Source organism: Spinacia oleracea, chromosome 6 (assembly GCF_020520425.1).
Source record: "Spinacia oleracea cultivar Varoflay chromosome 6, BTI_SOV_V1, whole genome shotgun sequence".
NCBI classification, from domain to species: domain Eukaryota; kingdom Viridiplantae; phylum Streptophyta; class Magnoliopsida; order Caryophyllales; family Amaranthaceae; genus Spinacia; species Spinacia oleracea.
In genome coordinates, this window is record NC_079492.1 from 140,080,381 (window position 1) to 140,148,983 (window position 68,603).

At 35.0% G+C, this 68,603-nt stretch overlaps 6 protein-coding genes and 1 non-coding gene across 7 annotated transcripts; 4 read left to right on the forward strand and 3 right to left on the reverse strand.

Annotated features, from left to right (window-relative positions):
- The first annotated feature begins 4,002 nt into the window (after positions 1 to 4,002).
- On the forward strand, positions 4,003 to 9,002 carry LOC110778468 (probable LRR receptor-like serine/threonine-protein kinase At1g63430). The gene is made up of 13 exons (XM_021983021.2): positions 4,003 to 4,589; positions 4,757 to 4,895; positions 4,984 to 5,055; positions 5,139 to 5,282; positions 5,369 to 5,518; positions 6,323 to 6,439; positions 6,542 to 6,606; positions 6,996 to 7,250; positions 7,345 to 7,553; positions 7,640 to 7,772; positions 7,854 to 8,023; positions 8,186 to 8,401; positions 8,518 to 9,002. The coding sequence occupies exons 1-13, from the start codon at positions 4,505 to 4,507 to the stop codon at positions 8,761 to 8,763; spliced, it is 2,001 nt and encodes a 666-aa protein (XP_021838713.1). The 5' UTR covers positions 4,003 to 4,504; the 3' UTR covers positions 8,764 to 9,002.
- A 1,291-nt stretch (positions 9,003 to 10,293) lies between these two features.
- LOC110778477 (RNA-binding NOB1-like protein) lies at positions 10,294 to 15,661 on the reverse strand. Its single transcript, XM_021983031.2, has 5 exons — positions 15,203 to 15,661; positions 13,063 to 14,137; positions 11,354 to 11,522; positions 10,883 to 10,999; positions 10,294 to 10,749 (listed from the first exon to the last, which is right to left on the reverse strand). The coding sequence occupies exons 1-5, from the start codon at positions 15,552 to 15,554 to the stop codon at positions 10,603 to 10,605; spliced, it is 1,860 nt and encodes a 619-aa protein (XP_021838723.2). The 5' UTR covers positions 15,555 to 15,661; the 3' UTR covers positions 10,294 to 10,602.
- Positions 15,662 to 19,512: 3,851 nt separating this feature from the next.
- On the forward strand, positions 19,513 to 22,971 carry LOC110778486 (tubulin beta-8 chain). Its single transcript, XM_021983040.2, has 3 exons — positions 19,513 to 20,015; positions 20,638 to 20,907; positions 22,116 to 22,971. The coding sequence occupies exons 1-3, from the start codon at positions 19,622 to 19,624 to the stop codon at positions 22,787 to 22,789; spliced, it is 1,338 nt and encodes a 445-aa protein (XP_021838732.1). The 5' UTR covers positions 19,513 to 19,621; the 3' UTR covers positions 22,790 to 22,971.
- A 177-nt stretch (positions 22,972 to 23,148) lies between these two features.
- LOC110778493 (serine racemase) lies at positions 23,149 to 26,086 on the reverse strand. Its single transcript, XM_021983049.2, is given in 7 exon segments — positions 23,149 to 23,599; positions 23,804 to 23,990; positions 24,092 to 24,165; positions 24,316 to 24,546; positions 24,629 to 24,715; positions 24,883 to 25,074; positions 25,941 to 26,086. Coding segments are annotated over 6 exon segments (1,002 nt in total). The 5' UTR covers positions 25,059 to 25,074; positions 25,941 to 26,086; the 3' UTR covers positions 23,149 to 23,352.
- Positions 26,087 to 36,818: 10,732 nt separating this feature from the next.
- On the forward strand, positions 36,819 to 36,889 carry TRNAG-GCC (transfer RNA glycine (anticodon GCC)). The gene has a single exon. It is a non-coding gene; the product is annotated as a tRNA-Gly (tRNA).
- A 3,475-nt stretch (positions 36,890 to 40,364) lies between these two features.
- Positions 40,365 to 41,077, forward strand: LOC110777916 (uncharacterized). Its single transcript, XM_021982497.2, has 2 exons — positions 40,365 to 40,736; positions 40,838 to 41,077. The coding sequence occupies exons 1-2, from the start codon at positions 40,365 to 40,367 to the stop codon at positions 41,075 to 41,077; spliced, it is 612 nt and encodes a 203-aa protein (XP_021838189.2).
- A 5,760-nt stretch (positions 41,078 to 46,837) lies between these two features.
- LOC110778037 (protein ACCELERATED CELL DEATH 6-like) lies at positions 46,838 to 52,328 on the reverse strand. Its single transcript, XM_021982601.2, has 4 exons — positions 52,322 to 52,328; positions 51,381 to 51,916; positions 47,623 to 48,180; positions 46,838 to 47,502 (listed from the first exon to the last, which is right to left on the reverse strand). Exons 1-4 carry the CDS (start codon positions 52,326 to 52,328, stop codon positions 47,392 to 47,394), a joined length of 1,212 nt encoding a protein of 403 aa, XP_021838293.2. The 3' UTR covers positions 46,838 to 47,391.
- Between the last annotated feature and the right edge of the window lie 16,275 nt (positions 52,329 to 68,603).

The following is a 68,603-nucleotide window of genomic DNA, read 5'->3' on the forward strand; positions in this document are numbered from 1 at the left end:
AAAGGTTTCATTTATTTTTTCATTTTCGGATGGTAAAAACAAGTTTTATTTTTTTTATGGGGTAAAAAGTTTTAGTTTTTCAGGTGGTAAAAAATAAATTTTCAATTTTTGTAGATAGTAAAATACAATTTGTCCTTCTTATAAATAAGAAAGAAAACCAAACCTCAAGCTTAATTTGCTTCAATTCAGGCTCTGTTCTCCCATATTATATTCTATTTTACTTTATTTCTCTGAACTTATATTTTCTAAACTTATTTTATATGGAAAAAAAAACTTATTTTTTTTCTGAAATAGCTTATTTGTGTGTGAAAATTATTAAAAAAAAAACTTATTTTTCTGACTTATTAAGTTATGTTATCTTAACTCATTTGTCTGAAATACGTCCAAATAAGTCAAAACGGACACAACCTCAACCCAAACTTTGAGTTTTATGACAAAGTCTTTACAACATTTTCATTAAGCCGAATTAAATAAGATCACACATTTTAATTTTTTGATGTTATATTCATAGCAACATACAATCCTAAAATTTGAACTGAAAAGGCCAAGTGTAATAATATTAGTTAAATGGAAGAAGTACAAATTAGCATGCTAATATTAAAAATTATTGTAATGTTTGATTTAAAGAAAATAAAACAATACGAGTGAATGGGTTTGATTTAGCTCCATTTTTATAAGACACGCACACACAAAAAGACAGTATGCGGAGGTGTGATTGTCATGCTTTGCTTGGAAGTATCTTTAAATAGGGAGGTTTTGTATAAACAAATCCCCTGTTTTATGTCACTTTCCCATGTCGCAAATATACAAATATAATTTAGAAATTCAACTTTAAAAATCATAAAATTTCATTTTAAAACAATTATATTGGCCACTGTATTTTTACACTCTGTACAGACTACACAAACGTAGGACTACTTTTGAATTTTCTATTCACCAATCACCATCATGTGCTTATATGAAGTATTTCTATTTTTGCTTTTATGTACCAGTTCTGATAAGTTCTTTTCTTTTTCCAGACAAACTGCCAACGCACAAATAAATTTATTTCAGCAAAAATAATTTACTCGTACGTGATCAACAATAATCTATGTATTTTCTTTAATAAGTCATTTTTTTCGTCTCTTAATACTCGACCTGTTTTGATCGGGCATACTTGTCAATGCAAAACTTTAACCACCAATTTCTTTAACTACATATTATAAAAACTTATAAAGATGTTAATATTTTGAAAATATATATTAAGATGAAACCAATAATATATTATATACTAACTTTTGTTTTCATATACTAGAAATAAAATAGGATCAACGTGAATTATGTGAATAATAAAAAAAAAGTCAAACCGGATCGAGTATTAAGGGACAGAGGGAGTATATCCCTTTTGGTAATAATCTTAATGTAGTTTGTAACAAAAATAAATTTATATTGTACATGGAATCAACCGAAAATTAAGCCATAGGCTATCAACCTTGTGCATTTCCCTTTCTGTTGGTGCAGAACAAATATAGAGAATCAATGTTTTTTTTAGAGATTTATCCCTATGTATTCGGCCTTGTTCTGTTCACCTTATTTTCATTTATTTCAGGAAAAATAAGTTCAGATAAGTTCAGATAAGATAAGTTCAGGAAAAATAAGGGTTGACCAAGTACAACTTATAACTAAAATAAGTTTGATAAGTTTTAATAAGTTTAGGTAAGTTCAGTTAAGTTCAGTTAAGTTCAGATAAGATAAGTTCAGAAAAAATAAGTGAAAATCAGGTGAATATAACACAACCGAACACTTTGTTCCTTGATTATTGAACTAGCTTGCATTCCCCTTATTAAGAAAAACTCTATATATCATGTAATTTTGTACACGTGAATGATGTGATCATCAAGAATCATGTATTTTGGCAAACATTGATCATAAAAAACACATGCACTTCTAAAGAAAATAAAACCTTATTACATTTGAATCGCTAAGTATAAAACTTTTTACTGTTTAAGAAATGCCCCTCAAAAGTTACATTTACCACTAAGCAGTATATAAATTTATTATTTTATTAAATATTTGATACTTTTTTTTAATATATAACCGGTTATACCTTGTGTATGGTATAACACAAGATACAAAGCTACTCCGTATTTTTATATTCAGGTGCTTGTACTTTGCGATCACATTCACATAGGCTAAAACGTAGCATTGGATGTACAATGAAGATATTCCAAATACTCCTCATTTATTTATTTATTTGTTCTTTTTTTGAAGGTAAGATGAATGACCCTACTGCACTGGTACCTCGCACAGGTATTTCCAGTCAGCTTTGCAGGTCCAACTCATTGGAAGTGATGGGGGATTATAGGGGAAATCCTCACTCCCAAAGAGCCCCTAGTGGAGTTTGATCCTATAACCTTGAGGTTATGAGGCCAAACCTTTACCACTAGGGGTCTAGGCCAAGCCTTGCTTGGTACTCCTCATTTATTTATTAACAAGCATTTTAACCTAATTCAAACACTAACTACTTTCCACCGCTGAGTTTATGCGTTTTGTTTTTCCTACTATATTCAACTCATGTTCCAAACTACAAATCAATTCTTAGTTGCACCAAAGCTTTATGCTTTTATGCTCATCTATAATCTCTTTTAGAATCTTATATCTTTTCTTCACGTATTTTACACATAAAAAATAAAAATGTGACATAGTGCACCCAGGTGCATCGTAGATATGCTCCCTCCGAACTGCCCAACTAATAGTGCAAAATAAGTTGTTTTTGAGATAAAAATCATAGAATAGAGAAATTGAGGTCCAAATGCAAGTAATTCGAGAGGGTGAGTAATAGTATACGCATAGACGTAGTTGAGTTGCACCGAGAATGCGGCACATGATTGCTGGCACCAAATTCGGGGTCTTTCATCAACTTTGTGGAACCCACTTGTACCACCATCATCAACATTTCTCATTATCTTTGTTTTTGAGGATTTTAGTTTTTAATTTTATTTATTATTAATAAACATCTTGCAATTATTTCCTTTCAAAAAAAATCATGCAATAATTCAATTGATGGGAAGTTCATGCATTTTATGGTTTGGGGTAACTAATAACGTTGACAAATCTACTTACTTCCAAGTTATACATCCTTCCATGAACTTTCATATAGGTAAGAAGAAAGCACCCTACTGAACCAGCACCTAGCACAGGTTAACCAGCCTAGCTCCGCAGGTCACCGCTTGAGCCACTCCCAAACATTGTGCAGTTGATGAGGCTCAAACTTGTGACCTCCAAGTCACAAGGTGAGTTCCCCACCAACTCCACCAACTTATGTTGGTTTCCATGAACTTTCATAAAAAGAAGTATAACCAAAACTACGTAAATACGTAATACGGGATACATAAAAATACAAGTAGTTGTTGAAATCATTTTTTCAAAAGATATCTATATGACGTATGTTTTTTTTAGAGGAGTGAGGTTGATCATTGTAGTACCAGGGATGTGTACCGGTTGAACCGAAAGATTGGAATTATTCATGTTGTTTGCTTGAGCACCGAACCTAAATCTTATGATCGATGCAAGATTTAGAGTTTTTAAAAACAATTTAGTTGAAAGAATAAAAAATAAAAAGTTTCCACAAAGTTGTTACTAGCTTTGATACTTCGTGAAGTATATCATAGTCATAACACATAAGCTAATATTGATACATATTCAAGTTTAATATTTCTATCACGTAAAAAAATAAACACCTACTCAATAGTAGAAAAGTTAAATACTTTTAAAAGGAATCGGGTCATCAACATGACCAAAATTGTCCTCCTTAAATCAAAAAATTGAAATCAAATTTTTTCAGAACCGAATTCTTACCTAGCGGTTTGGTCCGGGCTCGGTCCAGACTATCTATGTGATTCTTGGGAGGGATTCTCATAAAAAAAAAGAAAAAAAAAAAATCAAAAAGCGCAAGAAAAAAAGAGAAAGAAAAAAGAAGCACAAAGTTAGACAATGACGCGGAATTAAACAAGTCATCAATCACCATTTCATTCAAAAAAAAATCTGTATAATCTTTCTTTTCCTTTTTCCTCAACTTTAATTTCTTTCAATTTTATCCAATTAATCCTTTTTAATTACGTTCTGTTCTTCAAGTTCCATATAATCTGTTCATTCATTCATTTTCTCTCTCCTAAAAACACCCTATATTCTCTCACCATTCACCAAAGAAGCCTCACTTTGAATCTAAGCCATCTTCCCCACTTTTTAACTCCCCACTTCGCCCATTTTCTTCCATTATTTTTTTACTCACTTGCTTACCGTTACTATAATTTCAGTCACTAATTACACCATTGAACTCTGTGTCAATTCTTTTTGTTAATTTTTTCTTGAAATTCCCACTTCTCCAAGTTAGTGAAATTCCTGTCGTTTCTTTGTTTTGCTCTATTAACTTCTGGGTTTTTTTACTTCTTAATTCGATAAGTTCTTTGGTTGGTGGATTTTTTGTATGAATTTGATTACCAAAATTAGTGGGTAAACTACGATAATGGGAGCATTAAATTGGGTTCTGCTTCAATTAGCCATTTTTGGAGCTTTGACTGTAAATTGCCACTCTTTTGTCTCAGTTGAAGGTAACTTTTTATCTCTCAGATCTTCGATTTGTTCAACATTTAGTACCAAGATTCAGTTAGGTTTTTATGGGAATTTTATGTATTTTTCTGGGTATTTTCTTGCAGTATTTGGGAAGTAGTTTAATTTTAGGCCTGATTTAGAAATGCGCTTAACTTTTTTATTCCAGTTTGGGCATTAACTGCATTTAAAGAAGCTATATATGAAGACCCTTATCTGGTATTGGCCAATTGGAACGGGTTAGATGCAACCCCTTGTCAATGGTCTGGTGTTTCTTGCTCAATGGCTAAAGACCATGTTGTTAAATTGTAAGCTAGCTATCTCTTTTATGTAATTATTAATAATTCTATGGATTTTTGCTTAATTTTGTTTAACGTATGGCTGTGTGTTCTTCAGGAATATTTCTGGTTCATCTCTGAAGGGATTTATTGCTCCTGAATTGGGTTTACTGACCAATTTACAAGAATTGTATGTTTGTTTAATTATTGAATTTGGTTTTGGTGAAGAAAGGGTTATGTTTAAACTGATGGATTAACTGTTTTTTTTTTCAGAATTCTTCATGGGAATCATCTGATTGGGATTATACCGAAAGAAATTGGCTTATTGAAGAACCTTACTGCATTGGATCTTGGGGCAAATCAGTTTTCCGGGCCCATACCTCATGAAATAGGGAACTTGAGTAGCATCAAGAAGATGTATGGAAGAATTTGGTGTAATTGGTTGTAGTTTGTTGTGTTTTTCTGTACTAAGTTTCCTAATTTAGCTCTTTTTAAATTTGCAGTAACCTTCAGTCCAATGGGTTGACAGGAATGCTACCTCATGAGCTTGGTAATTTGAAATCTCTTCAGGAGCTTCACCTGGACAGAAATAAGCTCCAAGGAAATGTAATTGGTCTTGCCAATGCGAATTCTGAATCCAATATGCATGGAATGTAAGTATCGTTTACAATCGACACTATACCTAGAAGTTTCTTGCGAAAACTGTGCCTTATCAAACTGTCAATATATCTTATCATTAAATGAAAGTAGTTATTTTATAAGTGAAATTTCTTTTATTGGCATATGTGGCAGTAGTTGCTGAATTACAGAATGTAAATAACATCTGCATTTGGATTGTTTGAACTGTATGTGAGTATGTGACGGCATGAACTGTATGTGACTGGAAACTTTTGAATTTAGTGTCTGACTGTCAATTGTCAATATATCAATGCGATGAAAACTTGATCCCTCATTTCTAAAGTCATATTTTGAAAAGAGTAAAGCTTGCAGATCTTGTGCTAATGGCTTCTTCAATATAGCCATGTTATAGTTGAGTTATACTCCAACAGATAGTGTATGATTTACACCAATAGTTGTTATAAACAGTTAAAATAAAATACAAGGACCGTATCTTGTAGAATTGTAGGCTTAGTCTCTTTAGTCTTCAGAGAAAATATGGCAGCTGACAAAGGTGAACTTGAAGTTTCTTCAGCAAATTTCCTTTCATCTTGATAATAGCCTCTAAATTATGCTCCGAGAGGTGAAGTCCAATAAGTATTAGTAATACTTGAACTAGCACTCTTGATAATACAAGTACCCTGAAGATAGAATAGTTGACATCTATAGAATCTGTCTTTTAGTTCTAAGTTTGTATCTTCTATATTTTAAGGCTCGATTATCCAATGCCTACAACTATTCTTTTTTCATTTTATGTACCAGTATTCAAGTTGTGTTGCCATCTTTTTTGGGGTTTTCAGGTTTGCATCAAATGGGAATGTAATAGGTCTTTGTCGCTTGCCTCAGCTAAAGGTTGTTGATTTGTCATACAACTTCTTTGGTGGCACAGTCCCGAAATGCTTGCTACATCTGCCAAGGTGGGTATAGAAATGATAAGCTCTTCTCTGTTCCAAGGGAATTTCATTGTAGATTTCTCTTTTATGAAAATTAGGGTTGACTTTGTTTTACATTTTCTGCAGCGCAAACTTTCAGGGTAACTGTCTTGATGAAAAGAGTTTAAAACAGCGTTCAGATGCACAATGTGGTATGTAGAAGCCAAACTGGAACATTATCTGCTTTATTGTTTCTCTTACCTTAACCAATCAAGACTATTTCCTTAGACTTCCTTGGCTCCATGTAAGAGGGTGTAAGAACTAAGAACTGAATCACTGAAGTTGAAAAGTGTGAAAAAAGGATATATGAAATACAGTAAAATACTTATCATTTAATGTGCACGCACAATTGAAGTTCTTTGGGAAAACTCTTAATTATCTAAGCCTATAGTCTAGAGTCTAGACCCTTCTTGTACACTCGCAATTCAATCATGCAACAATTACTAGAACCTCCTTCCGAGGTGGCTAAATATGATATTAGGATATACGTGATTTCATACTCAATTTGGAAAAACCATAATTTATTATGTGCTTATCCCAGGAGCTGCAATATCTGCCAAAGGCCATACAAATCCTAGTGGCAACACAAAGGGAAAGTCTCGAGAAAGTGAAACCAAGCACCAGAAATCGAGACCTACTTGGCTTTTAGCTTTAGAAATTGTAACTGGGACCATGGTTGGTACTCTCTTAATCACTGCTCTGATAACTACTTACAAAAGATTTAACAATAAATCATCTATGATTATCCCTTGGAAGAAATCTGGAAGTGACAAAGAACGGTTGGCAGTATATATTGGTAAATTTTCCACTCTAGCAACTACGATCTCCTGATCTCTGAACAACATCCAAAAGCTATTTGCTGATTTTTCTGTTCTCTGATAACTTAACAGCTGATTCTGAGTTGTTGAGAGATATTCATAGATACAACAGACAAGAGCTTGAAGTGGCTTGTGAAGACTTCAGCAATATCATTGGATCTTCCTCTGATAGTATGATTTACAAAGGCACGATGAAAGGTGGATCTGAGATTGCAGTGATATCCTTCTGCATCAAAGAAGAGCAGTGGACTGGCTATCACGAGCTTTATTTCCAGAGAGAGGTACTGTTTCATTATTCTGTTTTTATCCTGATTTATGAAAGTCTGAAAAATTGGATTCTTACTTATTTAAACTATACCCTGATCAGGTGGCAGATTTAGCAAGATTAAATCATGAGAACGCTGCTAGGCTCTTAGGGTATTGCCGAGAGAGTCCTCCATTCACAAGGATGCTTGTTTTTGAATATGCATGTAACGGAACTTTATATGAGCACCTGCATTGTAAGTGAACTTCTCATTTTTCCAGTTATGTGTCCTACAAATCAGCAGAAGTATTAATGATGCTGCTATTTTGAAATGAAGCCATATTTGCTGATGGAGAAGGCTGCCAGCTGTCTTGGACACGGCGTATGAAAATCATAATTGGTATCGCTCGTGGATTGAGATATCTTCATACGGAACTCAACCCTCCCTTTACTATATCCGAGCTGAATTCTAGTGCTGTATATCTTACAGAAGATTTTTCACCCAAGGTAAGATATTTAGTGTCTACGTTCGTTTCTTTATTTCCTATGCACTCTATTTAGTTTTTGGGGATGTTATAACATTATTAATTAGGTAACTTTTTAAATGCTTGATATTTTGAAAATTGATCCAAGAAGTTCTAAGTCACACACAAACTTCTCTTCTTACAGCTGGTTGATTATGAAAGCTGGAAGACTATCATTGCAAGATCAGAGAAAAATTCATCAGCCATAGATAGTAATGGTGCTATCTGTGTTCTGCCACGCTCATTTGAGGCACGTCATCTAGACATAAAGGGTAACGTTTATGCATTTGGAGTACTACTACTTGAGATAGTCAGTGGCAGACCACCCTTCTCCAAAGACACAGGAAGCTTGGTAGATTGGGTATGACATTGTATGACATTAATTAATGTTTAAGTTGTCTGAAGGAAAACAAAAAAACCCTATGACATTAGTATAAATTAGCTTACACTAATATTTATTATCTTCTCTTGTTTCAGGCTAGGGAGTACCTTGAGGTACCTGAGGTAATGTCCTATATTGTAGAGAAAGAACTGAAGCATTTTGAATATGAGGACCTTAAAGCGGTTTGTGAGGCAGCAAGTCTTTGCCTGAATCCTGATCCAGTCAAACGACCAATGATGCACGACTTGTGCACTTTACTGGAGAGCCGCATTGATCTGTCTGTGTCAGCTGAGCTCAGATCATCTTCTTTGGCGTGGGCAGAGCTGGCTCTCTCGACATGATAATAGTTGACACTAACATACTGTAAAGCAAATTATAGTCATCTTTCTCACCCCGTCTTTTCTCACTGGGATTTCTTCGTTGAAGAATGTATAAAGTTTTTTGCCACGTCTGGCTTAGGAAATATATAGAAAAGCTACACGGATGCCATAGGTGCTCCTGTCCTGATTGTACACTGAGAATCTTGCTACTAGATTGATGATATTACTAAAGTAGATGAAGATCTCTGTGTATTACCTCAGTTTCCTCTGAATTTCTTCTGTTTGCTACACTATCAGTTGGTTGATTACTCGGCAGTTGAAAGAGCTGCTCAAATGCCAAAAAAGACGGTGTTCACTACGCCCTTAAATAAAGGATAAGGAAATTGGAGGTCAATTGAGCAACTGAAAGCTAGTAGAGTTTAGCACATTAGCAACTCTTGACTATAGAAGACTAATTATGAGAGGTTTAGTGAAAACACTCCTCATATTCGTAAAACTTGTTAGAAACTTGTTCTGAGAGTGTTTTTTCGTCAACCAAATAACAGTTTAATTATAGCAAGAGTGGAAACAAAAATGTCACATATACAGAGGAGATATAATTTACTCCAGTCTGAATTATATACATGCGATATTTTTTATTTTATTTTGTGCGTAAAAAGGATTAGAATGCAATATGCAAACCTGAATTATAGTCCCATGGATAATGGAAATGGAATTTGAGGATAATGGGAAGACTATCTTAAAGCAAATTTGAGCATCATCTCAATTTATTAGGTTAAAATATGTAATGCTATGATTTTGCTTCCTCCTTGCTCAAAGTAATGCACTCTACCCACCATGTCAAGTGGTCAACTTTTTTGTAGGTCAAGGTCTAAACTATATAATAAAATGAGTTGGTTGGTAATTACTAATTAGGAAAAGCAATTGCTAATTTGTGTCGTCAAAGGCTAAGTAGTAAGTACACATTTAAATATACTAGGGTTAAAGAAGGGAGGTTTTAAGAAATTAGATTTTAGGCAAGTGTTGAGACTTGAGACCTTTTTTCGCACTTATGAGTGGTACATGATTACATGAATAATTCATTCCCTTTCCCTCCTCTTTTCCCCTTCACCTTCACCTTCACCTTCACATGCAGTTCCTCTTTTTTGGCAAGTTAAGTAATACATTTATAAATATAACAAAAAAGTATTTCCAAGGGAAAAACAACGCCAACTCAACAATAACAAAAACGAACTACACGACACGACACATCCAAGCAAACAAAAACAAAGCTTAAACTAGAGCAGCAGCAGCCAAAGTTGACCAGAAGAACAAGCCAAAATAGAAAAAACTGCAGGCAGGCGGCAGCAAACCATCAGCAACAACTCAAACATCTGAAACACTAGCAGACAGCAGTCCACTTGGACCAACACACAAACACTATAACAACACCATCCACAGCTCCCTGGTAAACCAGCAGCGAAACAACAGTTTCAAGCAGCAACATAAACAGAAGATTGCAACATACACTAAAATAAAAGAAGAGAAAGAGCTCATGGCTACACAAGAGAGTGAACAACAAATTAATTGTCTCCGATACTTCAAACTATATCCAAACGACTGATGTAAATGACCAACGAATACACAAGTGACTTTTTCCCCCAAACATACAAGGTGCATCTTTCTACAAAGAAGAAAGTGACAGAAAAATCAACATACAGATAACAATCAGAAACAAGGTAACAATTTTGATTTTTGTTCAATTCAAAGGCAGTAAATGTATAGACGAGATTTTAGAAACTATGAGGCACAACCCCGAAAAATAAAATAAAAAAGCGCTAGTACTACATCTACCAAAATTTCCAGGTAAAACACACAGCCTTAGTGCTTGGCACGAGAGTAATGGTTGTCATTGGGATTTCTTTTACCGCTGAAGACTGCTAATGCTTGTCTTACAGGCGGCCTGTTATATGTTTTCTTTTCAGTATGATGACCAAAGATGCTGTCCCCGGGAAAGATATCATCGTCCTATAATATTTAAAATAGCATATGTTAGTTATGTTTTAAAGATCATGTTAATGGAACAAAGAGCAAAAGGGTTAAAGGGGAAGTGAGGCAACTGCAAGGGGCTAATTTAAAGATGTTAAACACAAAAACTAACCTTGTTAGACTTCTTCTTTGTCTTGGGGTATAAGAATTTCTGTGGGAGCTGGTCTTCCCGTAATATGGGATTCTTACTCATGGCATCTCTTCCTCCTTGGGGCAATGGTAGCGAAAACTGCAAGAGATGAAAAATTAGCCAAACAGATAATTGGGCAGAAAATCATCTAAAGATAAAAATTGAATCACATCATAGCCACAGCTTTTGTCCTCTTCGAAAGATGTATATGCCGGCCAACTGGCCAAGGACCCTAGGTGATGAACTGATGAAGTCCGTAACGCACGACAACAAACAAAGAGGACGGAAAACATGAAAGGGAATTACCGAACAAAGGCAACAATTCAGTAGGAAATGTCAATACTAGTCAACAATTGGTAAGTCTCAAATAGCAATTACACTCTTGAAAGAACAAAATCACAAAATATCGCGAAGAGCTCAAGAGTCAGAAAGAGCAAGAAAAAGAAAATGTACCTTTGTTCCACGCAAGGAGAAACGCTGCTTTCGAGCTTGTAGCACAACCCCATTTTCACCTACTGTAACAGCCACCTTCCTTAAGGTACCACCATTTCCACACTTTGGGCAAAAAATCCGACCAATTTCAGCAGTAACATTTTGGCAGGCATGACATTTTAGCACCCACCTAGACAAAATCACCAATGTCAGAACATCTGCCAATCATACTACAAAAGCACTGCATATAAGGAAACAGACTGTGTACAAGGGATCAAAAACGCATATAAAGGTTGGCTGCAACTTGTGAAGACTGTACTTTTAAGCATGCAGACATATTGGTGCCAGATTTTTGTCTTGCCAATGAAAGTGACAAGAGAAGCGCAAAGGTATTGTAGGGTCTTTTGGTGGACAGACGATACTAACGCCTCTAAGAAGGCTCTTGTTTCCTGGAATACTATCTGTTTACCTAAAGTGGCAGGTTGTTGGGAATCTGGGATGTTAGAGATATGGAGATGTGGAATAAGGCGGCTATCGGGAAACTGTTGTGGGCTCTCGCTCATAAGAAGGAAAAATTATGGGTTAGATGGGTGGATAGCTACTACATTAAAGGACGAAGTCTTCAAATATTAAGCACCCTGCTGCTATGTCTTGGGTCCTTAAGAAAATTCTTCAGCGTATAAGTGATATTGATGCAGTTGGGGGATGGGAAGCTGTTGAAGTGCAGGGTCAATTTTCTACCAAGCTGATGTACTTGAAGCTTCGGGGAATCGGGGTGAGTTCTCTAAAGTCAGTTGGAGTAGAGTGGTCTGCAACAATGGTGCTTTTCTCCTAGAAGTTTGTTTATTACTTGGCTTGTCATCCATAGGAAACTCCCTACGGTAGACAGATTGGCTATGTGGAAGGCGGTTCAGTCCACTCAATGTTCTTTCTGTAATGGGACTGAATCAATAGAGCATCTGTTTTTTAGCTGTCCTTTTGCTGCGGTAATTTGGCAAAGCTTGCTGAAAGTTCTAGGTATTCACCGGGCTGCTTGTGGCTTTTCTATGGAGCTGCAAAGTGCCATCAAGTTTGGAAAAAAGGTGGGTGATAGATTAAAACTGTATGAGATGTCCTTTGCTGAGACCATTTATCAAATTTAGTTGCATAGAAATGACAAGATCTTCAAGCATAAGTGCAAATCTGAAGCTACTGTTTTAGCTTGCAGAGCTTCTAAGAAGCAAAAGAAGCTGTTAATTAGGATTTAGGAGTTAAACAGGCTGTTTTCTTTCTTTCTTATGATGTGCTGTTGCTTCTGGTTAGGTTCTGCAGGTTAGTGTAGCTGTGGTTTTCTTGCAGGAGGTCTTCCTGTTGCCTCTGCTAGCTAGTTTGAGTTTTGTAGTTTGTGGTTTTGGGGTTGTTATCTTTAGTTCTTATTCTGGTAGTTAATAAAATTGTTTAATTGCCAAAAAAAAAATGCAGACAAAGGTTGCCCACCCCAAACCCATTACTGAAAAAAACTTCAGTAGGTGGTACTGTGGTAGTGCTGACAGTTGGTGTTAGTCCAGCATAAAAAAGCCCTTTGCACTTCTGTATCAAAGTTCCGAGTCTCTAATTAGAAAACTGTTATGTCTTAGTTAAGCCTCATTTAACTTCAAGCATACACTGTCATATGTGGTTGTTATTGTTAACTGTTAAGAACATATGCATAAGGGAACACCGATGAAAATGTTATAAGGGGGTTTCATTACCTGTGCAACTCGCGTATCTGCATTCCTCCAGGGGCTAGCAAACGTAAACCCATCTGCAGGATAACATTTTGCATTGCAAAGTCTCCAGTGATGCAAGCAACACTTGAATCAGATAAAGACCTTAGCATCCAGCTCTGTTCACTACCATCATCCTCTGCGTATGAGGTATCAACACTTCCATTTTCTAAGTCATCTAATACTTCGTCGTTATCCCCTTCACCTCCGGAATGAGCATCTTCTAAGTCCGCATCCATTGATGCAACCTCTAAATGAGAACCAATTTGCACATCTTGTTCTTCATGATCTTTCAAAGCATCTTCTGCAAGTCTCATCTGTTCCAAAATTGATGAAATATTTTCAGCACTATTTGTCCCATCAGTGTCCTTTTTATCCTCAGAAATCTCTTGATCAACATGCCTATCATCAGAAGTCAGACCATTACATTTAGCTTCCATGATGACTTCCTCTTCAGTATTTTTGTTGACTTCTTGCTGCTCATCATCATCCAAAGATGCCTCGTACATATCACGTCGAGCTTTCCTTCTGAGAAACCTTCTATGAGTGCCTCGGCTGACAGCAGGACGCCAATCACCATCATCATTATCATCATGCTGTCCTTGAGATGCATCCACCCCATCTGCCACCATCTTTCCATCAAGCTTTACCTCTCTCTTTTTGGGTGGATATCGCCTGTGTCTCCTGGTAGTCAGGCCAGCACCATCATTATCTACAGTACCATTTCCAACAGAACCATCTTGCAAACTTATTTGATCCTCGACAGGGATATTCAAGGTTAAATCTTTCAACGGGAGAATTCTAGAATTATGATCTGGACCACCACCTGTCGCAGCATCCAATGCCTCCCACTCCTCAAGGTTAGGAACATTGGAACCCCAACCTGGCAAGTCCTTCTCAGGCAATCTCCTTACATTCAAGACATGGATAGGGGGAGGGCTGTCTCTAAGATGACTAGTACCATGAACCTGCGCCTCCAGTGTGTAAGTTAGAGCAATGAGCTTAAGATCAACATCGGAAAGAGTCTGCAGATCACCCGTTGCTCTAGCAAAGCTGACGACTGTCAGGAATACAGAAACACGGGTAAGGAACTCATGATCCACACTGAATATAGTAAAACAGAAGTACAGAACCCCATTTTCTTAATGGCTTATATCAAAGACGAATTAACATATACAAAAAATGACTCTTTGAGAAATTCCTCCGTACTTGAGTTGTACTAATACTTGCAAAACAAAGAACGTACTTTGTAGTTCACGCATGTGTAACAGTAAGCCCACTGAAAAAGGTCTTTGTACTCGAGGAAACAATCACAATTGTATTATTACTAGCTGTGGTCCTTTACTTGATTACAATTAACTCCGTGTTTTGGCAGTAATCAATACGTAAATCACTTTAGTAGTAATAAAGATTCATTCACCAAATCACAACCCTATACTACCTAATAGACAGTAATGCTGGCAAACAATTATCAAGGCATGGTTTCCAAATTTGTGAACTTTCCAACAATAAGCATGCAAAGTACCCCATACTTAATGCAACATACTCCGTATCAAATAGATATACGGAGTACAAGAGTATAATGGTTTTTCTGAGAAGTTCCTCCATAATAGAGTAGCCCTAGTACTTGCTAACACACGCAGTTAAAAAATCAGACACATGACCCACACCCATCTCTCCTCTCAACTACATTATGCTGCATATTTTGGCAGCAATTACAATTGACATCCTTAAATCGGCGCCCTAATTACTTCAACATCAATAAAGATCCATTTACCATATCACAACCTATATACTGCCCAATTGACATCAACCCAGCAGGCAATCAATTAGCAAGTATGAATCTCCAATGGCCCGTTCGGTGCACAGTAATAAACGGCAATCACAAACAAACAAATACTCCATAGAACAATAGTTCTAGTAGCTCGAATACTCGATTTTTCCTCTCAAATTCAGTATGTTACATATTCTGATAAACATCAATCCAGCAGGCAATCAATTATCAAATACCCCACATAATAAACGGCTATACCATAAACATAAAACAAGCTAAATTGAAGAAAAACCCCACATAATTTGATTGAATTGAGTACCCAAAAAAAAATACAGAAAAGGAGAAACTGACCTTTCTTGAGGGATTCAGGAGAGGGCTCCAAGGTGTCAACGGAGAAAGGGAGGAAAGACAGACGGTGGCGAGAAGTGGGGTCACGGATTTCATTGATGACTTCGGAGACAGATACGAATTTGTCCGCTAAAGAAGGGAGTCTCTCTCCTCCTTGGATAATGGCGTTGGCGTCGACAATGGCTACAGCTATGCCTTTGGCTGATTTGCAAGTTTCGAAGAGTTTGGTCGGAGTTTTTGGTGGTTGCGGTGGGGTTGGCGAGGGGGTTTGCTTCACTATGTTCGACCAACATACTACCGGTGGTTCTACTGTCGGTGGTGCTTCTGGTGTTGATAATGGCGGTTGCGAATCCATTGGTTGGAGCTTGAGTTGGGGCGCAAGGAGGGAGAGAGACCAGAAGAAGGGGGAAATAAACCCTAGGAGGGAGTTGGGAGTTTACTGATGTGGAACTCCGACGTCGTTTAGGTCGTTTTGGTTTTTGCTTTATTACCCGGCATAATAAAACGTACGGAGTATAGTAAAACACAAACTCTTATCCATTTTATTTTTTTTATTTTTTTATTTTGGCTTAACATATACTCCATCCGTATTTATTTAATGATACACTTATCATTTCCGACCGTATTTATTTAAGAGATACACTTGTCATTTTTAATAACTTATCAACCTCACTATATAATTAAATAATCTATCTACACCCCACCCCCCACTCCCCTAAAATAAGATGGTCCTCACTTGTTTTACTTATTAAAATATCTACCCAACCCCACTTGTTTTATTACTTTATTTCATTCAATTTTTCTTCTTAATACCCGTGCCCGGTCAAGTGTATCTCTTAAATAAATACGGAGGGAGTATACTTCACTTAAAGTTCTTTACGATTTTCGTTTAAATCTCTTTCTAATTATTTTATTCATCCATTTTACACTTAAAGATGTTACTTTCACCCACTTACAAATAACTATCTCACTTGCTCACCCTTTCATTTACCTTATTCGTGTGAAAATAATAACAGTGAGCATATAAGAACGGAGATAGTACGAAGTATTTCCTCCGTTTTTTAGAATACAATTTTTTTTTATCACATTTCGAATGTAATATTTTAATCATTACTACTCCTTATCTTTAATTATCAATAGGTAAAGATTATAAAAAGTTTATATTATAAATTTATTCAATGAGATGAGTATAATGATACCCTACCTAATTGCTTCGTACTTAATATGAATCAATAACCTCTTTTAGGCTCGAAGCAATATGCCCTTTTTGTACTAGTGATTATATGAAAATTTACAAGTTAGTAAGACTACTGTATACTTCGCAATATGAATCTTAAAAGGGGTACGACAATGAGTTAATATAAGTTCGGATTCTTCGAAATAAGTTGAATAAAACACATATCCAGTATTTGAGAAGCCCGACTCTTGGTAAAAAAATTCTTAGGATAAAAGGATGTTTTTGTGGATAATAAATAATATACTTAGGACTAAAAAAAGAACATAACCTTTAACATTCATATATATATATATGCCTAAGTTTACACTAGCTTGATATATCCGTATGGACCGTATATCTCTTAGGTCAATTTTTTTAAAAGGAATAATAAAATAATTGTGGATTAAGGGTGCATTTTCGGGAAATTGTAAGCACCTCGACCGCCTGGCGCCTGCTATCCGGCCCATCCCTACGTACATTGATAGCATCCACATCATTATAATTTATATTACTATGTGGATCTCATAGATGAATAGATAGCCCAAGGTGGAACAGTAATAGTGAAGCAAGCAAGAAATGAAAAGCAACATAACAATTTGTCAGAACTCAGAACCCACAAGCCCACAAGGCCCACAATTGATGAAAAGAAGGGTAAACTGACCCATTTTAAGACCCAAAAGATTAGGACTTTGGAGCAGATTATATACTTGATTATATATATACTTGTATTCTTATGATTCGAATTAAGTGGGGTTTGGTTTGCTTGGTGTATACCTCAAGTCTCGATCCTTGTTTGTGGACTTCTGAGTTCTGACACTAACATTGTGCCTCTCTCACTAGTCACTAGTCACTAGTCACTAGTCATTACGTACTTTATCATTCCACTTCCTCTTTTTCTCTTCAATTGTCAGATCACCTTACAGACTGGATAACAAGCTAGTCCCCTTCAACTTCAAGCCACCGAGTCCCAATTAAGGCAGCCTTACTACTTGCGAGACTACTACTTTTGGATTAATAATTCCACTTCCATTATTATTATTATTATTATTATTATTATTATTATTATTTATTTTAATTTCCGTCCGAAATTAATTGTCACGTACAGAATCATATCCATTGTACATATATATATAGAAAGTAGCTAAGCGTGGTTACTTTGTTTGGATTAATCGACGAGGATTAAATAACTATGGGTAAGTAGTTTACTCCGTACTAATTAATTAATGCAGTATAATTAAGAATGTAATTAAGGGTGATTGATTATGTGAGTATACATTTTTCCAGGCAGCATAGAAATGAAGCTTGAATGCTTCACATGCACAAAAGCACCCAGACACCCAGCGAACTAATTCCTTATCACATGCATGAAGTGATAGAGGTGTATGTACTATACTACTATGTATAGAAAGTACATATATATATATATATATATATAGGAATATACGATGCACTATGCTACGAAATCACTAAATCTCTCTTTTCATTTTAGGAGTAGTTCGGAGTATTTTCAAAGTTACAAAAGTTGGCCTTAGCACGTGCTACATACTATATACTCTCTATTCTTCTAACCTCGATCTAAATCTTCTAGGAATTAATTAATTTACTCCATCTACTTGACATGGAATAATGCATCTAATTAACACACATGACTATGTTGTTTGAAATAATGTCAAATTAAGGTCCTACGTACTCATCAAACGAAAGGGAGAAAACAAAAGGTAAATTTTATTTCTTTGGCCAAGCATGCAACTTTCTCAAATGACTTCCATTCACTACCAAGCAATCCCATAACACGAACAATATGCATCTTTTGCTTGCTTTGATGATGGCAACTTCAAGTTTTTCTTAACTTTTTTTTTAAATAAATATTTTGCTTAAATTACATCAAGTCGATATTTGTACGAACATAACCCGTTTTACGAGTAATACAATCCATACTTAATTTAATTGATACACATATATAGCAAATATATACGTCTATCTCGTAAATAAAAAATCATATATAGAACTACGTACCTCGAGTGATTTATGTTGACCTTTATCCTTCAATTGACCCTTCTTCCCGAAAATTATAGAAGTTACAATAAAATCATGTTAAACTTTTTGGTAAATTAATAAAACATTATACACTTTATTAAACACGAGCCAACTTTGATTAGATGTCCTTGACAGTCCGATTAGTCCCTAATAACAAGATTCACAAAACTATGAGATGTGATGAGAAAATGAAAATACCTTTTTTACCATGCATATAAAAAACTGAACAGAAATCATTATTAAGTAATACTCCCTCCGTCCCATAATATAGTGCCTGTTTTTCTAAAATGGTGTCCCTAAATGATGTGCCTATTTCTATTTTAAACCATTAATTTTTACTTTGAAAATTGTACTTTTTGACTTTTATTCAACCCATGTGCTTGATTTTTGTCCTTTTTAGGCCTATTTATTATGTACACACCTTTAATCTATAATTTATCTCTCCATTTTTGCCAACTAACATGTACTTTATCTTGAAAGTACAAATCATTATTGTTTTTATTATCAATGTTATCCTTTACCTTAATAACCGTGATTTTGGTCAAACGGGCACTATATTATGGGACGGAGGGAGTACGCTTTAAAGTATACCCACTAATCACTTAATCAGTGATCACTTTGGCATGCTTCTTCATGTGATTCCACTTCCCACAAATCACGTGACATACATCCTTCTCTTTAGCAATGCAATGCCGCCATAAGTCGTAACCAACTTTCAATACACTACTAGAGTACGGAGTACTAGGTAAAAAAGTTGCAAACTTCATCTTGCAATCGAGTTGTTTGAATTGGGTTAATTTATGTCGGATTATTATCATATTTGGTTAATTTTGATTCAACTTTAACTGAATCATATTCTATTTCATTATCATCATTATTATGTAGAAATAATCATTATTTCGTACTATTACATAATATAACCAGTTTGGTTCCAAACTGTTCAAATTAAACCGTTCAATCCAAATAGAGTGAAGTAAATCAGTAATTTTGAGTTTCACAAATACCCGGCAAATCTAAATAATTTTAAAATTAAAAAGTTCCCTCTTCCTATAAAAACCCCCACTTCCCCCGAAAAAACAAACCCTCTCTCCACTTTCATTTTCGTCGCATAATTTCTCTCCTCTTCTACACTCTGCACTTTTATTTTCGTTACTCTTTACCGTCGAAACATGAGAGAGATTTTGCACATTCAAGGAGGCCAATGCGGGAACCAAATCGGCGCCAAATTTTGGGAAGTCGTATGCGCTGAGCACGGTATCGACCAAACGGGTCGCTACCAGGGCGAGTCGGACCTCCAATTCGAGCGAGTCAATGTGTACTACAACGAAGCCAGTTGCGGGCGGTTCGTTCCTCGGGCCGTGCTCATGGACCTTGAACCAGGAACCATGGATAGTGTCCGGTCTGGGCCTTACGGGCAGATTTTCCGGCCTGATAACTTTGTCTTCGGGCAGTCTGGGGCAGGTAATAATTGGGCGAAAGGTCATTATACTGAAGGTGCTGAGCTTATTGACTCTGTTCTTGATGTTGTTCGTAAGGAGGCTGAGAATTGTGACTGTCTTCAAGGTATATAACGCTCTTTCTCTTTCTTATTTTCCCTTGATTTTTTCTTTAATTTTTTTGAAGATCTTATAGGGTTCACAATTGTTTGCTGGGTTATATTCTAGAATTGTGTACATTTGTTAAGATTTTGATATTATTGTATAGAATTTTGGATAAAATGGAATAACGATTATTGTAAAGAATTATGTTATTTTCTGACATTTTTCTTAAAAAATTGTGATCCTTTTGAAGAAGCTCATAAGAATTTGAAAATTTCAGCTCTATACCCCCCGAATTTTCTGTGTTTAGTGATAAAGAAAGGGAATGATTCTAAAAAAAAGGAAAATTGAGAAGAATTGTTCTTACAATTTTGGTGTTGATATGATGCTTGGGTTTCTTTTGAAAACGAAGACTCAAGAAGAATTACTTCAATCATTTTTTTTTTTGAAAAGAAAGATACAACAAAAGTTAGGATAGTCTTCTCTCAAAACTATAAGTACTTGAATTATATGATATGATTTATGATGTTATCATAAAATATGTTGTCAAATTTATGAGTTATTAACTCAAAATGACGTTCTAAGCTAGGGGTTTTATTAATTTTATTGTGTTGTTGAACAATTGAATTTGTGTTGTAAAAATGCAGGGTTTCAAGTATGTCATTCACTAGGAGGTGGTACTGGATCAGGTATGGGAACCCTCCTAATATCGAAAATCAGAGAGGAATACCCAGACCGAATGATGCTGACCTTTTCGGTCTTCCCATCACCTAAGGTGTCCGATACTGTGGTTGAGCCTTACAATGCCACACTCTCCGTTCACCAGCTCGTTGAGAATGCAGATGAGTGTATGGTGCTTGACAATGAGGCTCTATACGATATCTGCTTCCGTACCCTTAAGCTTACAACTCCTAGCTGTAAGCTCCACTGCCCCTTTTTTTTTTTTTTTTACTTATCATGTGCTTGTAAATTGTTAATGATTGTTAAATTTTTGTGACTTGGAATTGACTGAATTTAGTAGGTTGGATGCTAATTGACCCCTCTATTTCCTAGGATTTGCTAACTTGGATGCTAAATCCTGTTAGGCTGTCACTAATTGAATCAGTGACCTGCAACCAACTTGAAGTATAATTATGGTGTAGAATATTTTGGTTGGTGTGTTTGCATTGTTGTTATCCATTACCACATGATATGTTCTGTATAATCGTTGTCTTAATGTGTAACCGTTTCAAGTGAAGTAAGGTTTAAGAAAGTGTCTTTCATCTTTTTAATTAGGAAAGGAGATTAGACAAATAACAAATTAATGATATCTTGTTTTCGTTTAGTATATGGTGGTTGTGGATAAGATCCAAACATTATTATTACTCAATGCTTGTATTATACAGTTGTTATATCACATGGGTGTTGGTGGGAACTTCAATCTTTGGTAGGAGAAATAAATATCAATTGTTTGATGGTAGGACTTGAACATCAAAATTCAGTTGGTTTATGCATCACGTTACCTACTACCTTAAATTGTTTATTATGATTATATATGGAGTGTGTCATTAGAAGGATTATGACATTGTTTATCCTATTGATCCCCAAAGATTTACCAACTCCATATGGATATTCATGTGACTTACAGGTCTCCTTTATTTTTATAATGAGCACTGGTGTATTAATTAACTTTAGCTTATAAAATAGGATTAACTGTGCTGTCCTCTAATCTGGGAAAATAACAGAGCTTTGATTTCATTTCAGATCTTTGACTGTTCATATTTTAGAATCTGCATTTACTTGCAAACTTGTGGGAAGCACTTTAGAACACATGAGTAGCAAAATACAATTCTGGTTCAGGCTGTCGGCTGTCAGGCTGTTGGCTATCACACAGCAGTTGTATCTAATTAGCATAATCCTCACTATTATTATATGACTAAGGAGGTTGGTTAATCCTTAGAAACTAAGACAAACATTCTCCTATTTTGCTGATTCAAAGCATTTTAAACTGAATATCTAATCACAACTTCACCAAATAGGGCTGCTATATGAACTGATGAGCTAGAACTTTTGTGAAAATTTTGGTTCTTTTTGTATACAAGGTAGACTGTTTTGTAACCATATTAGTGTGCCTTTAATCGTTCAGTTGGAGACCTGAACCATCTGATCTCTGCAACGATGAGTGGAGTTACTTGCTGCCTTCGATTCCCTGGACAGCTAAACTCAGATCTCAGGAAGCTTGCTGTGAACCTGATTCCTTTCCCCCGTCTGCACTTCTTCATGGTTGGATTTGCACCACTTACATCTCGTGGGTCCCAGCAGTATCGTGCACTCACTGTCCCTGAACTTACCCAACAAATGTGGGATGCCAAAAACATGATGTGTGCTGCTGATCCCCGGCATGGTAGATATCTCACTGCATCAGCCATGTTCCGTGGCAAGATGAGCACCAAGGAGGTTGACGAGCAGATGATTCATGTACAGAACAAGAATTCATCCTACTTTGTAGAGTGGATTCCAAACAATGTAAAGTCCACTGTCTGTGACATCCCACCCACAGGGTTGAAGATGGCTTCCACATTCATCGGGAATTCAACATCAATTCAAGAAATGTTCCGCCGTGTAAGTGAGCAGTTCACTGCCATGTTCCGCAGAAAGGCCTTCTTGCATTGGTACACTGGTGAAGGAATGGACGAGATGGAGTTCACTGAAGCAGAAAGCAACATGAATGATTTAGTTTCTGAGTATCAGCAATACCAGGACGCGACTGCTGAGGAGGATGAATACGGAGATGAGGAGGAGGAATACCTGGAGGATTAGACAACTTGTCTACTTGTGAAATACATACAATTGTTGCTGGAGTCTTTAAAGTATTGTATTAATGTCTACATTTTGTCTTAGATTAGAATTTTGCTATTGTTATGCAGATGTAATCTGTTAATTATATTGTGGGGTTTGTGGTTACATTATTTGGTTAAATATAGGTGAACTTCATCGTGTCATGGCCGATTGCATGGTTGCTGCACCTTGTTCATAACCTCAAATCGTTTGTATTATTCTCTATTTTGGAAAGGTATATTGGTATAATTATAATAGTGGAACCAACACTAGTCGCTGTATTCTTATGGCTAACGATTGATGTGCTATATTGTGAGAAATTTGTGAAAATGGTTACCATGTTTGACAAGCTAACCATCAGATTACATAAGTGCAGTCCTACATTTTTGCAGCATTATTTGTGAAATTGTGAGACAATTCTTGTACATCAAACAACTTGAACTTATTTATTTCCTACACAGCATCTTTGCAGAAAAATTGAGGGACTAGTTAACTAAGAAAAACGAAATGCATAGACATGTCTTAGGGTCTCTGTCCATTGTCTATCATTTGCTCAACGCCTCCCAAAGCACGTCCAGATCAACATTACCTCCTGAAACTATAATAGCTACATTCTTGCTATCTGTCCACAAAGGATTTTTCTGAAAGCTGTCGGACAAAACAGCAGCAAGACCTATGGCTCCGCTAGGTTCTACTGCAACCTTGAGAATTTCATAGCAAAGCTTCATAGCTTCTACTATTTCCTTATCTTCCACTGTGATTACAGCATCCACAAAATCTCGAACAATGGGCCTATTTGTAGTGAAGATAACCCATAGGATCACAGCAAAGGAGAATTAGAAACATAATGCAGGGGAAAACAAACAAAAAAACAAGGAGTGTTTATTATAAAGAAATAAAACAATGTCATTATCATTGTAAAATATGAACATGCCAAGAATAATAAACATGGGAAATGGTAGAATCATTCAAAGTTTGCATGAAATGGGTTTTTACCAAGTTAGGTCCCCAAGGAAAGCTCTAAGTCCATCAGCAATTGTGTTGGTCTGAGGCAATGTAACTAATCTGCCACTTTCTTTAGACAGAGCTGCATCATTGGCTCCAACAGGCTCTGCAGCCAGAACTCGAATGGATGGATTGATCGATTTGGCAGCAAGTGCTACACCTGATATAAGACCGCCACCTACAGAACCAACTTGAACTTTTAATTCCAATGCTAAAGATTACTGTAAACCAAAAGCATGTAAATTGTAAAAAAGTGAACTTCCAAGATCTTATTCTCACCACTTATTGGAACTATTATGGTGTCTATTTAAGGGAACTGCTCCAAAAGCTCAAGTGATATTGTCCCTTGTCCACTACAACAAATTAACCTCTAGTAAGAATTATCATCATGAATTCATAGATTGTTAAGCAACCCTAATAATCTGTTTAAGAAATTCAATTCCATTACTAACCCGTAAAACAGGTTAACAGCTAAGTGGAGCACCTTGAAATAAAGATAGTACCTAATAATACGGCTGTCATTATATGGATGTATAAGAACTGCACCAGTATCTTGTTGTACCTTATCAGCAGTAATTTGCCGTGACTGGAACGTGGGCTCACACCAGATTACCTCGCCTCCATACCGTACTACATTCTTAACTTTGCATTTTGGTGCATTACTCGGAACAACTATATAAGCAGGGATTCCCCGCATTTGGGCAGCCAAGGACAATGCAGCGGCATGGTTTCCACTGAATTTTAGTGTCAGGTGATATTAGCACAACAAATCAACAGAAACTAACACATAAGAACCAACAACAGCAGGACACTAACCTGCTATGAGTTACCACTCCTTTAGAGGCTTGTTCCTCATCAAGTGAAAGTATAGCGTTTGAAGCACCTCTGAACTTAAAAGCCCCTCTAGGGTTATACACCAACAAATAGAGAAGGAAACTTCAGATAATTCTGCCAGATAAATTTGAGACTCAAATCTCTATATTTTTAAAAAATCAGACTGTAGGTTACTATGCAAATTTCCAAAATATACAATCTCTACTCAAATAAAAAGTAGGTTCTTCAGTCCTCACCCCTTCTGAAAGCATTCACATTTGAAGAGCAGTCTCCTACCAGCCATCCCATCCAATGTTTCAGAGGAAATAACAGGAGTGTTGTGAATAACGGACTTAATACGCTTATGGGCTTCCTTGATGGAAGAAAGATCAGCAGCATATTGATCAGTCCAATTGTCTTTCTTCAAGTCCATTAATTGTACTTGTACACTGTATGCATATCCAATACACATACATGAATTTTATGTGCTAGAAAGAGAAGCAAAAGTGCAAAACCCTACCATATTCCATACAAAAAGAAGTAGATTATGTGCATTTGTACAGGTAACAGACTAACAGGTCATTTCCTCATCTTCTACAACACTTCCTAAGCGAAATGTACTACGAGCTCAACGTGCTATTCTATCCAAATCTACACACTACACCTTCCTTGAGCATATTCTTTTTCATTGGCTAGCTAATTGTCAATATAACCTAATTCACCCTTTTGGGTACAATCCAAATCAACTCTATAAACATCCCCAAAGTCAAAATACGAGTTCAATATGTTGCGAAGTCTTCTTCAATTAATAACCTCAAACGGAGTCATACATGATAAACTCATACACCCATTTCCACATTTCCAAATTCCAACATAGGTATTGATTCATATGAGTTCTAACAAGGAATGGCAACTAACAAGTCAAATTGCTTGCTAATTTCATAAATTGAATTTGTGCCTCTCCAAATTGAGCTAAGCAAGCAATACAATACTCCGTACAAAATAACAATAAGTATACAGCTACATGAACCAAAAATCTATTTTTCGTGGTCATCCACAAACTCACAAAGATCCTCTTCCTCCATTTTCTTTTATCAAGAAGTATCCTACCTAAAACACATGATCATACAATATCACACAAGACATGGTACACTAAATACAGCATTTCCAAATAGAGATAGTTCTCCAATAATTTAATTAAGAAATTATATTTTCGATTAATAACTTGCAATTTCTTCAACTAAACTAATTAAATTCAACTTTCCAATTAATAGCTAACGACATGAAGAAAACAAATAATCGATAAGGGACTTACATGGGGATTAATGGCCGCTCAAACACCGATAGTGGTGGGGAGCGGCTTAACAGTCCAGTGAGAGCACAACTTATGTTTTTCAAATTCGGTACAGATTACAATTATACATTTATACGAGTCTTCTTTGATTTTTTTTCTTGAGCCTCCGTCACTTAATACTCGCACCGTTTTGACTTGACACGCTTATCAATGCATAATTAATAGTACAAAAAGTCAAAATGATGCAAGTATTGCGGACTATTATTTTTTATTTTTTATAATTTCTATTTATTGTTTTCGCTATCGTTGTTGTGACGAAAAGAAGAGCGGCGAGTGAATGTCCAAAAAAGCACCTAAATGTTTGAAAATGTATGTGGAATTGCCCCCTCATGAGAAAAAATGTGTAAAATTGTGGAAATATGAGAATTCTTTTAATTTTTAGCTTGTTTGGTAATTTAAATGGAAAAGTGAGGAAAATAAAATATGTGGAAATTAACTAGTTATATTTTGCCTGTTTTATTTTCCACACTCAAAAGGTCTTGCGCGCACTAGGTGTACAATAAATTTATTGTACACCAAGATAACTTTTACCCATTTTTTGTAACTTTAACTTAGTTTTGATTAACTTTTATATTAGTAAAAAAAACGTTGATAGATAAACATTTAAAGAGTTAAATGATTAATTTTATACAAGTGATTTTGAAGAAATAAGTTTTATTTAATTGAAAAAATTTATCACTAAAAAATGGATAACTTTTACATATATAAGCTTAACTTTTAAGCATTTTGAGTTAACTTTTACTGTGGTGGAGAATATTTATTGTACAACCCTTGTAAATAAGAATTTGTGTTCCACACTTTTCCCCTCAAAAGTGATGGAAAAACTGTGGAAATATGAGGAAAACAAAATTAAAGAAGTGAAATATATGAGATATATCAATTTTTCTTGTTTTCCATAATAATTAGCCAAACAAATTAAAATTTGTGATTTCTACATATTTCTTCAAATTTGCTTTTCTACAGATTTCCATAGTTTTACTTTTTCTCACATTTCCAAGTTTACTTAGTTCCCAAACATAGTGATAGTCTCTTCTCTCATCCATATCGCCACCATCTCTTATTTAAAAATAAATAGATACTATGGATAAAGTATAAATAAAAGTGAATGTAGGGATAAAAAAGTGAAACAAATGTAGAATGTGTAATATAAAACAATAATGATTTATTTAAAAGTGAGAAAAGTGTATGTCAAAAATAGAGAGTGGACACTTATTAAGGGAGTCCCCATTTAAAATTGTGGACACTTATTTAGGAACAGAAGGAGTACCTCTTAACTACCTTTTTACATATTTTTCCTTTTTAAAAAGAAAATAAAAATCACAAAGCAAACACAAACCTCCACTTCAACCCCCTCTTATTTCTAAGAGCTACCTCTTATTTAGAAATATCTTAATCAAACTCTAAATAAGAGGGGGCTAAGAGTTACCATATTTTAGCTAAGAGCTACTCCCTATCTCTTTTTGTTTGTCCCATTCGCTATTTTAGATCATCTCTAAAAGATTTTCCCATTACCATAAATACTTATGGGACCACAACTTTCGTCGCACATAACATGCATTATTTGACGCACCATTTTTTTCTATTCTCAATTCCCCACAATCAAATCTTAATAAAGCACAATTAATGCATGGGGCAAACAATTAGGGACATATCGAGGGAGTAACTCTTAAGGAGAGATAAAAGTTAAGAGGGGCTAAGACATAGCTAGTATTCATGCTCTTAGTAGTCTTGTAGACATATAGTGATCTAAGTTATCGATAAGGTATTGACGCAGTTGTTAAGATACGTATGTGGTTTGAATTCCCTTCTTTTATTTGTAATTTATAATATTATCTTTAATAAATCTTAAATTTTTTGGTAAAAAATAATAAAGAAACGCCCTATCAAGTCATGAGTCGCATAGATCAACCAACCAAAGTTAATAGGCAAGACCCTTTGGAATGCGGGAAAAGGGTATCAAAATCCCCACATTCGAAGTACATAATACTCTTATCCCCTTATGTTCGGAATCAAAGGCTAGTTATTCTTGGGGCTAACTAAACCCCATCCTATAAATACTCACAGGCCCTATTAAATGTCATCACTACCCTTTTTTATATTTTCCCTTCATGTTTTTACCTTTCACCTTATTTTCACCCACCATCTTCAACCTTACCACCCACCACCACCTTCTAACCATTTCGGTGGCCACTAGTCCACTACTCCCGCCAGGACTCCAGCCAGAATTCCGACGACTACCACTTTTTATATTTTCCTTTCATGTTTTTACCTTTCACCTTACTTTCACCCACCGTCTTCAACCTTACCACCCACCTCCACCTTCTAACCATTTCGGTGGCCACTAGTCCACTACTCCCGCCAGAACTCCGGCCAGAATACCGACGACTAGAATTTCGGTGGCTACACCACTCCGACGAGGACATTTTCGGCGACGCCCATCTCTAGAGGTTGAAATTCTTACATGTACGAGTCATCCGTCGGAACATCCACATCACCTCAATAGGAAGGCTTTTTTCTTGTTCGGCAAAACTTATAGATGCTTCCACGGTTTGAGCTTCCACCATGGTGGAGACTTCTGCAGTTTAAGCTCGTAGCATGGTAAGAGCTCAAACGGCAGAAGTTTCCACGATAGTGGAATTAGCTCAAACTATAGAAGTGTCCATATTAATTCAATTTTAATTATTTTTGAATTTGAAATAATTATTTCGGAAAAAAATTAGTTAGACTTTTTGTTTGGAATTCGGACCATGGCGGAGACTTATGCTGTTTGAGCTTCTACCATGGTGGAAGTTTAAAACGAAAAAGTTTCTATCATGGTAGAAGCCTAAAACGTTAAAATCTCCATGCTAAAAATAATAATTACAACAAAACTAGTTAACCATAATGATTGTAATAAAAACTAATTAACCATAATAATTCTAATAAAAATAAAAATACCATTTTTTTAATTAGATTTAATTATTTAATTTTAATTAATATCACTAATAAAAATATAATTAATTTTATTTTTAACATGGGGAATTCTTCGTTTTAGGCTTCTACCATGCTAGAAACTTTTAAGTGAAGAAGTCTCCACTATGGTTCAAACTCCGCTTTATTAGGCGAATGAGTATTAATGGGTCGGGGTTTAGCGCTCCACCAATATTAACTAGATTAGGTCTCGTGCACGCATGAATATTCGAAAATCATTTTTTGACCATCATTTTTTATAAAATATTTAATTGAAAGTTTTATCCCGCCAGAATTCCGACGACTACCCCTTTTTATATTTTCCCTTCATGTTTTTACCTTTCACCTTACTTTCACCCACCGTCTTCAACCTTACCACCCACCTCCACCTTCTAACCATTTCGGTGGCCACTAGTCCACTACTCCCGCCAGAACTCCGGCCAGAATACCGACGACTAGAATTTCGGTGGCTACACCACTCCGACGAGGACATTTTCAGCGACGCCCATCTCTAGAGGTTGAAATTCTTACATGTACGAGTCATCCGGCGGAACATCCACATCACCCCAATAGGAAGGCTTTTTTCTTGTCCGGCAAAACTTGTAGATGCTTCCACGGTTTGAGCTTCCACCATGGTGGAGACTTCTGCAGTTTAAGCTCGTAGCATGGTAAGTGCTCAAACGAAAGAATTTTCCACGATGGTGGAATTAGCTCAAACTATAGAAGTATCCATATTAATTCAATTTTAATTATTTTTGAATTTGAAATAATTATTTCGGAAAAAAATTAGTTGGACTTTTTTTGTTTGGAGTTCGCACCATGGTGGAGACTTATGTTGTTTGAGCTTCTAGCATGGTGGAAGTTTAAAACGAAAAAGTTTCTATCATGGTAGAAGCCTAAAACGCAAAAATATCCATGCTAAAAATAATAATTACAACAAAACTAGTTAACCATAATAATTGTAATAAAAACTAATTAACCATAATAATTCTAATAAAAATAAAAATACCATTTTTTTAACTGGATTTAATTATTTAATTTTAATTAATATCACTAATAAAAATATAATTAATTTTATTTTTAACATGGGGAATTCTTCGTTTTAGGCTTCTACCATGCTAGAAACTTCTAAGTAAAGAAGTCTCTACTATGGTTCAAGCTCCGCTTTATTAGGCGGATGAGTATTAATGGGTCGGGGTTTAGCGCTCCACCAATATTAACTAGATTAGGTCTCGTGCACGCATGAATATTCGAAAATTATTTTTTGACCATCTTTTTTTTATAAAATATTTAATTGAAAGTTTTATCCCTTAAATCTAAATCGTAATTAATAATTTTTTTGAATGTACTCATTTAATCATCTAATATGAAATTTTATCCCTATTACGTATTATATACTTTATATGTTGAATATGATAATTCGACTAAAGTATTCGATATGCTTAAATGTTAATTTGACAAAAATATTGAGTAAATATATTTTTTATAATTGATATGTCGATTTGACTAAACTATTACAAAAATCTTCTAATAATGCCATATTTTATACGGATTTTTCATGAAATATCCCTCAATTTTCACGAAATTCACCAAATGCCCTCGACAAAAATTCACCAAATGCCATTCACCTTTAATATAATACCCAAACTACCCTTACTAATGACGCGCTGTTAGTCCTCCGTTAGCCTACTTTCTAATTCACCAAATTCCCCTATATTATAACTTATTTCACCAAATACCCCTAAAGTAAAATATAATTATTATTTCTATTTCCTCTACAATCTGCAAGTTTAGCTATCAATAGAAAATCAGTCTCAACCTTCAACGCACTACACAAGGAATCCAAATATTTTCAAGACGACATTACGTTTAGGGGTGTGCACGGTCCGGTCCGGACCGAAAATTGGACCGGAACCGAATCGGAATTGGACCGGACCAGACCGGACCAATAGATTCCGGTCCGGTCCTCGGTCCATGAAAATACACGATTCCGGTTTTCCGGTCCAGTCCGGACCGGTGACCCGGAATATAATTTTAAAAATATTAATTTTAGATAGAAGAGCTCAATTCATAGCCCACATACATTAATCCCCTCCTGCAAAAAAAAAGACTTTGAGAATTTTTTGTATATCAGTGGCCTTTATCCCCTTTAAATTAAGCTTATGATGTGATGTATGCTATACTTAAAGAGAAATATAGGTCCTAAAAAGATAAAATCATAAAAAGAAATTGAGTTTAAGATTGTAAATCGCAAAAATAAAAAAAAACCCGGTCCAAGCCGGTCCAAAATCGGACCGGACCTGAATTTTCCGGTCCGGTTCCGGTCCGGACCGGATTCTTTCCGGTCCGGTCCTCGGTCCGCGAATTCTAAAAATTCCGGTCCACCAGTCCAACCGGTTCCAGTCCAGTCCGGTCCAGTCCGGTTTTGGACCTGTGCACACCCCTAATTACGTTGACCGACCTAAGAGAAAAGGAAAGAAGTAAGCATCAATAAGATAACTAACCTATTGTTCCTCTAAAATTTGGCTCAAGAAGCTTAGATCAAGGAAGGCTACATAGAGAGGTATGTACTCTGGAAGACCCACATGCACCCATCAAAATGATAAAAAGAAACCAAGTTTTTTTGTTTGGAATGCTTATCTTGCTTTATTTCCTGGACAGCTCACATGATCTAATGCAATTTCTTGTCAAGGTTACAAAGACGCGTATTTGCTGTAATTTTATCTTGGTGTTCTTTCAAGAATTATACATGTTAGTTATACTTGAGATATGTGATTTCATTCCTAATTATCGTGGATATTCATCTAAAATAATTACATTAGTTTAGTGGGGTCTTGCATCTTCATGATGTGTTATTGCTTTTAGTTTTCTCTGCAATGTATTCTTATTGTTTCACCTAGGATTTAAGAGGTTGTAATTGATTTTATAGAATTGTTTACTTAAAATCCATGCTTGCTTGATACAGGAAGAGAAAGAAGCAGATATTGGAAAATCAACTCGAATCATTAATTCTAAATCTAAACCCAATCTATCATCAAGCAGTAATCAGGGACATGGATTCTTGAGAGGTTCTGTAAAATCTGAAGTAATATGCGGATATGCCTGATAAGAAGGTCCAAATGCTAATACAGTTAACTTAGATTTATCCTCCCTTGGGCGATTCTTTATCAATTCATCTTGCTTCACCTCAATAATTTCTGCCGGTGTCTGATCCTTTCTCCTCTCACCGCCGCTGTCGAAGACATTTGCCCAGATGAAGCAGCATTGTACCAATTACTGCTAGCATAACCCTCATACCCACTTGAACTTCTTCCATAAGAATCATAATTAACATACCCTTGAATTTGATCCCCCACCAAATTCTGCTGATTACTACCAACATCAAATCCAAAACCCACTTCATTATCCACCCTATTAACCTCGGAGTTCACAAGGGCCTATGTCGGTCCCTCGGTTTCGACAATTGATCGACGCCCCGACCCCAGCGAAGGCAGAAGTGCGCCGAGGCCGGAGTTTTTCGGTATAGGCATCCTTGAAAGAAATGATTTAATAGAAACATCTTGGCCCAATTGTCGTTGCCTTTTTCTCTCTCTCTCTCTCTCTCTCTCTCTCTCTCTCTCTCTCTCTCTCTCTCTCTCTCTCTCTCTCTCTCTCTCTCTCTCTCTCTCTCTCTCCTCTTCGTCTTCTTCGTCCTCTTCATCATCGTCAACATTGGAAGGTGGGTTTGGAACAGGAGGGCAAAATTGAACAAACCTTTTGGGATTAGGAGTAGGAAGTTCGCCAAAAACCCCTTTCTGAGAAATCAATTGAGGTTGAAAACCCAGTTATGGCGGTTGAATGTTGAAGAACAGGTAGCGAGAGAGAAGAAGTTTGAGAGTAGGGGCGCAAAAGAAAAATAAGGGCAAAACAGTAAAAGGCAACTAACGGCGACTTAACGTCTGTTAGGTGTAAGGGTAGTTTGGGTATTATAATAAAGGTGAGGGGCATTTGGTGAATTTTTAAAAGTCGAGGGGCATTTGGTGAATTTCGTGAAAATTGAGGGGTATTTCATGTAAAATCCAATTTTATAATATCCCATACATAAACAATTTTTACAAAAGGAGAGAAAATAAAATATTAATAAAGTAAATATATTTTTTTAGATAAGGGATTTTTGGCGGGAAAATTTGGCACCAGGAAGTGACATATGTCATTCCTGGTGTTTGTTAGTATAATGTAATAGATAGATTAAGTCCCGTGCACACACCAATGTTCGAAAATTATTATTTGACCATGCTACTCCGTATATATCAACTTTAATCTCCAATTTATATAATTTCATAGCAATAGTTTAACGATTTTTGGGAATGTGTTTAATCCCATTAGAATTTTAATGAGTTATTTACATTTTCATATATAATTAGAGGAAAAAGTGGGATAATGAATATGGATGGGGGTAGTTTAGTAAAGTAAGTGAGTGAAGTTACCAAAAATAAGGGTTGCAATTAAAAATCAACGTCCAAAAATAAAAAGGTTGCAACTAAATGAGAACGGAGGAAGTAATAATTTATTTTTAAAAAAATATAGATAATACAACGTGTTTGTTGTGTATCAACTTGCTTCTTTAATCCGCCAGTACGTATTACACACAGGCCCGATCCTGACATTTTATGGGTCCTAGGCGAAACAAGAAGAAAAGGCCCCTTATATAAAAATATTTACTATAAAGAATTTGCAAGAATTTATTGTCACCAAAGATAATTTCGTTAAAATTTATTTTCCAATAAAAATATTTCATAGTATATATGTTTAACTACGTTAATCAACCAAAACAGGAAGTACGAACTACTGATTACAAAAAAAGTAAGCTAAAAAATTATATTTATTTTTACAACCAATTAGTCTTATATTATTTGAGTCTCTTCTATTAACACAATCTTATCAAGGTCAAAGAGTATAAACTACTAACGTAGTCATAATATTTTATTCAAGAAAAATACTTCCTCCGTTCTTATTTATATGACATAATTAAGTTTTCGACACTATTCACACAAGCTTCTTTGACTTACCTTTGTGATTTATACTTAAGAAAAAACATAATCGTGTGGGGTATTATTAGATTCGTCCCAATAAGTATTTTTAAATATCAACTTTTTATAAAAATTTTTATCCACAATTGAAAATATTAATGCTTGAAATCGTGCATTATCCAACGTGCCTAAATAATTGTGTCATTTAAAAAATAACAAAGGAAATATTTATTACTAGTATACAGAGTATATTTTAATTTTTGTCATTTTTATTATATTGAAATCAACAAATCTAAAAGTAAAAATACACCAAAGAAAAAGGAAAACTTTCAACTAGTAAGGCTCACACCTGGGTTGCAAGTGAATGTAACTATAACAACGGGATCTTATTTTTACCACCACGCCACATCACTCTACAATAACTAAATGTGCAGCTATACTGTATGTACCAACAATTAGTAGATCAGCCAGCAATTTTGGGTCCCCTCCCGGCCTTGGGCTCTAGACGGTCGCACTCTTTGCCTATGTCCAGCGTCGGGCCTGATTACAGAGTCAAATAGTCGAATCTAGTTATTAAAATGTTAGTACAATATATTGAGATAATGTGCATTCTTAGTTATATTTGATTGTTTTTCTAAATAATTTAGAATCTTAAATATTTAATGTTGACAAAATAGCAGATTATTAGATTATGAAACTCTTACGGAGTTATAGAGTTACAGAGTACTCCCTCCATTCCCTTTTGTTCTTCCCCTAAAAAATGTTGGGTGTGATTTAAGAAAACTGAATCTTGGTTTGTATTGGGATATGAGTAATGATTGGGTGTAAGAATAATGATTGGGTGTAAGAAATTGAATAAAGTAAAGAGAGAAAAAGTATTTAATTAATAGGGAGAAAAGTAGATATTTTATTAAAGTATTGAAATAAATCAGCATAAATTTTCAGTCACATGGGGTATGGGACCCATCTGCTGTTACATGGACCAATCAGAAACAATCATACAATGACTCACGTTTTTTTTTGCTGGAAATTTAGCCCAAACAATTGATTTCAGTTTTCCCTCCAAATTTTTCCCCAAATAAAAAAACAGGGGATTTTCATTTTCCCTCCAAATTTTTGAGGGGTTGAAATAGTGAATTCCTTTTATAAATAGGGTCACTTTCCCCCCACAAAAGACCAAAATCTGACTTTTACCAAGTTCAATAAATACAAGGAAAACACCAAAATTTCTTCCTCAATTCAGCATTAAATAGCAAAAAAACAGGGGACTTAATGGCTTCAGATCAAGAGGATGACGATTTCCTCGGATTTTCTGATGATGAAGGCGATGGCATTAACTCCGATTCTGACTCGGAGGAAGGTGATGATGCTGCTGACTTGGTACAAGCTTCTCAAAATACTGCTGCTGATTTTGGGGACTTTGGGTTTAATGAAGATGTACCAAACAGCACTGAATATGTACAGCAAGTACCAGAAGTAGAAGGGGAAGGGCAGCAGCAAACTACCAACTTTCAAGAGGTACCATTTCTTTTTGATTTGAACTTTCAACCACCATCAGAAAATGCATCACCAATTCATCATCAAACAGCAACACAAAGAACAGATCATCATAAGCCTAGGACTCCTAGAATAAATAATGAATTGAGGCTTGAAATTTTGGTGTACCTGCTGAATAGAAAAATTCCAGATTCAGAAACTCTTTTGTTTGGGACAATAAGGGATGCAGCCATAGAATTTGATTACAACAGAAAAACCATAGGGTCAATATGGGACAAAGCAAAGAAGCAGAAGGCAGCAATGAATTCATATGTGGTGGAAAGTAAGTATCACAAGTGTGGCAGGAAAAAGGTTCAAGTCACATATGACTCTATTGCACAAATAGCCATGGGGGACAGAACATGCATTGTAGATCTTGCAAGAATTCTCAATTTGGGACCAACAACAGTATGGAGGCTCATCAAGAGGAAAATTATTAAGCCACACTCAAGTCCCTTGCAAACAGGCATTTGAGAAGCATGCAAAATGGCAAGGATGAGGTGGGTACTCAGACTAATAATGGATTACACTATACCACAAGAACCAACATATTACAGCATGTATGACTTCATTCATATTGATGAGAAGTGGTTTTATTTGACTCAAAAAAACCAGAGAGTTTATCTTGCAAACAATGAACCCTATCCACATAGAAGTGCAAGTTCAAGAACCAAGATACCAAAATTCATGTTCATGGCAGCAGTAGCCAGACCAAGGTGGGGTGAAAATGAGAATTGTGAATTTGATGGTAAAATAGGCATATTTCCATTCACAAATGCAGTTGCAGCCAAGAGGACATCAAAAAACAGAGTAAAGGGGACCATTGAAACAAAGCCAGTGAAGTATGTGAATCAAATTGAAACAAGGGCAATGATGATCAACATGCTAATTCCAGCAATCAAGGCAAAGCGGCCACCACATGAAGGGGAAAAGGTCATCTATATTATTCAAGATAATGCAAAGGCACATATATTGCAAGATGATCCTGAAAGGCTACTACACTACAAACAAGGCACATAATTTAAGATTTGATCCAATATTTTTACGGCTCGTTTGGTAGACGGTAGTGGTAATGAATAGTCGTATTAAAATGTAAGAAAACTAAATCACCTAATTCCGTGAAAATGTTAATTCACCCAAATAATTTTATTTTTCTTCATAACCACCTATTTCTATTTTATAAGGAAATACTGAGATCAGTAAATGACCTTTTAGTGCCCCTATAGAATAGATTAGTACACCTCCATCACTTAACAATTCAATTAATAACTAATTTTTATGTAATTAGAACTAATAAAAGAAGTTATATTTGGTAAATAATGAACTCAAACGTAGCTTTCAACAAGCACCAGTGGTTTAGTGGTAGAATAGTACCCTGCCACGGTACAGACCCGGGTTCGATTCCCGGTTGGTGCAATTTCTCAACAAGCTGTGATGATTTCAGCGCACTATGTTTGGCACCTGGGGTCGCCACGTTTCTTTCTGATCTGAAAGAGAAATCAGTGCATCTGAGCTTGTTAATTTTTTTATTTTTTTTTTTATTTCAAGTTTTGGAATTTAAATATTCTATAGGTTCGTTGTTTGGTAGTTTGTTACTAAATTAGATCCCGTGCATGCACGTACATTATATATATAAAAAATATTTTACCTTCTTTTGTAAAATATTTGAATAACAAAAGAATTTTTAATAAATAAAGTATGAGCTTGTTAATTTTGTATTTTTATTTATTTATTTCAATGTTTTGGAATTTAAATATTCTACAGGTTCGTTGTTTGGTAGTTTGTATACTATATTAGATCCCGTGCATGCACGTACATATATATAAAAAAATATTTTACCTTCTTTATAAAAATATTTGAATAACAAAAGAATTTTTAAATAAATCAAGTAGTCGAAGTACAAACGATCTTGCTGATTTTCAAAAGATTAATAAAGTTATGATATACTTTATAATTTTACAAACATTATATATTGTTGAGAAATAAAATTAATCACAGTTGAAAATTTATATTGAAGATCAAACAAATAGGAAAATATAAAATTTTAGTCAAAACACTGATATTTTCCTTAAAAGTTACTTGAGATATATAAACAAATAAAAAAGGAGAAAAGTTTTGGCGGAAAATTCTTTCTTGAGGAAGTGACACGTGCCACTCTTGATGTCTGTTTTAGTATAATGTAATAGATTTGCTTAAGATTATAACCCTGGTTATTTAGCTTAACTAGCTTTTGATCTCGTTCAATGAATGAGAAAATTATATAGTGGTTGTTAACCCGTCTTTTAAAGTGCTAATTTTATTAAGGGGAAAATTTGAAAGTTGAAAAAAAATTGTAAATTAGACAGTGAATTAATATTGAGTGTTTAGGGGGAGATGGAGTGGAAGAGATTGAATGAATATATGAATTAAATGGTGAATTGATGTTGAATGAATTGAAGAATATAAGTGGAAGAGGTGTTAAAACTGTAAAATAATTTGTGTAACAAACAACAAAAGGAAAATTGAAAAAAAAAACAAATTTATGAAATGAAAGATAGTGGTGTCACGTGTCATCAATCATGTATGGTTTTCTTTTTTAAATACTACGTAAATATTATTTATTTACTATTTATTGAAGAGGTGTGCCCTCTGTCGAAACCGATCACTGAAGAGGAGATGATCACTAGCGAACACCTTAATGTTAAGTCTACCCAAGTCGATCAGATGAAGGATAAACCCGAGGATACTGAAATCTTTGGGTCATGGATGCTTGTGAAGAAGCCACTACGAAGAAGAGCTCCATGACTGGAAAAGAATCAAGTACAAGAAGTATTCACCACTAACGGCGGTGGTATGGTCTTCGACAAGAATTTGTCTGCCAACGCTAACCCCTCCCATGTGCAATCAGGAGTGAATTGGTAACGTCGTAAAAAGGGGGACTGGTTCAAGGTTTACGATTCTGAATAATAATGATAGCGAGAATATTGGAGGATCTCAAGCTACAAGTTTGGAAAGAATCAACATCGATGATACAATGGAACCAATCCCAATTCTAATGGGATTAGTTTGGTAACTAAATCTCTCGGCACGGTTAATTTAGGGGAGACCTCCCAAACAAGGCCCATTGGAGATCCTAAGCCCACTCTTTTTAAGTTAGGAAATCAATCTCTTGACTCCAAATCTCCAAAGAATCCACTGAAATTCTATTAAGAAAGGAGAAAAAGTCAATCCCCTAAGAGCGACAAAGTCCTTCGAGAGTCAAAATCTATTAGCGGACATAAAGGGATTACCTTCCCTAAATTGAACCCTCACCAAGGAAAGGAGAATAAACTCAGTGGTACCTCTACACAAGAAATAAACCCGAATCCCACCACAAGCAATCCATACAGCCAACAATCACACAACCACCCTCTACGAACCCTATCGACGCCATCACCCATGCCTCTACTACCCCAGAATGCAATCCAATTGACAATTCCCACAGAGAAGGCCATCTTCGTGGGTTGACCGATGGACACCCCGTACCTAATTGTGGTGAGCCCTCTAACCCACATTCTAGAGATACAAATGGAGACTTGGATTGAACCGAACCCGGAGCCGCCGGAGTTGGTAGACAATCTAATGATACCCAATGAAGTAACTCGATTACTACGATTCATCATCCAAGCTTATTTAAACACTCTACAAACTATACCAGATTTAATGGAAGAACGACTACCGAACTTTGATATTGATACCCAACCGATCACTTGTATGATTTGGAATGTGCAAGGAGAGGGGAAGCATGCATTTATCTCTTCTCTGAAAGAGTTAGTCAGAACCCACAAGCCCAATGTGCTGCCTTAGTTGAGACGCATATGGATGGAGAACAAGCGCAAAGGATTGCCAAAATCTTGGGATATTTGGGTCACACTAGAGTGGATGCAAGGGGGTTAAGTGGATGAATTTGGATTCATTGGAGAAAAGAGTTGGTCACCATAGATCTAATCCATTAACACAAACAATATATCACAATGAACATCACGAAAGCTGGCTCTGAGCCGTGGTACTTCACGGCGGTTTATGCAAGCCCGGACCCATCTCGACGTCGTGAACTTTGGAAGGAACTGAAAGATTTTGCGAATACCCACAAGAAACCATGGTTAATTGCGGGTGATTTTAATAATACGAGGTTCCATAAAGGGATTACCTTCCCTAATTTGAACCCTCACCAAGGAAAGGAGAATAAACTCAGTGGTACCTCTACACAAGAAATAAACCCGAATCCCACCACAAGCAATCCATACAGCCAACAATCACACAACCACCCTCTACGAACCCTATCGACGCCATCACCCATGCCTCTCCTACCCCAGAATGCAATCCAATTGACAATTCCCACAGAGAAGGCCATCTTCGTGGGTTGACCGATGGACACCCCGTACCTAATTGTGGTGAGCCCTCTAACCCACATTCTAGAGGTACAAATGGAGACTTGGATTGAACCGAACCCGGAGCCGCCGGAGTTGGTAGACAATCTAATGATACCCAATGAAGTAACTCGATTACTACGATTCATCATCCAAGCTTATTTAAACACTCTACAAACTATACCAGATTTAATGGAAGAACGACTACCGAACTTTGATACTGATACCCAACCGATCACTTGTATGATTTGGAATGTGCAAGGAGAGGGGAAGCATGCATTTATCTCTTCTCTGAAAGAGTTAGTCAGAACCCACAAGCCCAATGTGCTGCCTTAGTTGAGACGCATATGGATGGAGAACAAGCGCAAAGGATTGCCAAAATCTTGGGATATTTGGGTCACACTAGAGTGGATGCAAGGGGGTTAAGTGGATGAATTTGGATTCATTGGAGAAAAGAGTTGGTCACCATAGATCTAATCCATTAACACAAACAATATATCACAATGAACATCACGAAAGCTGGCTCTGAGCCGTGGTACTTCACGGCGGTTTATGCAAGCCCGGACCCATCTCGACGTCGTGAACTTTGGAAGGAACTGAAAGATTTTGCGAATACCCACAAGAAACCATGGTTAATTGCGGGTGATTTTAATAATACGAGGTTCCCTAGTGAACGAAACACTTCATGTGCTGAAACCTCTCGACACTCTGCTAAGTTCAATAATTGGGTCGAAGACATGGAACTTTTAGAGATTGAATTTACCGGTGCCTCTCATACCTGGGCTAGAGGCTTAAACCCGGAAAGTAGAAGGAGTGGTCGGCTCGATAGATCCCTTTGCAACACTGAGTGGGGTTTGAGGTTCGAACGTGCAAAGGTAAAACACTTGACATCAATCTCTTCGGACCATTGCCCGATCTTTATTTCTCCCATTGGTTTCGCTCCAATCCAGGCCATAAATCACCCTTTCCGATTCAGGCGGTTTGGCTGACACACGAGAATTTTCAGGAATTTGTTCGAACCAAGTGGAAGCAGTCAGACCCCTTGGTACCGACACTTAAACATTTATCAGAAGAATTGCAGATATGGAGTAAAGAGGTTTATCATAATATTTTTCGTAGAAAGCGATCTCTTACGGCCCGTATAGAGGGGATTCAGAAAACGTTAACTTCAGGGTACCACAGGGGTCTTATTAAATTAGAATTGAAGCTCCGCTGAGAGTTAGAAGACACTCTAAAGGGGGAAGAATTGTATTGGTACCAGAAACCGCGTGTTGACTGCCTCAAAATGGGGATAGGAACACCACCTTCTTCAATTTATGTACTATGGTCCGGAACTGGAGATCCAAAATTGTTGCGATTAAAGATGAAGCTGGGCATTGGGTGCACGACAAGGAGCTTGTTAAAGCACAAATTGTAAATTATTTCTCAATTATTTTTACGGAAAAGGGTGATGGAGTTTATGACATCCCTACTGATATCTTCCCAGAACTCCTTCTATCGGACTGGAATAGGTTAATTCGACCTTACTCCCATTTGGAGATTGAGGATGTGGTCCAGACCATGGGCTCACTCAGTGCCCCAGGGCCTGATAAATTTCAGGCTCCTTTTTACCAGAAAATCTGGAATTTAGTCAAGGGGAACTTGCTTCAGACATCCATGAATGTACTTGAAGGTAAAGGGTTGGCGAAGCACTTGAATGACACCCTAATAACGCTAATACCTAAGGTGGATCACCCAGAATGCGCGACTCAATTTACACCAATTGGTTTATGTAATGTCGCATACAAAGTGATCACTAAGGTTATTTTGAATAGAATTAAGCCACTACTCCACAAGTTGATTTCAAAAACCCAAGGGAGTTTTGTTCTGGGTCTGAAAATTACTGATAATATTGTCATAGCTCAAGAGGTTATCCACACAATGCGCAAAAAATAGGGTGCGAAGGGTTACATGGCCACTAAAATTGACTTTGAGAAATCCTACGACCGTCTGCGGTGGAAATTCATCGAGGATACCTTACATCAGATGCATCTTCCTTTACTTTTAATTAAGGTTATCATGGAATGTGTAAGCACAACTACCCTGCGGGTACTATGGAATGGGGAACCTTCGGAGTCCTTCACTCCAAGTCGAGGGATACGTCAAGGAGACCCACTTTCACCCTACTTGTTCGTTATGTGCATGGAGAGACTCTACCAAGCGATTGAAGAAGCAATAATCACGCAACGTTGGAAACCAGTGCGTGCTAGTATAGATGGTTCCCTCCTTTATAACTTATTTTTTTGCTGATGATATATATACTATCCTCTTTGTTGAAGCAAGCATTGAACAATCACAAGTAATGCAGGATGTCTTGAGTCGTTTTTGCAAGGCCTCGGGACGAAAAGTCAGTTGTGCAAAATCGAGGGTCTACTTTTCTAGAAATATACCTCCTAACAACCAAAATGAAATTTGTAATACCCTGGGTATAACGACAAAAGATGACTTGGGCTTGTACTTGGGCATGTCGACGATAACACAGAGAGTCACTCGTGATACCTTTAGTCATATTTGTGAAAAGATAGATAGGAGGCTTGCAGGATGGAAGACCAAGTACCTCTCTCTAGCGGGTTGCATTACACTTGCAAAATCCACCGTCTCCTCCATTGCCTACTACTCTATGCAAACATCGAAAATTCCCAAGAACATCTGTGATGATATTGCCCGTAAAACTAGGAGGTTTATATGGGGAAGTGACGAAGACATACGACGAGTACACCTCATTTCATGGGATACCCTCTAGAAACCGAGGGCACAGAGAGGCATAAGCATACGCTTAGCTAGGCAATCGAACATGGCCTTCCTCGCCAAACTTGGATGACGCTTAAACCGAGCCAAAATCCCTATGGTCCCGTGTCTTAAGATTTAAATACTGTAAGGGACTAAGGGTCACTGCAATTCAGACATGTTTGAACCAAAGGCCGACATGTCTAATATATGGAGTGGTATCTCCGAAGGCGCTAAGTTGCTATGTGATGGAATTCGTATTGTTGTTGGAAGTGGCAAGAAAACTCTTTTTTGGGATCATAAGTGGCTCTTTAAGTCTCCCATAATTGACCGGGTAACACAGGAACCACCCATTGACATTGCCGAGGCAACAGTTGAGGAGATATGGGAGCAAGGAGCGGGGTGGAAGTGGGATGTGTTTGCACCCTACCTTGATCAGGACACCCTGAAAATGATCCAAGCACATGAAGTACTGGAAGATCCTGAGGCAGAAGATGTGATGTATTGGGATGATGGACCAAAAGGGAAATTTTCGGTTAGCTCTGCAGTTCGAATATTGAGAAAAGAAGACACATGAATCAATCTGGAATATAATTTGGCGTACGTGCCCCAGGTCAACAACGAGTCTGGGCATTCTTATGGTTCACTTGCCATGATCGGATGATGGGTAACGTCAATAGATATAAAAGGTGACTCACGGATGACCCTACTTGCTATATTTGCGGTGGGGTGGAAGAGTCCACACTCCACATCCTCCGTGATTGTCCGACAGCGCGTAGTGTGTGGCGTAGGGTGGGAGGCTTAGCCAATACAACCCCCTTCTTCAAAGGAAAACTTAAGGCTTGGCTCTGTGATAACCTTGAACATGATGAATCAGAGGCTTAGCCTACCTATTTTGCAATCACCCTTTGGTGGTTCTGGCGTTGGAGAAACATGTTTGTGTTCAGAAAAGGTAGTGAGGTGCGTGTTGACATAGCTGCGTTCATTCGAATACAATTTGAGGAACCTTGGCGAAGCATCCATGACGACATGGAAGAACATGACCGCTCGAAAGTAGACAGGGAGGAGAGGTTTATTGCTTGAGAAAGACCAAAATCGGGTTGGTATGTGCTGAATATGGATGGTGCAACTCGTGGCTCGTCGGGTGAAGATAGGGGAGCCATCATTCAGAATAATAGTGGTACTTTCATCTCGGCTTTATCACCAAACTTTGGTAAATGTAGCGCCTTCCGTGCTGAAGTTATAGCTTTAATTCGAGGGCTTGAGCTAGCACGTAATCTTCAAATAGGCCAACTTGTAGTCCAACTTGATAATCTAACTTGTGTGCAAGCTATTCGTTCTGGTTCGACTAGCTGCGGTGGTTGTACCCACCTCATAAGACGTAGTCTTAATCTGATAAATAGGGAAGATTGGCGAGTCAATGTGGTCCATGTATTTCGTGAAGGGAATCGAATGGCGGATTGGTTGGCTAATAGAGGAGTGGATCGAGGTAGTGGCATGGAGATTCTCGAAGAAGCTCCCATGGAGCTTAATAGGATACTTGAAGAGGATGTTCGAGTTGTGGCGTTCCGACATTTGGTTCCTCGTTAGATTAGCTGTAGTTTTACTTTTATAGTTGTTTTTCGCTTTCTGCATTTTTTCTTCCTTTGGCTCTGCCTTAAAAAAAATATGGAGTATTTACTTTTATTTATTATTTATTATCTATTATCTATTATCTTAATTATTATCTATTATTTATTAAAAGACATGGACAATTATCAGCTCCATAGCTAGTGCCCTAACATTTTGGGGAAGTAGAACTTCCTTTGGCCATGTCAAACAAATAATTCTTTATTTTTTACTTCCTAGTAAATCAGACTCCACGCATTAGAATGTCAACCAAATTCGGTATAAATAATTCATTTTCTTTATCTTAAGTTATTTTAAGAAGATCGATCATTTTTGTTTTACTCTACATAATTATATATTATTAACGGTTAGATAATTCTTTCACACATATGAGCCTTCAAGAAACCTGGTGGTGAACTCTTAGTTAACTCATGTAACTGGTCACAATGTTTGACCAGATGAAGTTGTGAAATCGTTCCATACCTCCTTTGGCAAACCAACATTTGCATTCTGATCTTGGAAAATGTTGTTATTTCTTGCAAGACAGAGTGCCCATAATGTACTGATAAAGAAAAGACAACAATGTATCTCCATTTTTTCCATCCAAGCTAATAAAAAAATCGGATATAGTTTAGCTTGTTATGTCACATAAGATTTCAAGTTGTTTTATTGTCTAGCTAATTTATGCTCTAATAGCTAGCAAATAGCTTGTTATTTCAATTGCTCCTACTTGTTCCACTTGTCAATTATTTATTTGGCAAATTTGGGAGCTAGTTGTCAAGCAAATTAGCTTGTTTAAGCTAACTAGTTTTTGGGCCCGTTTATATGTTGGTCGGGTAATGAAATTTAGAAGTTATGTTGTTCTTAAGTAGGTGTTAGAAGTTCTTTAAACCAAATGACAATAATTAAAACTTTAACATACGAAGTCTTGTCTTTTTAATCATTATTACATTTTTCTGCTTATGTTCATCTTCCCTGAAAAAGTAGATCCACTTTAAATCACTTATTACCACCAATAACATATCATTTGTGCAAAGGCCAAACAAATTTGTAACTGTTACAGTTTACGACTATACTCATGTTATCCAATTAAGGGAAAGACTTAACAAAGTCTAACTATTGAACTATACTGACAAAACTTTTCTTATAGGAGAACTAAAACTAATTGTAAGTTCCCCTAACAACAAAAATATACAAATAAAATCCACCTAAAAGTCTCAAAATGTCGATGACGATTTACCCACCTTTAATCATTCGTATGGAAACCATACATTATAAGATTATCCTTCTCTGCAAAATGAATTGCAACTAATTAAGCAAGAAAAATAAACAACGTACTTCCAATGTGCTTAAGAAAAATCAAGAACAACGTGCTTAGAGAGAGATAGAGGGGGGAGGGGGGGTGGTATTACAGCTTGAATTACATGCATGAAAATAAACAATAGAAATGTTGAATTAAAGCACCATATAATCTCCTACCGTTTCAAAACGCTTCAGTCAAAAAGTCTATTAGTGAGGTTAAATTTTGAATTAATACTACAGGAGAAGGGGAGAAGATTTGAGGATTGAATTAAATTGACATTGAAAATAATTAAGCTTGGAGAGTTAATGGGAAGGTGAAGAAGAATGGTGAAGATGAAGTAGGGGACGGTAGTTTAGGCACAATCAAGTTGAGTATCGATCCTAATTTTTGGTAATCCCTCCATCCCTTTTTTGTAGTCCTTATTCTATTTTAAGCGTCCCAAAATTATAATCATGTTTCTATTTCTGGCCATTAAGTTTTTCACTTTTCCATGTACTATATTAATTAAAAATTCATTGTAAACCCAACACAATTTCTCCATATACTATATTTCTTTATCCATGTATTATATTTCACTTTCTCATACAAATCAATTATCAATGTACTATATTCTAAATTTCCGTGTACTATATTACACTTTTCTTAAAACCCGTGTTTTTAGTCAAATAATACTATAAATATGGGATGGATGGAGTACAATTCTAGTAAATTAAAGAGACGGATCGGAGATTAGTAGTATACTACGTAATAACTAATGACAATAAAGTAGAATAATGAATGACCAATTTTTTTTTTATAACAAAAAGTAAATAGAAAGATTAATAAGATTGAGACACGTGTCATCAAAATAGTATTGCTTATGTGTCATTGAAATGATGATGGTTATGCTTTTTAAATACTAGGTATTGATTTGCTTGGCCAAGCTAATTTATTATCTTCACTCCAATGGTCTAGCTATTAGCTTGAAACTTTTATAAATTTCAAGTTAGTCCATAGCTACAACCATCGGAGATGCAAAAGAACCCATTCATAAATATATGGATAGGCTTTTGTCATAATCTGAGAGAATACTCAAAAATCGTGTGGTCCTTACTTAGAGGGACGTAAATGACTATTTAATAAATATTGATAGTGGGTGTTAACATTATTTTCTTCGATCCACATTCTAGTCATGGTGTTTAGTTTTAGTAGCCTGTTAATTAATTGAGTTGAATCACCAATCACGGACAATAATTGAAAAAGAATTATTCGCATTCATAAAAGGAAAATTTGGTAATATTAATCCAACCTTTGGCCGATTTTCTTTTATTAAGCCCATCTACGACATATTTTTTAATAATCCCACCTTTACCACCCAACGACTTTTATTGGGCCCAACACGTCATAAACCTATTGTAGGCGATAATATGTCCCTACGTGGAAGTACTCTCTCTCGATATATTCAGTCATCATCATCAATTCATCACCATCTCAATGATTTTTTCACCGGTTATCGGTCACTTAAGCCCAATAAAAGTCGTTGGGTAATAAAGGTGGAATTATTAAAAAATATGTGGTAGGTGGGATTAATAAAAGAAAACCGGCCAAAGGTTGGATTAATATTACCAAATTTTCCTTCATAAAAATAGTAAGCATCAATTAACAATCAACATTCACAAGCAAGTCAAAACTCAAAACGGTAAGGAGAAAGAAGTTGACATAACTTCATAGACTAGAAAGCAAAGTAAAGTTTCCTTTCAAAAAAAAAAAAAGCAAAGTAGAGTTTAGCATAGTGATAAGTTGATAACCAATTAACCATGATTGTTAACAACAACTCAGTTTCCATTTTTAGAAAGGGGTGGAGCTTGCATCCTTTACACTATTGCGTCTAAGTCCTCGTTTGTCGTGTGGCTACCAGTTTCAGGGTCTTTGGTTGAGTTCTCCCCGCTATCACTAAGCAATTGTTCCTTCTCATCAGAGATGCCCTACAATTCAATCCATATATATATATATATATACATATATTTGATTAGTATTTTTAACTCTAAATTAATGAATTGCAAATACACTTTAACTTGGAATTGAAGTTACATAAAAGTGCATACCGATTTCCCCGCAGGGGTTTGATCTCTTTTGCGGCTTCTGACCTTCTTTTTTGGAGAAGGGGTTAACTTTTCTAGAACATTATAAAACAGAGTCTTATGCAATGAAATTCCGATGAGAGCGGTGATGATGACAACAATAAGGATAGCTGCCCACAATGTCATTGGGGCTAAAACAGTATACACTCCGCTCACAAACGCTACCAAAGTACAATTAAGTGATATACGGAGTAACACCATACTTCGATCAATCAATACCAATGATTTACTGGCTTCGTAAACCATAGACCATGTCAGACTAATCAACACCATCATTGAAAAAAATAAGGCTAATGCATCAGATATCAAAAACACTAGAAAAATTGCCTTATTTCCCAAAAGTGCTGCTCCTGTTTCTTGATTGAATCCACCTGGGAGAGTGAATCCAGCTGTGAACGTAATTGTTGCTAACAAAGCCGCCACAATGAATAGTGAGCTCCGCACATCTAATAAATTCGTCTTACTTTTGAAGTATGTCGTATTTATCGTTGGATCTAGTCCAAATCTTTTGCACATTCGGTCCTGTAAAGATTTACAATTTATTATAACTATCCGATTGATAACTGAAAAGAATATATATATTGTTTTTTTTACCATCTATCAAAAATCAAAAATTTATTTTTTACCACATAAAAACTAAAACTTGCATTTTACCACCTAAAAAAGAATTAAAACTTGTTTTTACCACCTAAAAACGAAAAAATAGATGAAACTGGTATGTGGAGCCCACTAATGCGATTTCTCTCCAAATTTTTACACTCCTTCAGCGATTTTCTATAACTCTTTCACCCTCCTCTCTTTACTGTCATTGAATTTTGTCAATTCTGTGAATTAATGAGAGGAAAAATTATGTGAATACATGAAAAAAAAGAGGAAGCAGGGAAGAGAGTTGAATAAAATCGTGGAAGAATAGAAAATATCATAAAATTACAGTTATTGTGGCCCCCACATAACAGTTTCATCTATTTTTCATTTTTACGTGATAAAAAACAAGTTTTAATATATTTCAGGTGAAAAATACAAGTTTTAGATTTTCATATGATAAGATTAAATTTTCGATTTTTTTAGATGGTAAATAACAATTATTCCAAATTGAAAAGTTTTTTTTTTTTTTTTGACATTAGCTAATAGAAAAGCATTTATGAACTTCTGTTTGGATAGAAGTAGTATCCTAGTTTGTTTTTTTTTTTTTTTTTAGACATAGGCTTAATATAGTAGTATCCTAGTTGTGTTACGTAACGAGGGCATTAACAAAGTATAAATATATGTTTTTCTTTTGAATAACATCTTTAAGCTTACCAAAGCAACACAATGTTTTTTAATTACACCAACATTTGTATACTGGATGTAAAGTTAGTCCAAAATATATAAAAGTTAGTGGATAAATGTAAAAGTTATTTACTTTTTATGATAAATTTTAGTATAAGTTATCCTTTTAAAATCACTCATCAATAAATTATCAATCAATAATCTAATCTAATCTTATATATATATATATATATATATATATATATATATATATATATGTATATATAAAGGAGGTATATTTGCTGAAATATTAGAGCGCCACCTAGGATTACTAATGGTTTCGGCCAATAAAAAATAAGATTTTTAATTTATTTTTGAATTAAAAAATCAAGTGCCACGTAGATAATTAATTAAGTGTCACGTAGATATTTTAATTAATTAATTACTAATATACATATATAAAGGAGGCATATTTGCTGAAATATTAGAGCGCCACCTAGGATTACTAATAGTTTCGGCCAATGAAAAATAAGATTTCTAATTTATTTTTGAATTAAAAAAATCGATTGCCACGTAGATAATTAATTAGGTGCCACGTAGATATTTTAATTAATTAATATCTAATATATACAACTCCATCTAAACTCAAACACTCTAAAAATTAAAAACAAATCTAAAATAAATCTAATGGTTTCGGCCAATGAAAAATAAGATTTCAAAATTAATGTTGAATTAAAAAAGTCGAGTGCCACATAGATAAATAATTAAGTGTCACGTAGACTTTTTATTAATTAATTATTAATATTATGGATATACAATTTCATCCAAAAACAAACACTCTCATAATTAAAAAATAAATCTAAAATAAATTCAATGCAAAATAAAGCTAATCTAATATAATATATAAAATTGGTATATACATAGAATTTCTATTTAAACATAACAATTTAATAGAATCTGTGCATCGCACGGGCTAAAATCTAGTTACTAATATATACAACTCTGTCTAAAATCAATCACTCTAATAATTAAAAAATAATCGATTGCCACGTAAATATTTTAATTAATTAATTACTAATATATACAACTCCAGCTAAAATCAAACACTCTAATAATTAAAAAATAAATCTAAAATAAAATTCATCCAAAATCAAACATTAATTTAAAATAAAAATAAATAAAGTTCAATTAATCCAATATTAGAGCGCCACATAGAAAAATCTAATGGTTTCGACCAATGAAAAATAAGATTTAAAAATTAATTTTGAATTAAAAAAGTCGAATGTCACGTAAATAAATGATTAAGTGTCACGTAGATGTTTTTATTCATTAATTATTAATATTACGCATATACAATTTCATCCAAAAACAAACTCTCATAATAATTAAAAAAATCTAAAATGAAATTCAATGCAAAATCAAAAACTAATATAATCTAATATATAAAAGTGGTATATACATAAGATTTTTATTTAAACATAACAATTTAATAGAATCCGTGCATCGCACTAGCTAAAATCTAGTTATATACTAAAAGACACACCAAAAATTATGCGTGTCATTTTCAGATGTGTCCTTAGTTATTTGATATGTCAATTAAAGAAATTTATTAAAGAAACTTTTAAAATATCTATATTGCATGATTTATTTTTCTTCCCTTCTACATAACGGACTATATATATGACAACAAATATTATGATTTGTATTATGTCAAGAATCTAAAATAATACGGAGTATACTACTACATAATACAACAAATACAAATAATAATAATGGTTTATGTACTATACGTTTATACCTAAACAAAAATTTATCTATTATCTTTCGTTAATTTTATATGTAGAACGAGTATTAAAAAGTGGGTTCAACAAAATTATCTAAAAATCCGAAACCCAATCAGATACCCGGTATATAAAATAGGGTATCTAGACCAATATGAAATCAGATCCAAAATTTTGGATAGCAAGTTCGGTTGCTAATATCATTCAATTCTAAAAGCAACGACTGCCTGATAATAACCTGACAACCTTTTATTCTTTTTTTTCCAACTATAATTTCTTTTGGCTAGAGTCCTCACTTAATTCGAATAAATAATAATGTTATTTTATTTTTCCAACCACCCATGACAAAACACAATATTATTTTACTTCATTAAAAAATTCATTTTCATAACTTAGTGTTGAACAAAAAGTGAAAAGGTATTTACTATTTAGTAACATATGTGCACACAGAATGTAACCTAGTAATGTATAAAATTAATCATATAACCCTATTAAAAGTTCATCGATCAAAACTTATTATGCAAAATAAAAAGTTCATCAAAACATGTTAAAAGTAAAAAAAAAATGGTAATTATTCTGATGAATAATAAATTTATATTATTATACACCGGATGCGTGCAATACCTATTCGAAAAATGCAAACCAACGAGTACAACTAGTTCAATTTAGAAAAGTTGTAGAAAGAAATCGTACCCATGTGTGCTTGTCCTCAGACGACTCGTCACATTCTTCAGCCAACAGGTCCATGGCGGATAATTTTTCATCATCCTCGATGTCATAGATTATCTTTTCCATGTTAAGTAGCGATTCCGTCAACAATAAGTCTCCATTTCGTATTGCTTTATGTAACGGTGTTGCCCCTTTAGAATCTTGAAGATTGATTAGATCTTTCATATGTTCAATCTTGAGAAATTTTTCATACTCCGTTAAACTTTCGTGAAGCTTTATATGATGCAAAGGAGAATCCTTATGTTTGATACAAAGATCTCTAAACTTTCCTGGATTATGGTCGACGAAAGCTTGAAGAGCTGACACATGACCTTTCTCACACGCTTTAATCCAAACCAAAGGCGTACTACTAAAAACAGTTGGATCCTTTATCAGAACTGCATTTATAAACCATGCAGGACCAATTTCATATGCTTTATCCCAAGGTGATTGTCCATTCTTATCTTTCTCGGTGATGAATTTAGGTGCCTCTTCAACTAGCCATGTACCAAACTCTATATCTGCTTGCACATTTTACCAATAGTTAGTTTTAATTTTTTATACATATATATTATTATATTCTAACAAATCTGAACTTTACTTTTGGTCAAACAAAATAATTAAAGATCAGTATTGTACCTTGTGAAATTCAAAATTACTTCAATGTATGGCTACATGAAATTTTGTCGCTGTAAAGCCTTATCTAATACTCCCTCGATTCTTTTTACTTAAGATGTTGGTTACTTTTACGTATGTCAATATATAATTTTAGTGATTAATATCTTCTGGCACGCTTGGTAGCCGGTCATAAATAGTGTCAATGAAAATTAATTTATAGGTAAATTTATAAGGAAAATCAATATCCATTCCCATGGTAATGCTAATTAACTCAAAATTATCTATTTTTCTTTATAATATTCTATTACCATCCATTATCAGGGAGTGGTGTTAGGTGAGAATGCAAATTTATAAACAAGTTTGAGACAAAGTTTTATTACCATGTACATCATGATGTTATTTTCTTGCCAAATAACACTAAGGTTTATTATCATTCCCACCATTTACTACCGGCTACCAAACTGGCCGTTAATTCTTTCAATAAGCAAAATTATAAAATGTTGATATTTTGAAAATATATGAGATAAATCGAACAAGAACTCGTATGACTGTGTTTTATCTTGCATGTAAATCATCAACAATCGTCAAAGTAGAACATGAATGTAAAAAAGTGTAAAAGTCTTAACTTTATGGGTATAAAAACAGAGGGGGTACGAATTGAAGTACTTTAATCATCATAATTATGATTGCAAATTTGCAATAGCTTTCATGATTGTTATTGAAGAGGAAGTTTTATTCTATAATCGGCAGAGATTTAAAATGCTATACTCACGATATAATAATAGTTTATTGTGTTTTTTGGAATTGTTGCATTTTCATTTAGTACCAAACAACATAGCTTGGTAGAAGAAGAGTAGTTTCAGTTTCTCATGTGGTACCAAACAACATAGTTTGGTAACGTGGTTGCATTTTTATTTGATATCAAACAACATAGTTTGGTACTCACAGGTCAAAGGTAAATGTAATTTTTCGTGGGTCAGACTCAATTTGTTACCTGAAATTACCATTTAACCCTTAGTATACCATCTGAAGTTACTATTTTTGTCCTTAGTATACCATTTCTAATCTCTATTGGTCAGAGAATTAGCAAACCTCTGTTAGAGCATCTTCAACGGTAAACTAATTGCTAAATTAGCTTTTCATGCCACATAATATATCAAGCTACTTTCCATTTTAGCTAGTTGAGACTACAATAGTTAGCTACTAGCTTGGTATTAATGTAGAATATTTGTCAATTAATATTTTAAATATAATTTAATAGGAAAAATTGACATAAATAATCCCAACTTTCACACATCTTCTAAAAATAATCTCAACTTTGGATTATTTTTTAATAATCCAAATTTTAGGGGTTACCTTCTCAAAGTAATCCGGAGTCTTTTTTTTCTTGTCATTACTAATCCATTTTGGGTCTATTATACATAGGCAAATTGATAGTTTGGATTATTTTGAGAAGGTAACCCCCAAAGTTTGGATTATTCTAAAATAATCTAAAGTTGAGATTATTTTGAGAAAATGAGTGAAAGGTGGGATTATTTATGTCAATTTTTCCAATTTAATATTATTTCATTGCCCAATTTTTTTCAAGCAAATTAGCTTGTTTAAGCTAATTTGCTTGGCCAAACTAATTTATCATTTGAACTCCAATGGTCAAGCTAGTAGCTTGAAATTTCTAAAAATTGCCAGGTAGTCCTTAGCTACAAACATTGGAAATGCTCTTAATGAATGCTAGTGTAAACAAATTTAGTACTACGTATCTCTTTTCTTATAACGCTTTTTTTTATTGGAAAAGATCAAGTAGAGAGGAAGAGAGGGGGAAATGGAATTGTGGACGGAAAGTGTTAAGTGCTGGTGAAATTTTAAGAACTTGGTAAAGTTAAGGTGATAATTTTTATTTTTTTTTTAACAAAAAGGTATAAGATGATTATTCTCATAGTTGGTAAAACATAAAGGGGTTATTTTAAAAAAATCCTAATACTTACTACCTAATGCTTAAGATATTAATAGTTCATACTTGTAATTATGTGACTCCATTACAAAAGTTTATTTATTTACCGACCAAATGCAAAAGTTTGTAATCTCAATACTCCGTATTAGACTTGTTTAATGGACCGGGTTTGGGCCGGGCCGGGCCGGGCTGAAAAAAACTGACCGGGCTGACCAAAATTTGTTTGATGGACCAAGTTGGGCCGGAATTAAACGGACTAGGTTGGACTGGGCTTTATTTGGTCCGTATGTTGTTTAAATGACTTCACGTATAAACGGCCCGGACAGGGCTGATCAAAATCAAAGTACCCATATCAAAGAAACCACCATAAAGTAAACAGAAACCTTCAACCCCGTCATTTTTGTCTGGAACAAAATCATTGAATCAAAGTAAAAGCAAAATTATCCATGCATGTGAAGGCCTTAAAAGGGGTCAATTAAACGCAACATTCTCTATTAAGGCTTATATCATATTTGGGCTTTTTGGGTTAATATTGTAACTAATTTACTATGGCCTAAAAATGTCAGCCTAGTAATGCCAATTCGTGGACTATGGACCATGGTGCACCAAAAGAACACATGTGCATAAACAAAAGAACATGACACTACGACAAAAGAACATGCAATATAATTTTTTACTTTTTTTATTATAAAAAATCACAATTTATTAAAAATATAAAAAAAATATATGTCCATGTTCTTTTTACGTAAACGGATGTTCTTTTAATTATATACTAATGTTCTTAAGGTACACCATTCTCTATGTGCACCATGGTACACCATTCTCTATTGCGTAGTAAGTAGTAACGCCTTAGGTTTTTGTGATTAATTTGAACATTGTATATACCTCATCATAAGCAAACAAGGCAAGAAAACACCTTACCCTAATTTGACATTCTCTCTTTGAATTGAATTTTTTCAGCCACTGCTACCCTTAGTTGCCCAGATTTGATCAACTTGATATTACCATTTACCAACATGCTTCTTCGTTAGAGAATCATCTTTCTAGGTTCTCAAGTTAGTAATTTCTTTTCCCCTCGATTAGATTCAATTCCTTTACCAGTTCTTATCCTTTTTTGAATCATTTGACTTTTAAATTTTGCTGTGTTAGATGAATTTTTGGGGGTTTTGTCAAAACAAAAATAAATAATAATAAAAAAGAACGAAGGAAAATTATAGCGGTCTACTTCCAGCAATTAAACACGCCGGCCGGAAAGTTCGAACTGGAGTAACGGGGTAGCTTTGAATGGCAGCGTCGTGGAGAGAAAGAGGTGAGTTTGGTAGAAGCATGACTGGAGGTGAGGAGATAGATCGAGTTGAGAAACCTAACCCATTAAGCTCATAACACATAACCCTGTAAGAGCTGAATCCAGCCCTTTAAAAGCCCATTAAAAATAACCCCTTTAAGAACTCGGTCCATTTATAACATTTAAGGGCTGAACCCGTTTTTAAACGGGCTGGATACGGGTGGGTACTGGGCCTCCAGCCCATTGAACAGGTCTACTCCGTATCATTTACTCCATCCGTTCCTAAATACGTGTCCACTTTGGACATGTACACGGTAATTAATAAAATTGAATGGTGTGTAAGAGGTAATGATTGAGAACGATATTTTTTGTGGAAAAGAAAAAAGTAGATAATTGTTTATTGATAAAGTATAAATAAAAGTGGAGGTGGTGATTGAAAAGTGGGAAAAATGTAGAATGTGTAAGAAAAGGTAATAATGATGTATAGAAAAGTGGGAAAAGTGTATGGAAAAGTGGGAAAAGTGTATAGAAAAGTGGAAAAAGTGTATGTCCAAAAACGGAAAGTGTACACATAAAAGGGAACACCATAAATGAAACTGGACACGTATTTAGGAACGGAGGGAGTAAAATTTAAATGCTAATGATATGACTTTGTTATTAGGGTAGCACATGATACTCAACTCCACTTGTTTTATTACTTTATTTTCTTCAATTATTTTTCTTAATACCCGTGCCCGACCAAGTGTATCTCTTAAATAAATAATAAACCACACCCAAAAATAAAATAACTCATAAGATATGCCATTATATTCAGATCCTTATTAGTAAAAGAAGAGATTAGAGATAAAATCATACTTGTCAAAGTTGGAGCGAGATGCAAAGCGAGATGCAATATATTTCGACCATCAGAGGGATCCTTTAGATATTTGGACCAAGTTTCCTTATCCAATCTTGACAATATGTTTTCGGTTACTTTACGGCAATCATTCTGTATAGCTAGAAACAAAATGGAGTGCTCTGGCTCGTAATAATCTAGCAGGTCACTAACTTTATCATCCTGATCAGTTTGATGCAGTTCCAATAAGTATAATGCAAGTTCTTGACGTTGATTACGTAGGGCAAAGTGGAGAGGTCCTTCATTTTTTTTATTCTTTATAAACCATGGAAGTTGACCAATTGTATACACATCCCAATTAAGATATTCTTCTTTGTAAGCTTCTATAAGTAGCTTCACAACCTCCTTCGTTGTTTCTTCATTGGTGGAAGTTCCAGCCATATGAAAACAGTTGTTTCGATCATTGTAATCAACATCACCAATCAGTTTAACAAAATTACTCTTCCACTTGCTACTTAAGATGTATTCATAGAGCCATACTTCACCATTTTTTGTTATCCAACTCGATCTGCAATACTGAAACCCCCCCTTTGTCTACTCTTGTGAGTAACTCCGGATGACCTTCAATAAGCTTTGTACAAAACTCATCTGTTATTACAAAAAAATATATATTATTGTTAAATAAAACATTAATTAACTTCGGTCAAATCTACCATACACACGCCGTCAGTCTTAACCACAAGATATTTAATTTGAGTCGATAAAATTTGATTTATATAATTACTAGCAAAATGCCATGTCATATGGGTTGAGTTGAGTGCTTGAGTCATTTTCTTTCTTTTTAATTGATAACTTGCTTAATTTGATTTATAGATTTTCATTATTGAGGTGGGTGAATTGAAGTTGTGCAATCTGTTGTTTCTTGGGGTAATTTCTTGTGATTTTCTATGAATTAATAACATTTCAAGTGGATGAGATAGAAAGATTACCCCATATTTTGAGTTAAAGAAAATTTAAATACACCAAGAGGAAAATATTGAAAGTGGAGTGGACTTACTTGTGCATAATGGTGCAAGATGCAAAACGTTATGGTGGTCATTAGTAAGAAGTTGAGTCCAACCTTTGTCATCTATTATCTCCAAAATCTTTTCCGCAACTTTCTGGCATCCCTTCTTGATAGCCAAGAACAAAACATTATTCTGAAGTTTAATAACTGCATTTTCATCTACGGATAATATAAACATTGCAAAGTTTTCATACTGACGAGCTATGGCCAACGTCAAAGGTGTATCACCATCATTGTTCTCCACTAACCATGGAGGTAGATCTTCTGAAATGTCGGATGATTCTTGTTTGTAAATATCTATGAGCATTTTTGCTATTTCAATAGCAACTTCTTCGTTGGAGGTACTTTCAGCCAGATTATGTAGAGGATTGTCACCATACATGCTTCTTGAACAAACCAATTGTACGAAAATCTCCTTGACATTTGGAATAATAACATGACTTTCTAAAAGGTACTTGAATGGCCACATTTTACCATCACATGCCCATGAATGGAATGTTGAATATCCATTGTCATTTTGTTGTTTAATTAGCTCTGGTTCTCTTTGAAGCAACCGTCGAAAGATTTCCTTTGCTTCTTCTGTAATCAAGAAACATTTTCCACGAATTACGTGTAACGGTGTAAGTACTCCGGATAGGCTACAAATTAGTTTATGGAGTAAAGTTTATAGAGTATATGACAATATAATATACTTTAATTCATCCGTTTTATTACTTACACCATTTGGATTGGGCATAAATATTAAGAAGGAAGTAAATATCAGAATATCCATGTTAGGTAGAAAATAAGGTAGAAAATGTTAGATATTAATGGTAAATATAAAATATGTATCAAAGTAAAATAGATATTTGATGTGTAAACACACCAAAGATCAGGTGAATGCATACCATAAAAGAAAATGGTACAACTAATATACAACTTTTTAAAAAAAAACCGCGCAACTAAAAAAACAGAGTAAGTATAAATGCGGTCTTGTGGTTTTGTAAATTCTACATGGGGAAACAAAATATTTAAGTTTTGAAAGTGCATGTGGTTTATGCATCGCTATGCAAAGGATATGACATATTGACATGTATTGCTATGTACTCATATCTTAAAATGCAAATGGGGTGAAGGAATTGGAATGCGTGACCTCATATCTTAATTGATGTGTACATGCATGCCAGGAATATCAACTTTTATCACTAGGACAATATCTTTTTCTTAACCTTTATGGATAAGTGCTAAAATATAATTCACTGTGTGCACTGAGAATATTGTCTTATATTGATAAAGAAGAGGAAGAATGACAAACTTAATTATATGCCTAAATCCTAATGGGTACTCTGCCTATTACTAACGGCGGATTCAGGAATTTTGAAACAGAAATGGATGTACAATTATTTTTCTAACTTGTATTTCCTCCGTTTTTGAAAGTTTTTTACGCTTTGGAATATGTGTCCAAAATATGAAAACTTTGACCGTGGATTCTTACTATTATATACATTAAAACGTTACATGTAACATCTTGTTAGATTGGTCTCGGTATGTATTTTTAGAATATCATGCAACTTTTTATAATTTCTCCACACACGAAATTGTATATATTAGTAGTTAACACTACAAGAATTTGTATCTTTAACGACAACCTAATTACGACGGGTCAAAAATCCCGTCGTAAAAGCCTTTTGCGACGGGGCTAACAACCAAACAATGACGGGAATAACCGTCGCAAATGTCTTTTACGACGGGTTTACGACAAATTTACGACGGGATTTCTATTAACGACGGCCCCCTTTTATGACGGGTTCGCGACAGGAAATCCCGTCGTTAATCAACGATTATTGGCCTTTCGCGATGGGATTTCCCGTCGTTAATAGTACCATTTCTTGTAGTGTAAATATTGCATTGGAGTTTGTGCAAATAGTAACAGTAAAGAACTTTTTAAAACGGGGTAGTAAGTGTTTTGCTGATTTTTTGTCATTATTTCACATGAAATTAAGTGTTCTTCATAAAAAAAGTTAACATATACTATTGTAAAAAACTCACACATATATGAAGCTAGTATTGATTAAAGCCCTGTTCTCTTCAAAATATATGAAATTGTTTTAATAGGTTTTAGGTCCTATAAGTTCAGATAAGTTCTAATAAGATTCTATAAGTTAAATAATTAAGGTTTTATAAGTTCTAATATATAAGTATGTAATTTTCTTTCTCTGTGAATATTTACACTTATTTTTCATGCATATTTGAGACTCAATTATATTCAATGTTATGGAATTTTGAGTTTAATTCTAATAAGAAATCGGAAATATTTCCGACTGACATTTGCTAATCGTGATTGGGTCGGTACGTATGGATTTGCTAATAACCATTATGTATGTACGGTACTTTTTCTAAGTATAATACAAGTTTTTTTTTCTTAAAAAATAAAGAAATTCTTCTTTGGTCAGTGATTTATGTAGTTTTTTAATTTTTTCTTAAAAAATAAAGAAATTCTTCTTTAGTCAGTGATTTATGTTTTGGGTTGATTTTATCTGAGAATACTTAATTTGCTTAAAAAATTACTTGCTTTTTAGTCAAAAGTTAAAAAATATAAAAGAAACCCAAAAAAACTGGTTCGCTGTATATATATTTATAATAAAAAAAACCAACCCACACCGGTTCATTGATATGGTTTTGCCTCAAAGTCAAAATAAGCATTTTGGTAAATAAATAGTAGTCCCTCGGTCCCATTTTTATAGTCTTGTATTTATTTTGAGCGTTCCAAAATTATAGTCATGTTTCTGTTTTTGGCCATTAAGTTTCTCACTTTTCCATATGTACTATACTAATAAAAAAATGCATTGAAAACCCAACAAAAATTATATTCCAGTTTCTCATGTACTATATTCTACTTTTCTTAAAAGCCTTGTTTTTAGTCAAATGAGACTAAAGATATGGGACAGAGGGTGTAGCTAGCTAGTTTGGAAATAGAATTCAAAAGTAGCCATTTTGATAAAAGATCCTTAAATAAATCATATGTAAATTGTTATATAAAAATAATAATTCGTGGTTACTAATTTACGGTTAATAATTATTGATGATGTGTTAGTATTAATTATTATGTTTATCAAAGCGTACGTTAATCACAAATATTTTACAAACGGGTCGAATGAGATTGGATTTTGAAGTCAGATTCGAACTTGCATTTTGAAAATAAAGCATTATTAGTATGGAGTAATAACTTATATTAATAATAACATAAAAGGTATAATTATTAATATAGGAATGAAACAATAATTAATTTTCTCAATTAACTACGATGAATATTTTAATTCCTGAAAGTTAGAAATAATCTAATAAACTTAAATGAGGTATAATAAGCTTAATTAAATAAGGTTTTATAAGTTGAGATGAATTCGGGTCTTATAAGTTATAACGGTGCGTTTTATTCGACTTATAAGCTAGGGTGCGTTCAGAGAAATAGTTATTATTAATATTTACGTGGGATTTGTGTATGTTGGTAGTCTAAATATATAAAACATTTAAAAGAAAAGGTAAATATTAAAAATTGAAGGTTACCTGAGGAATGAAAAAATTGTATCGAGTGGAAGGGAGTGAAGCCGTCAAAGCCGTTGCAAGGCATAGAATGGGGGGACCTCAAGATCGCCAAAGCTAATTTGTTTAACTTATTATGTACAGCTTCGTAAACCATGGAGGAGCCACGGTCAAAAGTTATATCGCAAATAAACTTGATATCCATCCATTTTTAATATTTCCAACGCACAATCCTCTTTATCTGCAGTAGTAGCTGTATGGCAAGGGGTTTCTCCATCACTATCCTTGAGTAACCATGGTCGTTGATCATCATGATGATCATCATCATCATCATATGGTACTTGTACCATCATCTTTACTATCTCAACATTACCGTTGTTAGCTGCTATATGAAGAGGGTTTTCGTTAGTTGGTTCACGTGGTTGGATGAGGAGTTGTTGTGTATGTTTGGATGGTAATATACGAATAGCTTCTCTAATGAAATCTTCTCTGTTATTGTACGCTGCAATGTGGAAGATATTTCCATCCATACGGTCATCTTCATCATCACTACTATTGGGGATGAAAGACAAATAGTAGTCCACGGGTTTTGAGGACTTTGTAAGGAACTCTACATCTCCGCTCTCTGCTGCTTTTCGCAGCTCTTCATCCATTTTCAAAGACATGTTTTCATTCAGTTTTTGTTGACATCTACTGTCTAATCTTCTTCCCTATTTATATACCAACTAATATAATTATTTCATTCCATTTTCTTGTCTTGTTATCAATTATCAATTATCAATTATCGATCATACTTCGTGCTAACAACTAGTATAACTCTGACTTAGAATTTTAAAAGTGTAGTTGATAACTTGATACCCATAATCTTAGTTTAACTAAGTTTTAAAGAAAATGGCCACCTATATATATAATACTACATCCGTTTCAAAAAGATATTTACAGTTACTATTAGCACATACTCCAATGCAATATTTAACTACTAATATATCCAATTTCGTATGTGAATAAATTATAAAAATTTGATATTCTGAAAATACATCCCGAGACCAATATAACAAGATCTTACATCTAACGTTTTGGTGTATACAATGAGAATTTACAGTCAAAATTTTTATACTTTAGACACATTTTCCAAAGCGTAAAAAACTTTCTGAAACGGAGGTAGTACCATCCAACACGAATTATTTGAAAAGATCGATCCATATATAACACGAATTAGTTATTGGCCTAAAGTATTTTAAGAAGACCGGTAAGTTCTAGTCTATGATTAAATGCTAAATAAATCTTCCACTCCCTTTCTTCATTTTAACTATGAGCTTGCAATATGTAGGTCAACTTCTGAATAACTTCACTTAATAATGAAGTCATCATCATTGATCACCACCCCTCCGGTTATAATTATTATAACTAATCTCCCTGACATTATCACTAATACAAAAAACATTAACAACATAAATATTAAGGTAGAGAGGCACCACAATAAAATTAATATTGACATGATTCCTCAATTACTAACCAATGGCATTATGATTGATAATGGCGTCGTAACACCATTCCTCCTCCATTTGCAATATTTATATATATAACTAAGTAAACTAACCTTCTAACATCATCAACTAATAATACAATTAATCCCTAAAAAAAAAAAGACAGATCGAGATACTATGGTAGAGAGCCTCCACAGTAACACTAATGGACATGATGCCTGATGAGTTTCCTTATGCTTTTTCACTTATTATTGTTAGTATTATTATTATTGTTATTATTATTAGTATTTTTTGTTATCATTTATTACTAATATTATTTATTATTAATTAGTGTACTTCATCCATTCTTTAAATATTGAATCATTTTGATTTTCATACTATTCACACTACGACTTTGACCATCTTTTGTGATTCACACATAAGAAAAATATAATAATGTGGGATCATGTTAGATTCGTATTGATATATATATTTTCTAAATATCATTTTTTTAAAATTTTAACTTATAAGTAGAATTAAGCCCGTGCGATGCACGATCAATACATTAAAATTACAGAGTGAATGTATGTGTTAGATTAATGGAGTTCCACAAGAGGGGGGGTGAATTGATTTTTGCAGTTTTATAAAATTATATGCGATAAGGAACAGAAACAGCAAAATAGAGCAAGCACAATTTAGCGTGGAAAACTCTCTAGGCCCAATAGAGAGGAAAAAACCACGGCCCCTTTGGGGACTTAAACACTTCTACTAATTAGGCAAAACAACTCAGTTTCTTTACAAGCCTAATCTACTCGGGCCACAATCTGTAAATCACCTCAGATTACAGATGACTAGGAACAACCCCTCGTTGTTCCCTTCTCCCTATGAAACAATCCCTCAATTGTTCCAACTCACTGATCTCTCTTGAGATCTTTCACTCTTGCTCTAGTAAGCCTGACTCAGGCTTAACATACATCAATTCAACTTTAATAAAATACGGAATAAATAAAAACTAAAGTAGATACGAAGATACAAGACCTACCAACCAATACTGCTCTAACTGGGAACAGGAACAGACTCTTAAAAATAAAGACTTTAAAGGTGATACCTGAAAGCTCCGGTTAATGCTAATGAGTCTGATAAAAAACTCGAGATGATCTTTTTGGTATATTTATAGTGATTCTGTGATTTACCCTAGAATCCTAGATTCCTAATTCTAATCAAATTAGGACTCTCTTAAAGATAGAATTCCATTAAGAAACTATTTAATCTTTAAACAGGTTTTATACCTATTCGGATTCTACTTACCATATACCTAAAGATTTTAGTCATCTTCGAACTCTTTCCAAAGATTATCTTTAATTGTTACCGAGTTAATTTAATCATATTAAAACTTCTTTTAATACGGATAATCATTTGGTCTTACACCTAGTATATTATGCTAACTCTAAGAACTTAGGTGATGACTCTTTAAGACTACTGTTCCCAGACCTAGCAGTATGATCGATATAATAATCTTGTACCTTTTCGTATTTACCATATACTTCCTAATGCTTCATAGAAGCTTAATTCTTGCAGCTTCATTTGTAGTCCTTGACTTTGCCAACTTGTTCTATTTCTGCTTCACGGATTAATTTGACTTGTTCTCTTTCCTTCAAGGCTGCTTCATTTGTCAATCCATATTGAGAGTAGCTCTTTCACATATAGACCTTCATTCTAGATTATAGAATGTAAGCACAAATAAGCTTGTCATCATCAAAACTCAGGGATCAACAGTATGATTTGTTAAATTTTTAAGGTATAAAAGTATTAATGACAGGATTTCCCGTCGTAAAAGAACAATTACACGTGATTCAGTCACAAGCCCGTCGTGAGAGGGGGTTGGGTTGTCATAATTCACTACCTCATCACATATATCGATCATGTCATTAATTAGATACCTTGAGCCCGTCATAGCTAGCTCTTCGCTAATGAGATTTTTTTTTTTTTGTGTAATGTAGTTGTATTATTATATATAACATGATAGTTGACTCCTACTAAAATTATCAATTATTATCTTTTACTAAGTATTTATTTATTATTTAGACTCTTAACAAAGTTTAACTCCTATTGTCTTTTATCAGTATTTGACTCTTATTATATTCAATTTCTCATTATTTATCATTTAAAAATTAAACTAGTGTGTGGCCCGAGCGTTGCTCCGGGTTTTACCTTTAGTGGGGTTTACTTTTTGTAAATATATGTCCATATAGGTGGTATCGTTAACGGATTGTCGTGGTGGCGTAAGATCAACAACCGATAAACAACCTTTCAATCTATGCCCAATATCCAAAAATCAAAAAAAAAGTTGATTCCTCTTCTTCGTGATTTTTTATTGTTATAACTACATCAATGTTTCTCTCGTAATTTTATTATATATATATATATATATATATATATATATATATATATATATATATATATATATATATATATATATATATATATATATATATTTATATTAGAGCGCCACCTAGGATTACTATTGGTTTCGGCCAATGAAAAATAAGATTTCTAATTTATTTTTGAATTAAAAAAATTAAGTGCCACGTAGATAATTAATTAGGTGCCATGTAAAATTTTAAATTATTTAATCACTAATATATACAACTCCATCCAAAATCAAACACTAATATATATTTGATTTGAGATATTAAGAGTCAAATTAATGTGTTGGAGACGTAAAAAGTCAACCATGGTGAAATATTTAAGGAACAAATGAAGTATTATTGTTTTTTATTATTTTATTTTTTAAAAAAAAATTATTATCAATAAGTTCCAATTAGGTGAATGCATTGTCCAATCAGATTTAATCAGTTTCAGTAAGTTCAAATCAGATAAATTCATGTCAGATAAGTTGAATAGAACGCACACTAAATGTATCAACTACTTTACCCCCCAAACCATCAATTATTATAAAAAAAATTGCAAACAAAAAATAGTATACTCTATGTAAACATAATGAACTCACCTTGTGACTTGTGATATGTGTTGATTTAGTATGATTTTTTTTCTTACCTAATACATAATTTTAGTTGAGATTGACATATTGAGTATTACCATTTTTGCAGGATGAATTTTTCCCGAGCTTGTTTGTTTTTTTATTACATTCAGGAAAAGTACAGGAAAGAAAAAAACAAAAAGAAACAAAACTAAAACCAAAATAATAAGGCTCTCTAGCAAAAATAGCCCTAGAAAATCCCTCGTGAACTGCATTTCCAGCGCGATCATGTGCCTCCTGCACCTGTTCTCGATTGACCTTATAGATAATGCACCTGCAGAAAAACCTATCCAGTTGTCGTTACCTATCAGTCATCCACTGCAGATGAATATCCTGTGTTTGATACTTTTGTAAAGACGAGACCATGATAGAAGAGTCAGGTAAAATTAAGATTGAGTCAATCGAGCAAGAGATAGCCCATTGCATTCCATTTAGGCATGTCGTAGCTTCAGCCTGGGCCGCAGAATGTGACATGCCCCAGGCGCAAGATCCAGTGTGAGTTGTTGTATACTCTATGAAGGAAATAATGCCCTTGGTCCAAGTATGCATTCAATGTTAAGTCTAATAAATGCGGTTCAGTATTAATTAACAAGTTAATAATTCAGTGAGATCAAGTGAGCTGAATGCCTAGCTAGAGGCCGCTTCAGTTCAAGTGGAATTAATGATATTAATCCACAGCTTACTCTTGACTGAACCCGTAGGGTCACACAAATAGTACGTAAACGGATCAAGTATTTAATGGCATTAAATACTCCAACTATGGATATTCGGAATCGACGGATCTTGGTTTCAGTGGGAGCTGAGATCGTCACAGGCAAGAAATGAATACTCCGGAAATGATGATATTGCCGGAAACGGAAATATGGATCGTATCGGAAATATAAATATTATCCAAGTCGTAGATGTTGCCGGAAACGGAAACATGGTACGTATCGGAAAATATTATCGGAAATAGAAATATTGCCGGAATCGGAAATATTGCCGGAAACGGAAATATTGTCTGAATCGGAAATATTATCGGAATCGGAAAATAATTCCGGAAACGGAAATATTAAATATTTGTTCGAAACGGAAATTAATTCCGGAATCGGAAATGTTAAATATTGTTCGTATCGGAAATGAATTCCGGAATCGGAAAATTAATCGGAAGCGCGTCGTACGAATTAGCATCGGACGAGCTTGCTAGACGAAGGCCCAGCACGAAGCCAGGCCCACGTCCAGCAAGGGAAACGCGCGCCACAACACGCCAGCCCAAGCCTGCGCCAGGCCCACCGCAAGGCAGGCCCAGCGCGCGCCCAAGGCTGCGGCAGTCGTGGGCTGCGTTGCTCGGGCTGTGCGCGCGCGCGCATGGCGCCCCTCGTGGGCTGCTGTGCGTGCGTGTGTGTTTGTGTTCACATACGAAACCTAAAACGTACAGGATTCGTTTAATGATTAAATTCCTAATCCTAAAAGATAAATTAATTAAATAAGAGTTTCACTAGGATTCTAATTTAATTAATTCGTATCCTAGTAGGATTCCAATTCTCTTTCCATACCCCTATAAATATGTGGCCTGGGTTCACAATTTATAATGAGTTTTCAAGTATTCAAAGTGAGTTTTTGAGAGAAAAATTCAGTCACATACCTTGCCTAAAAGTGCCGAAATTATTAGTACCTTAAGGGAGATTCTAGTTGGTCAATCTTAAGGCGGATCCGGACGTGCTGTGGACTATCTACGGAGGGACGACACTTGGAGTCCTAAAGACTTGTTCTTGTTCGGTTCGGGCGCAGCTAGGGAAGGCACGCAACAAATAGTATGCATCTAAACTATGCTATATGATTATGTGTAAATAATATGTATTCCTGGCTAAATGGTTTTTCCGCATGATTTATGAATTGTCATATGTATCATAACCTAACACTCTATAGCTGATGTTAAAGACCACCTTGTTCCAGTACGGTGATTGTCTTTATTCCAGGCTGCATCCACCTGTAAATGAAAAGGGGCATGACAATCCGCATGTCGCCCTATTTCAACCTTCCAAAAAGTCGGTTGTTGAACAGGAGTTACTTCAGTAAGACCGGAATGCAAACCTTGTCGTTGTCTAAGCTTGAGAAGGGTTCCTATACTACTTCATACCATACTGAATATGGGTGATCACAATGCCAATACTTCCTATCTGATTCTAGCCGGAACACTCTATTATTAAGTAATCCAAAGAGCCCAAAAAGTGCAAATAAAGTAGGACACTCTTTGACCATTCTTCCCATCAAAGCTGATAAACAGCCGGATATAATAGAGAATCCATTCCTAAAAGGAAAGATTCTCATCATAATTAGAGTAATACCTAAATATCCACCCATCCTTACATGTTGTGCTAACGGGCACAAACGAAACACATGTTGCACATCTTCCTAATATGAACCACAATGTGAGGGCATAACCTCATTACGTATTCAACGATCCCGGAGATTAGTGAAAACTGCTAGTCCAACGGACAAAGACTTCCAAATGAAAAGTTTCCTTTTTTCTGGGATTGGAAGCCCCCACAAGATTCTAAAGAAATTCCCTGCGGATTGAGGAGTATCCCGAGATATGTTTTGTTCCTGCGAATCACACATGAAAGCATAACATGACTTCACATTATACCTACCCGACTGATGTTTTTGCTAGAAAAGATAATCTTCCTTCCCACTAACTGGAAATTCCGTAGACAAGATATCCCTTGTGTTAGAATCCAACCTTCCTTACCTTATACTTTTCTTATATTTTCTTGTATCCTTCTTATCTAATCTTTCTAAGAATTTTATTTTAAGTTTCTAGGCTTTAGATAAGATTATTATGTTATTGTCATTCCAGTGTCCACTGCCAGTTTTTGGCTAATTTAAAATAAACCTCTATGAGGGGTATGAACCAACACCTCTCACCAGAAGTTGCCTTTGCTTAATCACTAGCTTTGTTGTAAGCCTTAATAGATATTGTGTTGTCGGTTGTTTTAAAGCTTTCTTTCCTCAAGAAAGTATCCAGAACAGATATACTCGTCGTCGGCCCCACTTGTGACTGTTGTGCGCACACAAGTGCCCGATCAGCGCCCGCGTTCCTTTCTTGTCTCCAATAGACAAGAGCGCTCATTCTCAGAAACCTTGCTTGCTCATGCTTCACGGTCCCCTTGAATTAATTGCGCACAAAGCTTGCTCCCCTACCGCCCAATAGGTAGGAGCGCGCCGCACGATCCGGTGCCCAAAACATACGGACTGTGACACCTTGCATTATCCCACTTAAAATTTTCTCTCACCATTGCAGCATTCCATTGAATACACAAACTTTTCAGCGTTGCGCATTGCCGAGGCTTACTGTGGAAGAGAAAATAAGTACACTACCCTAAATCCATTTATCTCCTCCTGCTAATAATCTGAGCAAAATTTTCAAGCACAACCTTGCAACAAAAGGT

What these genes read in the sequence shown, in the direction of transcription:
- LOC110778468 (XM_021983021.2), top strand. Translation starts at nt 4,505, where the DNA reads ATGGGAGCATTAAATTGGGTTCTGCTTCAATTAGCCATTTTTGGAGCT. An exon ending in CTGACCAATTTACAAGAATT is followed by an intron (nt 5,056 to 5,138) that starts GTATGTTTGTTT and finishes TTTTTTTTTCAG; the next exon opens with AATTCTTCATGGGAATCATC. An exon ending in CAGAAGATTTTTCACCCAAG is followed by an intron (nt 8,024 to 8,185) that starts GTAAGATATTTA and finishes CTCTTCTTACAG; the next exon opens with CTGGTTGATTATGAAAGCTG.
- LOC110778477 (XM_021983031.2), bottom strand. Translation starts at nt 15,554, where the DNA reads ATGGATTCGCAACCGCCATTATCAACACCAGAAGCACCACCGACAGTA. An exon ending in TCCTGAATCCCTCAAGAAAG is followed by an intron (nt 14,138 to 15,202) that starts GTCAGTTTCTCC and finishes TATTCCTGACAG; the next exon opens with TCGTCAGCTTTGCTAGAGCA. An exon ending in CAAAGAAGAAGTCTAACAAG is followed by an intron (nt 10,750 to 10,882) that starts GTTAGTTTTTGT and finishes TAAATATTATAG; the next exon opens with GACGATGATATCTTTCCCGG.
- LOC110778486 (XM_021983040.2), top strand. Translation starts at nt 19,622, where the DNA reads ATGAGAGAGATTTTGCACATTCAAGGAGGCCAATGCGGGAACCAAATC. An exon ending in GAATTGTGACTGTCTTCAAG is followed by an intron (nt 20,016 to 20,637) that starts GTATATAACGCT and finishes GTAAAAATGCAG; the next exon opens with GGTTTCAAGTATGTCATTCA. An exon ending in TAAGCTTACAACTCCTAGCT is followed by an intron (nt 20,908 to 22,115) that starts GTAAGCTCCACT and finishes TTAATCGTTCAG; the next exon opens with TTGGAGACCTGAACCATCTG.
- LOC110777916 (XM_021982497.2), top strand. Translation starts at nt 40,365, where the DNA reads ATGAACATCACGAAAGCTGGCTCTGAGCCGTGGTACTTCACGGCGGTT. An exon ending in TGAGGTTCGAACGTGCAAAG is followed by an intron (nt 40,737 to 40,837) that starts GTAAAACACTTG and finishes TTTCCGATTCAG; the next exon opens with GCGGTTTGGCTGACACACGA.
- LOC110778037 (XM_021982601.2), bottom strand. An exon ending in CTGAGGACAAGCACACATGG is followed by an intron (nt 48,181 to 51,380) that starts GTACGATTTCTT and finishes AAATCTTTACAG; the next exon opens with GACCGAATGTGCAAAAGATT. An exon ending in AAACCCCTGCGGGGAAATCG is followed by an intron (nt 47,503 to 47,622) that starts GTATGCACTTTT and finishes ATTGAATTGTAG; the next exon opens with GGCATCTCTGATGAGAAGGA.